This window comes from Theropithecus gelada, chromosome 6, assembly GCF_003255815.1.
Source record: "Theropithecus gelada isolate Dixy chromosome 6, Tgel_1.0, whole genome shotgun sequence".
In the NCBI taxonomy this organism is placed as follows: Eukaryota; Metazoa; Chordata; class Mammalia; order Primates; family Cercopithecidae; genus Theropithecus; species Theropithecus gelada.
In genome coordinates this window covers 153,446,729-153,518,817 of record NC_037673.1, presented here as the reverse complement: position 1 = coordinate 153,518,817, position 72,089 = coordinate 153,446,729, and the positions used below count along the sequence as shown (strand labels likewise).

Genomic DNA, 72,089 nt, shown 5'->3' with positions numbered 1-72,089 from the left:
CTCTGTCACCCAGGCTGGATAGCAGTGGTGCAATCATAGCTTGCTGCAGCCTCAACCTCCCAGACTCAAGCGATCCTCCCACCTTAGCCTCCATAAGTTGCTGAGATTATGGGCATAAGCCACCATGCACGGTCCACTTTCTATTTCTTAACAAAGATCTGACCTTCCCCAGAAATAAAAGTTGGATTTCCAAGATTTCAGTACTTTCTGTATTTCTTCAGATGGAAACTCTTTCCTCTTCCGAGAGCAAAACTAATGTAATAATGACTTTTTCACCCAACTGCAACAAGTATCCACCCAAGCTCCATTTCTCCTTTTCTATTTGTGGATCCTCCCTATGTCAGGTTGATTTATGAGGCCAATTGACTCATGCCAGCTTCTTCCTGTCTTTTTTCCTTTGCTTATAAATTGAAAACTTTTTCCTATGTCTTTATGACCTCAAAGAACTTGCCCATAAGTAATCTCGTTTAATTCTCAAATAGACTCTACACTGAAGGCATTATTCAATCCCTTTTTACAAATAAAGAAAATAGATTTCAGAGGTGAAACAGGGTCTCATAAACATTTCTGAAATATTTACCTCTTCTAACAGCTACCCTTACCTTCTTTCCATTTTGTATTATTTTCTCCTTTTAATGAGTCAAAATGTTCACTCATTCATTCACTCATCAGGTTTCCATTATCTATTAGAACCCTGGCATTGAATCAGCCACAGGTTTGTATGTACTTGGTCTCTGTGCTCTGCCGTCCATTGCTCAGGCAATAGACTTTTCTTCTTCTAATAGAACTCTAATTTTCTTCAGGGAACCAGCATGTTTCGTCTCCTGATCTGAAGATTGCTGCCCCAGGCTGAAGGCATAGGCCTGATTGGTCTAAATCAGTCATACCAAGAACCCAAAAGCAAATGCAATAAAAACAAAGATAAATAGCTGGGACTTAATTAAACTAAAGAGCTTTTGCATGGCAAAAAGAACAGTCAGCAGCATAAACAGACAACCCACAGAGCGTGAGAAAATCTTCACAATCTATACATCTGACAAAGGACTAGATCCAAAAGGTACAATGAACTCAAACAAATCAGTAAGAAAAAAACAATCCCATCAAAAAAAGTGGGCTAAGGACATAAATAGACAATTCTCAAAAGAAGATACACAAATAAATGGCCAATAATCATATAAAAGATGCTCAGTGTCACTAATGATCAGGGAAATGCAAATCAAAACCGCAATGTGATACCACCTTACTGCTGTGAGAATGGCCATAATCAAAAAATCAAAAAACAGTAGATGTTGACATGGATGTGGTCAACAGGGAACACTTCTACACTGCTGGTGGGAATGTAAACTACTACAGTCAGTATGGAAAATAGTGTGGAGATTCCTTAAAGAACTAAGAGTAGATCTACCATTTGATCCAGCAATCTTACTACTGGGTAGAATTTTACCCAGAGAAAAAGAAGTCTTTACTTGAAAAGTACACTTGCACACGCATGTTTATAGCAACACAATTCACAATTGCAAAATTGTGGAACCACCCCAAATGCCCATCAATCAATGAGTGGATTAAAAAACTGTGGGTGTGTGTGTGTGTGTGCGTGTGTATATATATATGTGTGTGTGTGTATATATATATATACACACACACACCTCTCATCCAGTGACCTCTCATCCATGTCACTGAAAATGCTGTTAATTCATTCCTTTTTATGGCTGCATAGTATTCCATATATATATATACACACACACACACACACACACACATATACACACACACACTCTCACACATATATATGGTATGGTATATACACATACATGGTGTGTATATATAGATATATATCTATATATGTGTGTGTGTATATATGGTGTATATATATGGTATATGTGTGTGTATATATATATAAAACTGCAAATGCTGTTAATTCATTCCTTTTTATGGCTGAATACAATAGATTTGAGGGTAAGCTGGTGGCTTAGTTCTGGGTAAGTCAAGTCTGCTGAGAAGGGCTTCTCTTCCCAAATAAAAAGTCAAAGACTAACATTGTGAAAGCCTTTCTGTGTCCCCTTTGCCCTTCCCAAACACAAACTTGATGTCCAGAAGTACCTCAGCCCTCCTGTGACCAGAGTGTGACAAAGCAGCATGGAGGAACAGAAAGAGAAGAGTCTGGGTGCTTGATGATATTTTTGATTCCCTGGGCTGTCTACATCCAGGCTTCTTTTTATGAGAGAAAAAACAAACCCCGTATATGTTTAGGCTTCTGTGAATTGGACTTTCTGTTCCTTCCAGCTGACTGGATTCCTAAGTGACTTAAATGATTGTTTTGGCGACAGACTCATAAAAAATGTCTATCTGTATTAGATTCGTTAGTCATTGCCTACCAAAGCCAGTCACTTCTGAGCAACCATACTCCATCCACAGCCCAATTGCTGAAACTGCAAATGGAATGGTGGCATTCTGCACGGTGGGCTCTTTCTTCTCCAGGGGAAGGCTGATCTCAGGGTAGCCAGTCGCCGAGAGCAGCCAGTGGAAAACAATCTGAGGCCTACCTTGGAAAATGTGAACCAGAGTGGCTCAAGTTCTCCCTCAGGAATCTGACATTTAGAATTGAAAGAAAGAGTGAGTGAGCTCAGAGAGCTGGGTTGAGGGTTACTTAGAGGATTTGGGGCTAGGGTGTATCATAAGGACCATGAGAAAGCTGACCTCATGAGAAAGCTAGTCAGGGGAGAGGTTCGGAGAGGGACAGAAAGAGACACCCCAGAAAAGAGCAGAGGAAGTAACACCTTGATGTTTCCTAATGAGGCGCTGATTCCAGACTGCATGTGCCCTTATCATGAGTAACCTCCTCCTTGGGGCAATTTGCGTGAACCTCTATTCTTGTCCCGAAATCAGCTCAAATATAGGCAATAACAGCTGTATTTTGAGTTAAGTTTTCAATGATTTCCAGCCCCTCTTTCAGTGTACATATAGTGACAAATATAATACCTCCTTTGTGGGTTTGTTGCTGGGATTACCTGTGAATAAGACCTAGCACAGTGCTTAGCACATAGCCACAGCTTAGTGAATGTTCATTCCTCTTCTATTTCCCTAGCGCCTAGGTTGTGAGCTTATTGAAGGCATGAATGGCTCATCTGATACGACAGTCTCAGGCGTTAGCACAGTGCCTGCACATAGCATGAACTCAATGGGTTGGCAAATGTTTTCTGTTAGGACTAGATAGCAAATATTGTTGGATTTGTGGACCATATGGTATCTGTTGCAGTCGTTCAACTCTATTATTGTAGCGTGAAAGAAGCCATATGCTAAAAAATGGACGTGACCATGTTGCAATAAGTTTCTTAACAAAAATGGGTGTTGGGCTGTATATTTGGTCCATGGGCCATAGTTTGCTGACCCTTGCTACAGATGATGAACAAATGAATGAATAAAAATGAATGAATGGGATTTTATTTAATAATGCCATTCACCAGAAGCAACGTATTGGTACTATAAAGGACTCTTTATCCAGAAAACCTGGATTCTATTTTCAGCCTATTACATAATAGTCTTTTATCTTCTCCGGCGTCTTGTCTTTATTTGTAATGGGGCCTGATAATCCCTTCTTTGTTTAAAGATTTGGAACTGTCAGGTCTGTAAAGGTAAAATCTATGCTTATTTGTCTTTATTCTCAGGGCCTAACAGAATTCTCACAACTAAGCATAATAGGTTGACAAGCACTTGCTGAATGATTAAAAGGTTGAGGTGAGTCAGGTGTTGGTGAAGCACGTAGCTGGACCAGATAATAGTATAAACTCTTTTATTACTTATTCATTTATTTATTTTTTGAGACAGGGTCTTGCTCTGTTGCCTAGGCTGGAGTGCAGTGGCATTATGTCACCTCACTGCAACCTTTGCCTCCCGGGTTCAAGTGATTCTCATGCCTCAGCCTCCCAAGTAGCTTGGACTACAGGCACATGCCACTGCGCCTGGCTAATTGTTGTATTTTTTGTGGAAAGGAGGTTTCGCCATTTTCCCAGGCTTGCCTGAAGCTCATGAGCTCAAGCAATTCTCCTACCTTGGCCTCTCTAAGTGCTGGCATTACAGGTGAGAGCCATGGTACCCAGTCCTAAACTCTTAAAATAGGAAAAACTTTAAAATCATCCAGCCAAATTCTCACTTTGCAGAGGGTTGGTTTTTTTTTGTTTTTGTTTTTTTCCAGATTTAAGATTCCAAATGACTGCAAACCCAATGCAAATTGACTTAAACCCGAAAGGAAATGTATTGCCTCATTTAAGTGCCTTGTTTCAGGGATTCCACTCATGTCATAGACCTAGACTTGCTTTATTTCCCCGCTTGCCTTCTGCTTGATTGATTCTTTTATGAGGTAGGCTTTCCTCGTTGGTGGCAAGACCGTTGCCATTAGCCTCCAGCTCAGTTCCTCACAGCTCAGACCAGAGGAAAATAGAGAGGGTCCTTATCTCTTAAAAGTCACAATAAACATCTCAAGATTGTGTATCCTTGACTTCATTTGAGTCAATTGCCTGTCCTTGGCCAATTTCACCCAAGAATGAAATCCACGCCACCTGAACCGCGTTGACTGAGAATGAGGGAAGTCTGGTTCTCCAGAGGCAAATCTCCAAATGCAGAGAATGAAGGTGGCAAAGACATGAAATACCCAGCACTGCTTTGGACTCTCTCAATAATATGCTTTAATAAAAACTGAGCGTCAAATATTAGGATGTTTGTGAATATTCTGAAGCTTGATCTTGGACTCTAACTTAGGAATAGACAACCACATTCAGTCTCTTTTTCCAGTGTTTGACTCCTCCAGATACTAGATTACTTTTAACATTTACATTCCTAAAACAAAGGAATATGTGCATTTTTAAAAATGAATTTTATTTTAAAGTAGTTTTGGATTTACAGAAAAATCAAAGATAATACAACAGAGTTCTCATGTACCATACACCTGTTTCCCCTATTATTAACATCTTATATTAGTGTGATATATTTATTAAAATTAATGAACTGGCCCAGCGAGGTGGCTCATGCCTGTAATTCTAGCACTTTGAGAGGCCAAGATGGGTGGATCGCTTGAGGTCAGGAGTTCGAGACCAGCCTGGCCAATGTGGTGAAACCCCGTCTCTACTAAAAATACAATTAGCTGGGCGTGGTGGTAGGTGCCTGTAATCCTAGCTACTCAGGAGGCTGAGGCAGAAGAATTGCTTAAACCCAGGAGGCAGAGGTTGCAGTGAGCCGAGATCATGTCACTGCACTCCAGCCTGGGCAACAGAGTGAGACTCTGTCTCAAAAAATAATGATAATGATCAAATCAAATCAAATAAATGAATCAAGATTGGTACACTGTTATTAACTAAAATCAATACTTTATTTATATTTTATTGCTTCTTAGCTAATGGCCTTTATCTGTTCCAAGATCCCACCTGGGATACTACATTATGTTTATTATTTATTTATTTAATTTAACTTTTAAAAATAGAGACAGTGTCTCACTGTGTTGGCCAAGCTGGTCTTGAACTCCTGAGCTGAAGTGATCCTCCCACCTCAGCCTCCCAAAGTGCTGGGATTACAGGTGTGAGCCACCTCACTTTGCCTGTTTTCTTCATGATTCAATGTCATGGGTTTTGAGGAGGAAGTCCACAGAGGTAAAGTGACCCTTATATTACATCATGTCAAGGGTACATATTATCAACTCAACTTATCGTTGATGTTGACCTTGATCGCCTGCCTGAGGTAGTATTTGTCGGTTTTCTCTACTGTAAAGCTACTCCTGCCCCGCCATTCCCCACTGTATTTTTTTTGAAAGAAGTCACTAGGTCAAACCCACACTGAAAGAGTAGGGAGTTAGGCTTTACCTCCTTGAGTAGGGAGTATATACATAAATTATTTATAATGCTTCTGGGCAGAAGATTTGTCTATTCTCCCCTACTTATTTATGAATTCAATAATTTACTTCCATCAGTATGGACTCAGATACTTATATTATACTTTGGATTATAATCCAGTATTCTTTTATTTATTTTGTTGCTCAGTTTGTTCCAGCTTTGAGATGGAGCCAAAGCTTTTTGGAAACTCTTTTAATAATCTCCTTTGCCCTTTAAAATAATCCCATCAATGTGGGATTTTCTTTTATTTTTTAAAATTTTATTTATTTATTTATTATTATTTTTAGCACTTTCTTGTTTTTACTTACTGACATTGCAGGATGCTCCAGGCTCATTCTGTATGTTTTTTGCCTCAGTATTAGAATCAGCCATTTCTCCAAGATGCCCTGGTTCTTTTCATGGGAGGATGGAATTAGGAATTAAGATGTGGGTGCTGGGTATGCTCAGTATAACCATTTTATTTTATTTTATTATTTATTTATTTATTTAATTTTGAGATGGTCTCCCTCTGTTGCCCAGGCTGGAGTGCAGTGGTGTGATCTCAGCTCACTGCAACCTCTACCTCCCAGGTTCAAGAGGTCCTCCTGTCTCAGTTTCCCAAGTAGCTGGGACTACAGGCTTACACCACCACACCCAGCTAATTTTTGTATTTTTAATAGAGACAGGGTTTTGCCATGTTGGCCAGGCTGGTCTTGAACTCCTGGCCCCAAGTGATCTGCCCACCTCGGCCTCCCAAAGTACTGGGATTACAGGCATGAGCCACCACACCCAGCCTCAATATATGCGTTTTTAATAGTCAAGTTGTAAAAGGTTTATAACTAAAAAAATAGTGAATTTATTTCCCACTTCTTTGCATTAAACTCTTTTGAGGCCGGGCGCGGTGGCTCAAGCCTGTAATCCCAGCACTTTGGGAGGCCGAGACGGGCGGATCACAAGGTCAGGAGATCGAGACCAGCCTGGCTAATACGGTGAAACCCCGTCTCTACTAAAAAATACAAAAAACTAGCCGGGCTCGGTGGCGGGCGCCTGTAGTCCCAGCTACTCGGGAGGCTGAGGCAGGAGAATGGCGTGAACCCGGGAGGCGGAGCTTGCAGTGAGCTGAGATCCGGCCACTGCACTCCAGCCTGGGCGACAGAGCGACACTCCGTCTCAAAAAAAAAAAAAAAACTCTTTTGAGCTTGTTCTTCTGTTTTTTTTACCTTCATATGACTCATAGTGTGTTTATGCTGGTATTGTCTGACTGACCAATTTGAGACACTATTTGTTGACTCCCTGTCAAGATGAATAGACTTTAGCTTTCTTACACCCCAACCCCACTTCCTCTCTACTAATTTTTCCAATGTAGTCAAATCAAAATTATGTGTTAAGTCGGGGCACAGTGGCTCATGCCTGTAATCCCAGCACTTTGGGAGGCTGAGGCAGGCAGACCACTTGAGGCCAGGAATTCAAGACCTGCCTGGCCAACATGGCGAAATCTCATCTCTACTAAAAATACAAAAATTAGCCCGGTGTTGTGGTGCATGCCTGTAATTCCAGGTACTTGGGAGGCTGGGGCGTGAATCGCTTGCACCCTGGAGGCAGAGGTTCGTCCCAAGTATTCCATGAAGTGAGCCAAGATTGCACCGCTGCACTCCAGCCTGGGCGACAGAGCGAGACCCTGTGTCAAAAAAAAATAAATAAATAAAAATAAAAATTGTGTATTAAGCCGGTAGCCAGATTTTACATTATTATCAGTATGTAACTGTTAATATCGTTCGCACTTAGCAAGTGCACCATAATTACATTTCTTTTCTCGTACAAAATTTTATCTTTCCTGGTTGTAATAATTATCTCATTTTTTGTTTGTTTGTTTGTTATTTTGAGATGAAGTCTTGCTCTGTCGCCCAAGTTGGAGTGCAGTAGTGCGATCTTGGTTCACTGCAACCACCACCTTCCCCGTTCAAGGGATTCTCCCACCTCACCCTCCCGAATAGCTGGGATTACAGGGATGCGCCACTGCACTCAGCAACTTTTTGTAATTTTAGTGGAGATGGGGTTTCTCCATGTTGGCCAGGATGGTCTGGAACGCCTGACCTCAAGTGATCCATCTGCCTCGGCCTCCCAAAGTGCTGGGATTACAGGCATGAGCCACCACGTCTGGCCTTCATTGTCTTTTTTTCTTAATTTCCCAAGTATCCATCAAAAATTCATCCCACGGCTGTGAGCAGTGGCTCATGCCTGTAATCCCGGCACTTTGGGAGACTGAGATGGGAGGATCACTTGAGACCAGGAGTTTGAGACCAGTCTGGGCAACATGGCAAAACAAAAATTTAAACAAATTAGCCGGGTGTGGAGGCATACACCTGTGGTTCCAGCTACTTGGGAGGCTGGGGCAACAGGATTGCTTGAGCCCAGAGGTTGAGGCTTTTGCACTCCAGTCTGGGCAACAGAGCAAGACCCTGTCTAAAAAAAAAAAAAAAAAATCATCCCAAGTATTCCATCATATCTACCAAACACCTATCAAATTTATTTTCAAAATACCTAAGTACATGAGCTCATTCGTAACACTCACTACCACCACCCCAAGGCTTATTCCTCTGCTCTTCTGCCCCAGCCTGAGTTGGTTATTAAAGTAATTATTCTCCAAAGATGCTTCCCCTACCACCCCAATGAACCACACGTCCTCGTATTCACATCCTTGTATTGCTCCTTCCACTTGAATTCTCTGGGATGGCTTTATAATTTGCCTTTTGACCAATAGAATACTGTAAAAATGATACTGAATGTCACCTAAGGCTGGGTCTTGAGAACCTTTGTGGATTATTCCTGAGCACGTTGGAATGCTAATTTTTGAGAAAGCCAGATGCTATGTAAAACATCCAACTACTCTGAGACTGCCATACTATAAGGAAGCCCAAGTTCCCATGTAGAAAGGTCATGTGGAGAGAGAGAGTTGTCATTCCAGCCCCTACCTCTTCTAGCCATTCTATTAATTTGCTAGACATGTGAGTCTAGCTAAAAATGTCATTTTGGATGATCAGTCATGTGAGTGAGAAAGTTATCTTGGACAAATAGTCCAATCTAGTTTTGAGATAGCTGCAGCTCTAGCCACTGTCACCAAGTGAGAGCTACCCAGCTGAACACTGTCATCCCAGGGAATCATGAAAAGTATATTGTTCAGGCACTAGGTTTTGGGGTGGTTTGTGATGCAGTGAAACAGTTCCCCTCTAGGACTGTTCTGCAGTTTTCTTTGTGAAATTTTTCTTCCCTGGAGTTAGATGTGTTTTCTGGACCTCATTACTTTCTCTTTCCTGGTTATTTCTCCTGTTTTGCTACAGATTTCCCTTCCATAACTTCCTAGGAAAGGAAGTATGGTAAGTAAATTTTGAATCTGTGTCCAAAAAGGCCTTTATTATGCTCTTACATTTGAGAAATAGATTGTCTGGGGGTAGGATTCTAGGTTGAAAATAAATTTCTCCTCTGGATTTTCTTTTTTTTTTTTTTTTTCGGACACAGGGTCTCTGTCTGTTTCCCAGGCTGGAGTGCAGTGGCACAATCTCAGCTCACTATAACCTCCACCTCCCGGGCTCAGGAAATCCTCCCACCTCAGCCTCTGGAGTAGTTGGGACCACAGGTGCGCATTGCCACATCCGGCCAATTTTTTATATTTTTGGCAGATATTTTCTTTTCTTTTTCTTTTTCTTTCTTTTTTTTTTTTGGATGGAGTCTCATTCTGTCACCCAGGCTGGAGTGCAGTAGTGCGATCTCAGCTCACTGCAACGTCTGCCTCCTGGGTTCAAGTGATTCTCCTGCCTCAGCCTCCCAAGTAGCTAGGATTACAGGCGTGTACCACCATACCCAGCTAATTTTTGTATTTTTAGTAGAGACTGGGTTTTGCCATGTTGCCCGGGCTTGTCTTGAACTCCTGACCCAAATGATCTGCCCGTCTTGGTCTCCCAAAGTGCTGGGATTACAGGTGTGAGCCGCCGTGCCCAGCTGATACAGGTTTTTACCATGTTGTCCAGGCTAACCTGGAGCTCCTGGACTCAAGTGATCCACTTAACTTGGCCTCTCAAAGTGCTGAGATTACAGATGTGAGCCACCACACTTGGCCTCCCCTCTGAATTTTGAAGGCATTCATGCATTATTTTCTAGCTTTATTGTTTGGAACACCAATGCCATTCTAATTCCGAATCCATTCAGTGCAATGTGTTGTTCTTTATCTCTAGAGTCTTTTCATATCTTTTCTTTACGTCTGATGTTCTCATATTACATGATAATGTCTTGCTTTGTGGGGATATTTCTATTCATTGAGTTTAGCATTTGATTGACCCTCTCAACACTGAGAGTCATGTCCTTTAGTTGCGCGAGTCTTTCTTTTATTATTTCTTTAGAAATTTCCTCTCTTCTGTTTTCTTTTTTAATGTTCTGAAACAATCCTAGTCCTTTGACTTTGTAGATGATTATACTTTCTAACAAATTTTCTTAACTTTATTTTTCAAACCTTCCAAAAAATTCAGGGGTAGGTATAATATTTTTAATTTCTGAGAGTTCTTTTCTATTCTCTGATTTTTCATTTTTATAATGTCTGTGTTCTTTTTCATGAATGTAAAATCTTTCTGAGAAAATATTAGCTCTTTAAAATTTTTTTGAAGTTCTCTTTAGTGCTCCCTGCTATTTTTGTCTCTTTTTTATGTTAAATGCTTTCCTGAAATGTCTGATGATCCCTGGTTATCTGTTCATATCTGAAAGTGACACTAAAAACTAATTAAAAGTTCTGCATGCATGTCTGAGGCTTATGCACTGATGAACTTATTGAAGGAGGGTTGAGTGGTTTTGTTGGGGAACACTCAAAAATATAAATATCTGAAAATGTTTTATTGGGACCATTTAGTTTATCCAGAGATTAAATCCTCCAGTTTCCTGGGGATAGAATAGGGAAAGGATCCCTTGGTTCTGTGGGCATTCAGTGGGAAGATTCACTCTGAATCCCCCTTATTTTCATCCCTTCCCATGTTAGTCTGGCTTCTCTGGGTCTAGAACCTCACCTGATATTTAGATTTTTCAGTGATACCTTCAGTAGAAGCAATGTTGAATGTTTGAGGTTTGTTGGCTGGTTACAATCAATTGAGGATTTTAAAAAATCTAGAATATTTGTGCATTCTTATATTTTCTCTCTGGTACTAAGTAGGAGCTAGCCACAGGTAGGCTTGGTCATATGGACACAGTACCCAAAGGGTCACAGGTCGAAGGACAATGTAGTGATTAACCATAATCTTTGGAATCAGGAAGTTCTGGGCTTCAGTGTCTTCCTAAAACTTAAAAAAAAAATAAATTTTTTATTAAACATTTTTAAAAATAAAATATTAAGATGGGGTTTCGCTATGTTGATCAGGCTGGTCTCAAACTTCTGGCCTCAAGCAATCCTCCCATCATGGCCTCCCTAAGTGCTAGGATTACAGATGTGCACCACTGTGCCTGTCCTCAATTTTCTTTCTCCATTATTAGGACAAGGAGGCCAGGGGACAGGGTGAGGGAGAACCTAGAATGGGAATGGAGGTAACTTTCGGTCTAACTGTGCTTTGGCCCCATGAGGAATCTACATGTAACACTTGCCAGTGTGGAGAGTCAATTGCATTTTGTGACAGGCTGTACAGCAGTTGGGACATCTGTGGCACGTGCACAGGTTATACAGGCATATTTGCACCAGCACATGCACGGATGCTCGTGCACATATAGGAAATCCACTATACACATGGACAAAGAAGCACAAGTATGTCCACGCCATCCCTCCACACACACACTAGTCACCAGGAGAAAAGGGCTCAGCACATTTCATCATGCATCGCCAACTGAGGGAAGCCATGTAGGACAGGAGAAAGGGAAGATTATGAGGCAAAAAGAGAAATGAAACTAAAGAGTCCCACCCTGTCAGCATTAACTGGGATATAAGAGGTTGGGCTTTGGATAGATAGACAGACTCCTGGGTCCGGTCAACCATCAAAATGTCCAAAGAACCTCTCATTCTCTGGCTGGTGATGGAGTTTTGGTGGCTTTATCTGAGTAAGTGTTCTGAAACCTTCTATGTAGAAGTTATTGGAGGACTTGCTATTGTGTGATGGATTTCCATGCGCTGGTTTGGGCCTCAGTAAAGCGGAAGCTCACTTCATTTCTGCATCCCTCCCCTCTCCCTACCAGGCTTCCTTCTGTGGAGGGTCTCTGTCCTGCCTTGTTATGCAGAGGTTTATATCCAGAGACTGGTCTGGGGGTTTTAGGCTGGGGTAATTTGGGCTTGTATTAGAAATGGCAACTGAAGAAGAGACACTGAAATAAGTGGTTAGATAAATTGGGGAAAAGAGATTTCCTCTATGGGTGTTATTCATATAATCAATAAGCCAGGAGACTTTGTTCTGGTGAGAGCTGTGATAATTCTTACCATTCCCTCTGTTTTTAGAAGTGTTTGTTTGCTTTTCATTTTGTTTTGCTGGAGTGAGGCTTTATGGTAAGGTTTCTTTTCTGCATGTTGTTTTTGGGTTTTGGATGATACAAATGTACACACTCAGTTTTGGCCAGTGAAGTTCTTTGCATCCTGGTGGTGTAAGGCCACGTGTTCTGGCCTGCACTGCAGCTACGTCTTGGGCACTAACTGTTGACACTGGGAATACGTCTAAATTGCTCTGGCTCTCCCATATTTGAAATGAGAGACCTGGCTTTTTAAATGACCAGTTGTCACAATCTATGCTTCTAGGACAAGATAATATTGAACGGCCCTTGCAGTTTTACAAAAGTCCATGTTTTTCTTTTTTTAAATGGATACATAATAACTATACATGTTTATGGGCTACATGTGTGTTACTTTGATATATACATACAATGTACAATGATCAAATCAGGGTAATTGGGATATTCGTTTCTTGAAACACTTAAATTTCTTTGTGCTGAGAACATTTCAAATGTTCTCTTCCAGTTATTTTGAAATACACGAGAAATTATTAATAACGATAGGCACCCCACTATGCTATCAAACACTAGGACTTATTCCTTCTATTTAATTGTATTTTTTCCCTTTTTCCACATGTTCTAACTGTATTTTTGTACCCATTAACCTGCCTTTCTTCATACCCCTTCTCCCCTATCCTTTGTAGACTCCAGTGACTATCATTCTATTCTCCATTCCATGAGATCAACTTTTTTAGCTCTCATGTATGAGTGGGAACATGCAATATTTATCTTTCTGTGCCTAGCTTATTTCACTTAATATTAATAAACTCTGTTTCCATTCATGTTGTTGCAAAAGACAGAATTTCATTCCTTTTTTGTGGCTGAATATTCTACTGTGTTTATATACCACATTTTCTTTCTTTTTTTTTTTTTTCTTTCTTTTTTTGAGTCTGAGTCTTGCTCTGTTGCCAGGCTGGAGTGCAGTGGCGCGATCTCAGCTTTACGTCAACCTCCACCTCCCAGGTTCAAGCATCTCCTGCCTCAGCCTCCCAAGTAGCTGAGACTACAGACGCCAGCTACCATGGCTGGCTAATTTTTGTATTTTTAGTAAAGACGGGGTTTCAGCATATTGGTCAGGCTGGTCTTGAACTCCTGACCTCAGACGATCACCCGCCTCGGCCTCCCAAAGTGCTGGGATTACAGGCATGAGTAACTGCACCCAGTCATATACCACACTTTCTTTATCCACTGATGGACACTTAGGTCAATTCTTTATCTTGGCTATCATGAATAGTGCTATAATAGACATGGGAGTGCAAATATCTCTTTAATTGATTCCCTTTCTTTGGGATATATCCCCAGTAGTGGAATTGTTGGATCATATGGTAGTTCTATTTTTGGTTTTTTAAGGAATCACCATACTGTTTCCCATAATGGCTGTAGTAATTTACAGTCCCACCAACAGTGTACGACAGTTCCTCTTTCTTTGTGTCCTCACCAGCAATGGTTGCTTTTTGTCTTTTTGATAGTAGCCATTTTATCAGAAATGAAGTGATATCTCATTGTGGTTTGGATTTGCATTTCCCCAGTGATTAGCGATGTTAAACACTTTTTCTTCTACGTTTTGACTCTTTGTATGTGCAGAAACCTTTCCAACATGGTGCATGAGAAAACACCCACATTTTAGGGAAAACAAACGTATTTCCTCACCTCTCAAACTTGTATTATACTATTCTCTCTGCCTTTCTTTCCTCCATAGTGCCATGCATCCTCAGGTCCCTACTTAAGTCAGGCTTTTCCTGGTTACCCCATAGCTTCTGGACTAGTTTAGGTGTTTCTGCTATGAGTTCTCATCCTCCTTGGAGTTCCTGCATCTGCAAACTTGTCACTCTATAGCAAATGTTCACTCACTTGCCTCTCTTCCCAGGTACTCTGCAGGCCCCATGAGCGGAGGCCAGGTCTGCTTTGTGGCTTGTTATATTCCAGCACCTAGTTACACGCTTGATATATTATAGACACTGAAGAAGGAATCTACACGCCGGTTGTGGTGGCTCATGCCTATAATCCTGGCATTTTGGGAGGCCGAGGTGGGTGGATCACCTGAGGTCAGGAATTTGTGACTAGCCCGGCCAACATGGTGAAACCCTGTCTCTACTAAAAATACAAAAATTAACCGGGTGTGTTGACATGTGCCTGTAATCCCAGCTACTCGGGAGGCTGAGGCAGGCGAATCGCTTGAATTTGAGTGGCAGGGGTTGCAGTGAGCCGAGATTGCACCACTGCACTCCAGCCTGGGTGACAGAGTGAGACTCTATCTCAAAAAGAAAAAAAAAAAAAAAAAAAAAAGGAAGAAAAAACAATCTACAGAATGAAAGCAGTCCCTGTCACTTTCACACTTTTATTTTGGGTTTGGTATGGGTTTGTTTGGATGTAAGAAAACTACCATTTGCCTTTTCATCAATTTTTTTTTTTTTTTTTACTGTCTTTGTCTTATCCTGGAAACTTGAGGTTTGGAGGGTTTTGTTAGGTTGAAAGTTGCAAGGGTCTATGTCTACATGTCCTGCTACTGGCAGGACACTGGTTGAGGGAGATTTTCTAATCCTGCTTGAAGGAGGCAGCACCTGGTGAGCTGTTTTTTTTTTTTTTTAAATTTTGTTTTATCATATGTGCCTTTTATTTTTTCTTTTGTTTTTCAAAATTTATTTATTTATTTATTTATTTATTTTTTTGAGACAGAGTCTCACTCCAGTGCCCAAGTTGGAGTGCAGTGGTGCAATCTCGGCTCATGGCAACTTCTGCCTCCCAGGCTCAAGCAATTCTCCTGCCTCAGCCTCCTAAGTAGCTGGGATTACAGGCACCTGCCACCACACCCAGTTAATTTTTTGTATTTTTTTTAGTAGAGACAGGATTTCACCATATTTGGCCAGGCTGGTCTTGAACTCCTGAACTCAAGTGATCCAACTGTATCAGCCTCCCAAAGTGCTGGGATTTCAGGTGTGAGCTACCACACCGGGCCTATATGTGCCTTTTCTAAGATAACCAACTTAAAACAGAGTGACTGCTCAGAATCACCAAGGATCAGAGCTGGATGTACTCTTAAAAGATGCCCTTCACTCTGTAGATGGTGATTTTGAGACAGATTGGGGAAGGGCCAGCGTTGTTTAAGCTCACCAGCTAAGGAAGGAACCAAGCTGGCATAAAGACCTAACCACCATTCCAGGTAGCTCCACAGAAGTGAAACTGATTTGATATCAACAATTGCTTTACTCAGGGATAGTTTTATAACAGACAGGAACCATTTTTTTGTCTTATTTCTACATTCTAATGTCCTTGGTTACACACATTAATACTTTGTTAATTTCACGTGGCATTTGATACTCCTCTTCATGTGGACCTCAGAACCATTTCTGAGGTGAGTATTATCCCCTTTGCCTTGCGATAATAATGAGGTCAGGATTATCGTGGCTTTCCTCCAACAACACAAAAGCAGTAACTGGCAGAATGGGGTTTACAATGTGAGCTTAATGGTTGTTTTTCCTGCCATACTCAGTGTCTGCTTCCTTTTCTTATGTGAATTTTTAATAAGATGAGTAACACAGAAATACTCCTGGTGAAAAAATTAAAATGTTATAAAGCCGAATGCCCTTTGGACTGCTATCCCCAATTCCAATCCCTTTTCTCTGATCCTGGGGGTAACTGACACACTGAGTTTGGTGTCTATCCCACCAGACACTTTTCTGTGCATTTACTTTCAAATGTCTGAGTCCACAAAAACAAAGAAATTGGTTTATTTATTTATTTTATAAGAAGGGTTTTATATTTTATGTCTTGTTTTGAAATTTGCCCTCTTCATCATTAAATAGCTTGGAGTCTTCATGCCAATTCATGTAGGTCTATCTCTAATGCTATTAATCTACATAGAATTCCATGGAATAAATATGCCCCAGTTTAGCCATTCCCCATATATACATTGTCCATTTCATTCACATATACATGGAGGCTGCAATAAACATTTGCAAATAAGCATCTTTGTCAACATGTGTTTTTCTAGGGTAGATAACAAACATGAAATTGCTAAGGCATACTAGGACTTATGTATAGTGAATACTTAACAGAAACCATCAAATTTCCTCACAGTGTGGCTGTACCAATTTATACCCCCATTTCACTCTGGTTTGTCTCAGGAGGCTAAGTCCTTTCCTAACTCCCTTCCCACAAGTGTCTTGGAGCGCTGTTTACTCACACCTTGACCAATATTCAATATCATCAGTATTCTAAGTTTTTGCCAGTCTAATGGGCAAAATTTATTGGCTGCTCCTATTTCCTTATCTATGAATTGTCTATCATGTCCTCTGCTAGTTTCTCTATTGGATCTTTTCTTTTTTCTTTCTTTCTTTTTCTCTTTTTTTCTTTTTTCTTTTTTTTTTTTTTTTTTTTTTTTTTTTTTTTTTGAGATGGAGTCTTGCCCTGTTCCCCAGGCTGGAGTGAAATGGCGTGAACTCGGCTCACTGCAACCTCTGCCTCCTGGGTCCAAACGATTCTCCTGCCTCAGCCTCCTGAGTAACTGGGATTACAGGCGCCCACCACCACACCCAGCTAATTTTTGTATTTTTAGTAGAGACGGGGTTTCACTATGTTGGCTAGGTTGGTCTTGAACTCCTGACTTCATGATCTGCCCACCTCTGCCTCCCAAAGTGCTGGGATTATAGGTGTGAGCCACCGCGCCCAGCCACATCTTTTCTTATTATCAATTAGGATGCCTCCTTTTATACTAAGGTACTTGGGAAAATAAAATGTTGACTCTCCAGTGGAATACTTCTTATACATGTTTTATTAGTTTACCAAATATTTATAGGAACAAGATCATCTATTTTTTCTTTTTACTTTCTTGAATTTGAGGCAGTCTTGCTTTGTGGCCCAGGCTGGAGTCCAGTGATACGATCATAGCTCACTGCAGCCTCAAACTCGTGGGTTCAAGCCATCCTCCTGCCTCAGCCTCCTGAGTAGCTGGGACTGTAGGCATGTGTCACCACACTTGGCTAAGTTCATGTTTTAGTAGTTATTAATTTTAGGTGCATGTGTTCTATGTTGTTAACACAGCTAAGGGTGATGACAATGAACTTCTTATTTTTCTCCTGGATTCATGGGAGGCAAAACGGACTTCCCACTGCATTGACTTTTTTATTTTTATTTTTTCATTTTTTTTTTTAAGACAGAGTCTCGCTCTGTCACCTAGACTAGAGTGCAATGGTGCAATCTCACCTCACTGCAACCTCTGCCTCCTGAGTTCCAGCGATTCTCCTGCCTCAGCCTCCCGAGTAGCTGGGTTTACAGGCACCCACCATCATATCCAGCTAATTTTTATATTTTTGTAGATATGGGGTTTCACCATGTTGGCCAGGCCAGTCTTGAACTCCTGACCTCAGGTGATCTGCCAGACTCTGCCTCCTAAAGTGCTGGGATTACGGGCATGAGCCACTGTGCCCAGCCTCCCACTTCAGTTATAATCTGTGAAACATTTTCACTGTGCAAAGTGAAGAGACTAAATTCGGGGAAGGCTGCAGGCTGGTCTGAACTGGGAATGATCTTTTATCACAAGAAAAACCGGAGGTTGCAGAGAGCCGAGATTGCACCACTATGCTTCAGCCTAGGTGACAGAATGAGACTGTCTTAAAAAAAAAAAAAAAAAAAAAAGCCAGCTGTGAAACCCCCAGAAGCACATGGTCTTGCTTACCATATGGGTAACTCTTAGGGCTCAGGGCCACCTTCTCCTAGAGAGAGGAATCCCTGGATGTTACTGCCAGCAGAGTCAGGGAGGAGCACAGCACTGCTGGCCGGCCGTGCCTTCTGTAACTTAGCCAACTAAGTCAGCAAAGTTCGTGAATGGAGAATCTCACAGGAAGGTGCCTCAGAGAAAACAATGAGCAGGGACCCAGGTACCCAAGGGGCAGCAGGGTGTGGTCTCAACAATCTGAGATCTACAGGCTGCCTGGCTTTCACTTCAATAGCGTTTTAGGGGAAGGAAATGGTTTAGAATAATGTCTGATGCACAATTAAACCAACGGGCTTAACATTTTAACAGTGAAAATGTTTTGCAGATTATCAGAGGTGAAAGTAATCTTAGAGGAGCTTGTCTAGTGGTTCTCAAACACTGGATGAGTAGTCAACTACATCAGAATGGCCTGGAGAACTTGATTCAAGTACATATGCACCAGCCTTCGCCTCAGGGATTCAGGCTCAGGTTTGGGCAATAAACTATGTATTTTTAACAAGCTCCCTAGGTCATGCTAATGAGTAGCAGTGGTTAGGACACAATCATGCTTCATTTTAGAAAGGGAGAAACATTCCATCTCAAATAGCTGATGCAGTAAAACCCTCCAGATTTTTTTTTTTATGGCACAGCTGCCATTTTAGATAATTCCTGTGGTTCCTTCTAGCTCTAAAATTAACAAAAAAAATACATGATGCAAAGTGAAATAAGCAAGGCATAGAAAGACAAATGCAAGATCTCACTTATGTGCAGAATCTAAAAAAGTTAATCCCATAGACACAATAGAAAGGTGGTTACCAGAGGCTGGGGGGTGGGTGAGTGGGTGATAGGGAAAGGGAAGATGTTGATTAAAAGGTACACAGTTTCAGTTAGACTGAAGGACTAAGTTTTAGTGATCTATTGCACTGCATGGTGACCACAGTAATTAATGTGTTGTATATTAGATCTATTGCACTGCACGGTGACCACAGTAATTAATGTGTTGTATATTTCAAAACTGCTAATAGATTTTTAATGTTCTTGCCACAAAAATTTGTTAAGTTGGTAAGGCGATGGATATGTTAATTAGCTTGATTGAATCTTTCTACGATGTATATGTATATTAGAACATCACATTGTACCCTATAAATATACACAATTATTGGCTGGATGCTGTGGCTCACGCCTGTAATCCCAGCACTTTGGGAGGCCAAGGCGGGTGGATCACGAGGTCAGGAGATCGAGACCATCCTGACTAACACGGTGAAACCCCGTCTCTACTAAAAATCAAAAAATCAGCTGGGCGTGGTGGCGGGCACCTGTAGTCCCAGCTACTCAGGAGGCTGAGGCAGGAGAACAGTGTGAACCCGGGAGGCGGAGCTTGCAGTCAGCTGAGATTGTGCCACTGCACTCCAGCCTGGGTGACAGAGTGAGACTCTATCTCAAAAAAATATATATATATACACACACACACACACACACACAAGCACACACAATTATTATTTGTCCATTAAAAATAAATAAATAGTCCATGAACTCCACCTAACTTCATATTATCTAACAGCAAACAAATAGTCCAAAGCAAGTAATTTCCAATTATAGTTATTTCCACTGAAAGGAGAGAAGGAAATGGAATACAGTTTTACAGCCTATCTTTTTCTCATAGCACTCTCTGGATTAGGACACCCATTTGAAGCTTTTAAGTCTGATGTCCACAATATCTACTTGTGGAAAACAGCCCACCTGATTATATGAATAAGTGAAATTGAGTTACAAGGTCAGGATTTTTCATGTGAGAGTTTACTGGTTAGTGAATGGAACTCAAATTGGAGTATTTAAATTAGCAAAAAGGTCTTGCCATGGTTAGAGATTGAAGTGGTCACCTGGCACCACTTGGGGGATAGAATCATGTGGAGTTAGGAGCACAGGAGAACAGCAAGACACATCAAAACTTATGCTAAAGAACCACATAAGCTGGGCAACATGGGAAACCCTGCCTGTACAAAAAACACAAAAATTAGCCAGGAATGCTGCCATGCACCTGTGGTCCCAGCTACTCAGAAGGCTGAGGTGGGAGGATGGATTGAGCCTGGGAGGTCGAGGCTGTAGTAAGCCATGATTGCACCACTGCACTCCAGCCTGGGTGACGAAGCAAGACCCTGTATCACAAAAGAAAAAAAAAAAAGAAAGAAAGAAAAAGAAAAAAAGAAAAGAAAAGAAACATAGACTATAGGTCTCTTCATCTTCCCGGAAGCATCTATTAGCACAAAAACTGTGTAGTATATTTGAGAGATTTCAGTACTGCACCACCTAATTTTCACATGTTTCCTTTGCAGCACCAGTCACTTCAGAGACTGTTGTGACGGAGGTTTTGGGTCACCGGGTGACTTTGCCCTGTCTGTACTCATCCTGGTCTCCGAACAGCAACAGCATGTGCTGGGGGAAAGACAAGTGCCCCTACTCCGGTTGCAACGAGGCGCTCATCCGCACTGATGGAACGAGGGTGACCTCAAGAAAGTCAGCAAAATATAGACTTCCGGGGACTATCCAGAGAGGCAATGTCTCCTTGACCATCTTGAACCCCAGGGAAGGTGACAGCGGTGTGTACTGCTGCCGCATAGAGGTGCCTGGCTGGTTCAACGATGTAAAGATAAACGTGCGCCTGAATCTGCAGAGAGGTAAGCACATGAAGGGCCTCATGTCTGCGGAAGGAGAGATTCAGTGGTTAATGGATAATGGGATCAGTGGCTGGTGGTGAAGAGGCTGGAGTTGCTTTCACGGTGAGTGGGAAGACTGAATTTGAAATAAGGTGCCGTGGCATGAAGTAGGCAAGTAAACACAAAAGCAGTCACAGAAATGAGTGGAAGGTGGAAAGGGAACTAGTGAATTGCAGGGTCAATTTGAAGAGGCAGCTGCTACGTATCTAGGGGATTACCACCTTGCAGATATTTGGGTCCAGTATCTTCAGATCTATCAATTTTTATGTGAACTCTGTTGAATTTTGCATGTTGCCAGATTTTAAAATAATAAAAAAACTGCATGAACTAAGTAAAATGTATTCAGGGGTCATCTTCAAGCAGTAAACCAACAGCGTGCCACTTCTGGCTGGGGGGGAAAGGGCGTGAGATTTGGACACAGAGCAGTTTTCAGGAGCTCTTTCTTCTGTTACTATCAGTTGCTTTGGATGAAATTTGGAATATGGTGGGCCTTCAAAAATTTGAGCTGCATTGAGCCTATGGTTGAAAAATGCTAACAATAATTACCTTTAGTGCTTGCCCGGAATGGAGCTTCCCAAAGTGAGCTCTGTATTCCACCTGCGTCAGTGTCACCTGGAGGATCCTTGGGCTCTATTCCTAACTGGATGGGCACCTTGGAAGACAGGAGTCTAGACATCTATATTCTTTTTTTTTTTTTTGAGACAGAGTTTTGCTCTTGTCACCCAGGCTGGAGTGCAGTGGCACGATTTCAGCTCACTGCAAACTCTACTTCCTGGTTCAAGCGATTCTCCTGCCTCAGCCTCCTGAGTAGCTGGGATTACAGGCACCTGGCACCACACCCAGCTAATTTTGTATTTTTAGTAGAGATGAGGTTTCACCATGTTGGTCAGGCTGGTCTCGAACTCCTGACCTCAAGTGATCCACCTCCTCGGCCTCCCAAAGTGCTGGGATTACAAGCGTGAGCCACCATGCCCGGCCTATATTCTTAAGTTTTCAGGTGACTCTAACGCACTCTAAAATTTGAGACCAACTGATGTAGATGCTTCTAATTTAAGAACTTACATACATATTATTATGTCTTTCTCTTAAGGCAACATTGTGAGATAAAAGGTATTCCAATTTTGCAGAAGAGAGAAATGAGGTTTATTGAAGTTAGATGACTCCTACTCAAGTCTTCTCTTTTCAAGTTGGGTATAACCAGCTATTATTTTATAAAATACTTGACCTTAATATATTATGAGGTCATTTCCAAGTTCACTTGGAACAAATGGTGTCTTTCTGGTTCATTAGAGTCATGGAAATTTGGCATATTCTAGGGAGGATGAGATTTGTAGCATAAACGGTGGCTAATGAAGCTCAAATCAGATGTTTAGGGAGTAAGTGGTGTCAGTTTGAACGCATCTTTACTGCCTGAAAGAGACTACGTTCTCACTCTAGATTGCATACTTTGAGCTCACTTTTGATGAACTCATTTACACATTCATGCAATGTTTTTGGAGCACCTACTATATGCAAGACACTGTGATAGTTATTGGATTTGTAGCATAGAACAAAATAAATGTCAGATTTTCCCTCATGGTGCTTAAAGTTTAATGGGATAAATAGACTTTTTTTTTATTTTTATTTTTATTTTTATTTTTTATTTTTGAGACGGAGTCTTTGCTCTGTCACCCAGGCTGGGGTGCAGTGGCGCGAACTCGGCTCACTACAAGCTCCGCCTCCTGGGTTTACGCCATTCTCCAGCCTCAGCCTCCCGAGTAGCTGGGACTACAGGCGCCCGCCACCTCGCCCGGCTAGTTTTTTGTACTTTTAGTAGAGACGGGGTTTCACCATGTTAGCCAGGATGGTCTCGATCTCCTGACCTTGTGATCCGCCCGTCTCGGCCTCCCAAAGTGCTGGGATTACAGGCGTGAGCCACCGTGCCCGGCCCATAAATAGACTTTAAACAATAGCAATGAAATAAATGTGCAGTTATGAAATGCAGTAAAGGCTGTGGAGGTAAACTATGAGAGCATGTAATAAAAAAGCCTAATAATTATTGGAGAATCTACATGGCCTCCTTGCAGAAGTAACCTTTTAGCTGAGACATGAGAGTGAAGTAGGAGTCAGCCTCGTGAAGAATAAGAATAGGAAGCAGCAGGTACAAAGGTTCGTGTAGCGGGAAAGTTGCTGATGTATTCAAAGAGCTAAAGAAACACCAGTTGGGTGGGAAAAAGTGATAGCACGGGGTGGAGATATGAGATTGGAAAGAAAGGCAAGATGGGGTCAAATGGAGGCTTGCAGCTTGCAGGCCAAGGTGCAGGACTGGGTTCTTTACCTTAAGGGCAAGGAGGACCCAGTAAAAGATTTAGGCAGGGGATGGACATAATTACATTTGACTTTTTTTTTTTTTTTTTTTTTTTTGAGATGGATTGTTACTCTGTTGCCCAGGCTGGAGTGCAGCGGCACTATCTCGGCTCACTGCAACCTCTGCCTCCTGGGTTCAAGTGATTCTCCTGCCTCAGCCTCCTGAGTAGCTGGGATTACAGGTGCACGCCACCACGCCCAGCTAATTTTTGTATTTTCAGTAGAGACAGGATTTCACCATGTTGACTAGGCTGGTCTCAAACTCCTGACCTCAAGTGAGCTGCCTGCCTCGGACTCCCAAAGTGCTGGGATTACAGGTGTGAGCCACCACGCCTGGCCAACATTTTAAATGATTACTGTAGCCAATGTGTGAAGAACAGATTGGAAGGAACGGGTCAGGGTGGGGGCAGGAAACACAATTTTATTGGGGATTACAATGGTCCAGGCCAGTGGACCAGGTGAGGGCAACAGAAATGGATGGGTCCCAGATCTGCTTGCATTATATTCTTTTTCCTCCATCTCCGCTTGGTGCCAGACATGTCTGTTGTTGGTTACAGCCTCGACAACCACACGCAGAACAAGAACAACGAGCCCCCCCACCACCCCACACGTGACAACAACCATAGCTGCACTTCCAACAACAGTCGTGACCACACCAGATCTCACAACTGAAACACCACTTCAGATGACAACCACTGCCGTCTTCACAACAGCAAACACGTGCCCTTCACCAACCCCAAGCACCCTTCCAGAGGCAGCCACAGGTCTTCTGACTCCTGAGCCTTCTAAGGAAGGGCCCATCCTCACTGCAGGTACGCAGATGTATCTTGGGTTTCTTAGAACAGAGCTGTCTCACTGAATGAGGCAGCCCAGTGACTTGCTCTCTCTCGGTGTGTGTGAGTGTGTGCACATGCGTATATTAGTTTGCTAGGCCTGTCAAACAAACACCGCAGACTGGGTGGCTTAAACAACAGAAATTTATTTTCCCACTGCTCTGGGTTTTACAAGTCCAGGGTCAAGGTGTCAGCAGGGTTGGTTTCTTCTAAGTCCTCTCTCCTTGGCTTGCAGGTGGCTGTCTTCCTTCTGTCTGTCCTTCTGTGTCCTAATCTCTTGTAAGAATACCAGTCGTATTGGTTTAGGGTCCATTTTTATGACCTCATTTTACCTTAACTATCTCTTTGAAGGCGCTATCTCACTATACATTTGCATCCGAGGTACTGAGGGTTAGCACTTCAACATATGAATTTTGAGGGGACACAATTTACTCCTTAACAGTAGGCATGTGTGTGTGTGTGTGCGTGTGTGCGCGCATGTGTGTGTGTAAGGAGGTGTTTTCACCAAACTGTTCCTTTTCTTTTTTCATGGTTTCTCTTTTCTTCTGCCTTTTCCTTTGTGTTTTTGAAAAGTCAGCATTTTGGGTTCTCCAGTTGACCTCTAAGGAGTCTTGCAAGAGACGTTTATTGAAGAACCAGGAAAGGTCACTCCTGGTCAGACTCCAGTTCCATTTTTTCAGGGGTTAAGTCGCTGCCTGAACATTAGATATTGGTTGAGGAAAGACCTCCAGACGCTTTAAAATATCCCCTGATGGTGAGCTAGTTCTAGCCTTGTTTCTTTTTTTTTTCCCCTGGAATTCTTGACCCTGCAACTTGTACCTCTCACTGAGTGACTTGCTCCATTGCTCAGGGGGGCTTGTCAGGGCTGTCACTGTGTGTCAGACTCTGATTCTTCAGTAAGAATTAGGAAAGCAATCATGAGATAGCTTGAAGGCTTTCTTAGACATTTCAGCTGCCTCAAGAAGTCTTGGATAATTCAAATAGCTTTACAAAATTGAATTGGCTAATTCTATTATACTCTGAATAGTCACCTAAAATCCATGAACCCTGAGCCAATCAATTCTTGTATGTATTTTTTTATTCCTTTGGGCTTTAAAATAAATAACTACCGTAAAACACAACATTTATAGTTTCTAAAAATTACTTGATTGTAAAAATTACTTGCAATCCTTGAAGAAAACTTGAAATATATAAAGAAGCACCAAGACAGCCATAAAAATACCCTGGAACATGGTGATGCGAGCCTGTAATCCCAACTACTTGGGAGGTTGAGGCAGGAGGATCCCTTGAGCCCAAGAGGTCAATTCCAGCCCAGACAACATAGTGAGACTGTCTTTAAAAAATTAGATAAATTAGAAAAAAAAAGTGGCCGGATGCAGGGGCTCATGCCTGTAACCCCAGCACTTTGGAAGACCAAGGCAGGTGGATCACTTGAGGTCAGGGGCTCAAACCATCCCAGTCAACATGGTGAAACCCCATCCCTTACTAAAAATACAAAATTAGCCAGGCGTGGTGGCGGGTACCTGTAATCCCAGCTACTCGGGAGGCTGAAGCAGGAGAATCGCTTGAATCTCGGAGGTGGAGACTGCAGTGAGCCGAGATTATGCCACCGCACTCCAGCCTGGGTGACAGAGCAAGATTTTGTTTCAAAAAATTAATTAATTAATTAAAAAATTAAAAAAGATACTCTCAAATCCCGCCACCCACCACAAACACAGTAACACTGTTATTTTTTAGCTGCCTTTTATCCAACCTTTTTCTCTTCCAGAATCAGAACCTGTCCTCCCCAGTGACTCCTGGAGTACTGCCGAGTCTCCTGCAGACACTGTCCTGCTGACATCCAGAGGTGTGCAGACACTCACCCTCTCTGTCCTCCCTCACCCCTTGGACTGAGGAGTAGGAAATTACTAAAAGTCTTACTGAATCAGATGACTGACAACCTCTTTGGGTCTTTTGTGCCATAAAATCCCCCTGCGGCAAATTGGCCTCAGGGCAGCCTTTGTAGTTTGTTCCTTCTTGTGGCTAAGACAGACAGACAGAGAGAGGGAGAGAGAGAGAAGGAGGAGGAGGAGGAGGAAGAGGAGGAGGAGGAGGAAGAGGAGGAGGAGGAGGAAGAGGAGGAGGAGGAAGAGGAGGAGGAAGAAGAGGAGGAGGGAGGGAAAAGGAAGGCCCTTCTTGATTGGTGCAGTTCTCCGCAGTAGCTCATGGTACATCTCTAGGATGTTTGCTTTTAGACTCTAGGCTAAGTAGCACTTAGATGTCTCATTCTAATTTCCCACATCTCTAGGATGTTTGCTTTTCGACTCTAGGCTAAGTAGCACTTAGATGTCTCATTCTAATTTCATGCACACAAATCTTTGTTGAGACTGCTGAGGGGTTTACTCATTCAACGCATTGGCTTTTTAGAGTGGAGGGAGAATCAGTCACTCTTTCATTATTTATCTTGTCATCTACCCATCAGAACTTCTTTAGGTAGTTACTGGGGCCTGGGACGGGGTATACCCTGAAATAAGACACGATTGGCATCCTTGGGGTGCTAGAGAGGACCACTTGGGGTTGATTCCCCAGTTCTATTACTTTTTCGTGGGATCCCTGGCCTCAGTTTATTCCTAGGTTTGTTGTAGAGTTGTGTAACTTCATGCATGTAAGGACTTAGAAGAGTGCCTGGCACGTTTGTAAGCACTCACATGGGAGGTGTTACCGTAATGGAGCTAATATTCTAGCAAAGGAAACCACACATCTGTAAGGTAAGTAAATCAGTGTTTGTCATAGTACAACACAGGGAAATGATAGAGTGATTTATGTGGGCGCTCTTGCTTCACTCTGCCTAAGTACAAATCCTGCCTTTTCCCTGCTTGTGTGATTTTAGCTAATCTACCTAATCTCTCTGGGTCTTAGTTTCCTCATTGGTAGAATGGGAATAACACCTGTGGCTCTTTCCAAGGATTAAATGACAGAATCCATGTAGGTCACTTAGGACAGTGTCTAGCACATACTTTTTTTTTTTTTTTTTTTTTTTAATGACAGAAGTCAGTATAGGGACAGTTGAGTACCAAAAGCAGGAAGACAAGCATTTACCTAAGTCTGTTTTCTGTTTTCCTTTGTTTTTCCAAAGAGTCCAAAGTTTGGGATCTCCCACCAACATCCCACATGTCGATGTGGAAAACGAGCGATTCAGTGTCTTCTCCTCAGCCTGGAGGTAAGGGGGCTGTGATTTTTTATTTTATTTTATTTTACTTCGTTAATTTATCTTTCTTTCTTTGTTTCCTTTTTTTTTTTTTTTTGGTAGAGATGAGGTCTCACCATGTTGCCTAGGCTGGTCTCAAACCTCTTGGCCTCAAGTGATCCTCCTGCCTTGGCCTCCCAAAGTGCTAGAGCCACCTGCCTGGCCTGAGGCTATGTTCTTATGAGTGGCTTGTCTTTGGATGTGGAAACAATCTGTCATCTGTCTGGTTGTCTTGGGATTCAACTATTCTGGCTCCTTTGTGGCCACGTACCACATCCTCCTGCCACCTGGGGTGAAAGCAAAACATGCTGCAAGCATCATTTCTGGCCTCTCCTCTCCTCTGCTCATCTCCGAAGCCCCTCTGTTGAAATCTTCTTTCTTCCTTAGCAACTGCGGACCTGACGCCAGGAATGATAGTAGGAAAACCACCTATTCATTTTTCAAATTTTTATTTTAAATTACACAAATATCACACTAATGCATTTTTGTTAGGGGTGCATAAAAACAGATAGAAATAAAATTCTCTTTCACTCCTTGTCCTCAATCCCAGACGCCTGCCATGAGATAATAACTGTTATTAGTTGAAGATGACCATTCTAGGTCTTTTTTCCATTCCCTTATGTGTCTACATCTTAGATATAGAAATATATAGTTCAGTTTTGTGCATGTTTTTAAACAGTGTTATCACACTATATGCAGCATTCTGAATTTTGTTTTATTCACTTATTGTTATATATTGGTCCACTTTCTTCTTTAATCTATGTAGATATGTATCATTATGTCAAATTGCTGTGTGGTATTTCATATTATGAGTACTCACAGTATTTCTTGTCTATTGAGGGGCATTTAGGTTGTTTCAATGTTTCCTTTTTATAAACAGTGTGGCAGTGAACATCCTAGGACATGCGTGCCTCCCTAAACATTCATGCAAGTGTTTCTGTAGTTAGGATGGGGACCGAAAAGTAAAAATTACTGGTTAAAAGAAATGTGCACCTTTAAATTTAATAGCTTGTAGAAAAATGTTCTCAGAAAAGGCTGTGCCAATTTATTTTTCCACCCACAGAGTATCTGCTTTCCCATATCCTCCCTACACTTGATGTGACCATTTGTGTAACTTTTTCAATCTTATGAGAAGAAAATGTCATCTTGTTCTTTTTTTTTTTTTTTTTTTTGAGACAGAGCCTCACTCTGTAGCCCAAGTTAGAGTGCAGTGGTGCGATCTCCGCTCATTGCAACCTCCGCCTCCTGGGCTCAAGCGATTCTCGTGCCTCAGCCTCCCGAGTAGCTGGGACTACAGGTGCATGCCACCATGCCTGACTAATTTTTTGTATTTTAGTAGAGATGGGGTTTCACCACATTGCCCTGGGTGGTCTTGAACTTCTAAGCTCAGGCGATCCACCTGCCTCGGCCTCCCAAAGTGCTGGGGTTACAGGCATGAGCCACCTTGCCCGGCCCATCTTGTTCATTTCTTATCCTGATTAATGGAGAGTTTGACTTCCTTTCTATATTTCTATTACCCAGGAAACAGGCATCCTTTAATTCTGTGAAGGAAACAATGTAACATCACTCTCAAAAGTTCAGAAGAGTCCAGGCATGGTGATTCACGCCTGTAATCCCAGCTCTTTGGGAGGCCGAGGCAGGCGGATCATGAGGTCAGGAGATCTAGACCATCCTATCTAACAGGGTGAAACCCCATCTCCACTAAAAAAAAAAAAAAATTCAAAAAAATTAGCTGGACGTGATGGCAGGCACCTGTAGTCCCAGCTACTCTACTCGGGAGGCTGAGGCAGGAGAATAGCGTGAACCTGGGAGGCGGAGCTTGCAGTGAGCCAAGATAGCGCCACTACACACCAGCCTGGGTGACAGAGTGACACTCTGTCTAAAAAAAAAGAAAAAGCTCAGAAGACAGAATTGGAGGAAATAGACAAGAGTGAATGGAAGGGGACAGGTTTTGAAGTAAGACTGTAACTCAGGATGAAATGCCAGGGGGACCTGACATTAAGACGCTTTGGCCTGCACTAACTCATACAGTGGGAAAACAGAAAATCTGGACTCGGAGTTGATAATTTAGGGGAAATGGGGTGCCAAAGATCCAAACCCTCTTTGTTTATGGGATGGGGTAAGGGTAGGGGACTATTTTCTGACAAAGAAAGAGAAGGCAGTGACTAGAAAGGTGATGGAAAGTAGGGAGAGCATTCTAACACCATCATCCTTTATTCCATTTAAATCTTGAACTATTTTACATTGAATTACAAGGGAACAAGAGGTCATGTGATTTTTACCTTCCATAAGCTTCTTGATAGTTTTCATTTCTCTCCTCCTTGACCAAATGCCAGAAGAGAGAACCCTTGCTGCTGGCCTGAAGAGGAGGTTGGTGTAAGAAGGCCAGTCAGTCTCTATGGAACATGTAGTCATTAGGGATGAAAAGCAGGGTTTATTGAGCACGTATTATGTGCTAGGTCAGTGTCAAGTTGTCTTCCTGGGCCACTTCATTTAATCCCTCTTTAGCAAATGCTCATATTTTTGTTTTATCTAAATCTCCCAAGGCCACTCAGCTCTCAGGTGTCCGGTCCGGGATGTCTAGCTCTGATTCTACACTCTTTAGATATCATTTTATTTTATCTGGCTTTCTAATCTGAAATTAAAAGTCATATTCTTTTAACCACTATTCATTTATTTTAAATTACACAAATATTACACTCTTGCTTTTTTGTTAGGGATACATAAAAACAGATAGAAATAAAATTCTTTCACTCCTTACTTCCTCTCTTCCCACTGTTCTTTTGGTAATGAAACATTCATAGTGATAATTGTGGTTAACATCCCCTGAGGACTTATCTATGCATTAGGTACTATGATCAGCATTTTTGCATTAATTTTCTTATTTGAATCTCACAACAACCTCCTAGGCAACTATAGATATTATCCTCATTTTATAGGTAGAGAAATGGAGGGTCAGAGGCTTTATTAGGGAAGCTAACACCTACCGTTATAGGTCTGCCATTGTTTTAACACCATACATGTTACATGTATTATCTCTTTTGATTGTCCACAAATTCCTAAGAAATGGGTACCAGTATCACCTCCATTTTAGAGCCCTTGAAGATTAAAAACTTGCCCAGTAAATGGCCGACCTGGATCTAACCCATGTCTTTTCAACTCTAAATCACTCTAGCACCATGCTGCTCTGCTTCCTCCTGGTCTCCCCTCTGGTGCCTCTTACAGAATAAGACTACATCTTCATTCACATGAAAACCCTTTCAACCCACTTCAGAGGGCCTGCAGGCTTCTATGGGTTTTTCTTTCTCTGGCTAACAATCCTCAATTCCCTCTCCATTTTTTCATGTAATTTTCGGATGGCAAAACTTCCGTGGTTGCGGGCTGATTTAAATCCTTAAAGAGGGTCTTGTCAATCATTGTTCTCTAAAATTAGCATGACCCAGGGTAGCAATTTCTTGCCTCCACTTTAAGGCTGCCTAGAATGCAGCTCAGAGATGTAGAGTGACTTGTCTTAAGATCACACAGCTGAACAGCGGGAGAGCTGGGAGTCATACCCAGTTTTTAGAGATTTTAAACTATGCCTATGGATTCCTGGATGGGGGATATCTGTAGATGAGCTTCTTGCGGGAAGGGCATGACCCTCCTGAAATTATATGCATAATTATATGTATGTATGCACACATATTTTTCTGGGGCAAAGTCCAGGACTTTCATTCAATTCTCTAAATATTCTACAAAGCCCTAAATGGCTAGGAACTATAATTCAGTAAAAAATGCAAGCGCAAACAGACAAAACAACGGTAACAACTCACGTGAAAATATGACATAGGTCCCACTCCCCCCAAATCTGTTAGAGTAATACAAACTCACACCTCGATACATAGGAACTCTGATCATACCTTTTCGCTTATGGGATTAATTTTATTTCTTTTTTCTTTTCTTTCTTTCTTTCTTTCTTTTTTTTTTTTTTTTTTGAGGCAGAGTCTCACCTCTGTCATCCAGGCTGGAGTGCAGTGGCATAATCTTGGCTTACTGCAACCTCTGCCTCCTGGGTTTAAGTGATTCTCCTGTCTCAGCCTCCTAAGGAGCTGGGACTACAGGCATCCACCACCACCCCTGGCTAATTTTTGTGTGTGTGTATTTTTGGTAGAGATGGGGTTTCACCGTATTGACCAGACTATACATGAACTCCTGACCTTGTGATCCACCCACCTCGGCCTCCCAAAGTGCTGGGATTACAGGTGTGAGCCACCGCGCCCAGCCGGGATTCATTTTATTTTTTGTTTGGTAGCAGGAATGTGTGAAATGGCCCCCAGTTGCTCCCAAAAGGCCCCATCTCTACTGGGTAGGGACTCCGAAGCCAGGACATAAAAAGCCACATAACTATGCCATTTCCTAAATAAAATCAGGTGGCCTGGGATTAAGTTCCCTACTGATTGTATCTCCGGCTTATGTTCACTGCCTCTATAACATCTCAAATTCCTATCCTTTCTTTTTTGTACTTTGTTCTCGTAGCCTGTTGGGTAGCATTGGGTGGGAGTTGAAAGAGTTGAGTCAGGGAGCACAAAGGCTCCTGATTATATCCTACCTCTGCCATTTTGTGAGATTTTTGTTTTTCTTGTAGAATCTCAGGTGAGTTATTTCTTCTATCCTTTTCTGAATCTCAGTTTCCTCAACATGTAAAATGGGGATAACAGTAGTGCTTATTGTGTAGGGCTGTTAAGTGACAATATGCATGAGAAAAATGCCTAGTACATAATTATTGGCTTGTAAATAATAGTCATTAGGAGGGACTTCTATTTTTTTCTTTTCTTTACATCTCTGCTGCTATTCCAGATCACAAACCTTCATTTTCAGGCAGTCCAGCAGGGTAACAAGAGGCCACCTCTGCCAGCTCCCAATTGACTGGCTGTTCCTGATAAGTACATAGATACTTTTTGGTTTTACGATTTTTTTAACTACTAATCACACTAGGGAAACAGTTGAGGAGTGACAAAATCACAAACCCTGAGAAGTTACAAAAGCTTTTACAATCTCATAGTAGTAATTCTCAGTATTAGAATAAATCTGAGATTCTGAAAGCTTTTCACTGAGCTCTGTTTAGATGGTTCTGTAGAACTCTCAATTACTGGTTTTATTCCTGTGGGTGAACATCTTTAATTTTCAACTGCCTCTCAGTTGTTTTGTTCTCACATTGCTCAATCTATTGAGGCTCCAGTCTATAATTTAGGCTTGAGAATCAAGTTACAGCTGAAAAGGAGCTGTGGTCCAGTTTGCCATCCAAATGCTTCCAGGTTTGTGTTATTTATTTTACAAAGCAACTCCATGTACATGCCTTCTAGCTCAATGCTCTCCTCCAATTTTTAGGTGGCTGGTCTGCAGATATAAACCAAAGAAGACCTACTTAGTGTGGCAAATTCTAACGTCCACTCTCTGGATGCCAGATATAGGGCTCAGAGTTGTAGAATGATTTACCCAAGGTCACACAGCTAGACAGAGGGAGAACTGGGACTCACACTCACATTTCAGGGATTTTAAACTTGTGTCTACGAACTTCTGGGGGATGTGGGGGGCGGGGGGCGGGGCGGAAGTCTTGTCTGTGGAATACTAGGAAACTAAGAAGATGGGAAATTGAGACCTAGAGAAGGCCAAGGAATTGAGAGAAGCCTTGTAGTGAGTTAGGAAGAGAGCTAAGGCAAGAGGCCAGTGGTCCTGATCCCATGTAGAGGAGCTGGTCTTTGCTCCCAGACTGGCAGTTACTGTTTCTCAGCAGAGCTTTCTTGAAGGCAGGGTTCCTTACTTACTCCTAAAATATGAGGTTTCACTTTTTCTTGTGCCCCAAATGAATCATTATATCTATAATCAGCAGGAAGTCAAAACTGTAGGGCAAATTCAAATTGAAAGCACCAAAAAACACATGAGGACTTTGCTGTCAATATTCAAATTGGGAAAAATGAAGATTGCTCTGACAATAACAACATTTTTCTTTCCTTGTGATACTTAATGGTAGTTATTTCTTGGTCCCAGGGACAAGAATATGGGGGAGTGGGTTAGGGATGAGTTGAGAAACAGTTTTTTTCTATTACTATATATTTTTATTTTGCAAAGCCAGTCAAAGCTTCGAGGTCCAAAACAAGCTGGCCTTTCCATAGAAGCATGTTCAGAGGGAAATGTGGTTGGACATGGAATTTTAAATCTGTACCGTGTAACTCTGGCATTTGGTTTGGATATATGACAATAGGTAATATATTTGCCTGCTACTTTATGTGGCATAGGACATGTAAAAATGAGTAAGTCATGGCCTTCATCTTTAAAGTGATCACACTTCAGTGGGATGGACAGGCTTGTGCATAACAAACCATCCTTTAGTGAGCTCTGCTTTGAGATAGAGGTAAGAAAAGGTACACTGGGGCCCAAGATGGAAGAGGTGAAAATGAAAATGAGGGCCAGGGTCAGGGCTGATTTTACTCATTGACCTTTGAATTGGTTCTTCAAGGAGAAAATGCTATTAAGGAGGGAAGAGCCAACAGGATGGAAGAACAGCATGAGCAAAGACAGGCAAATGTAAAACAAGCATGATGTCTTTGGATGATTATTTAACAGTCTGGTTTAATCCAAAAATAGGGATAGGAAGCTGGTAATGGTCTAGGTTCTTGAGGGACTTGTATGATCGACTAAAGAATTTATCTTTTATTTCAGAGTCATGAGGAATCGTTCACGTTTTTTGAGTAGGGAGTGACATTTTCAGTTGTTTTAGGAAAAATTGCTCTGGCAAGGATATGGAAGATGGATTAGATGGGAGCAAGGCTGGAGGCTCCTGCAATACTTCAGGTGAAGCATGAGTGTCTAGATTAGAATGATAGCAGCAGTAACAATAGAGAGGGGACAGAGTAACAGCCATTTAGCAATTAGGAGTCAGAGGACTTGGTGGCCTAAGTGGAGAATGAAGGATGGCTAATTCTCTGCAGCTGGGAGAATGGGTCAATGTGTGGGTTAACTGGTAAAGGAGCTCCGTGAGGAAGAGTTAAGTTTGTGTGTGAGATCTTGAGTTTGAAATGCCTCTGAGAAGTGTCTAACAGGCAGTTGGAAGTGTGGGTCTGGGCTGACTCATGGATTCCTGGGTGGGTGTCTTTGCTAATTGGCACTTATATCTGATCAAAATAATTACTACAATGATTCACATTATAAGTGCTAAATAAAGACTTGCCAGTATACCAATACTTTCATGCATATTCTCTCAAAAGGAATAGTACAAGACTAAGGATATAATTTAGGAGGTCATTGCTCATAAATGGCACTTATTGAGTACTTATTATATGCCAAGGCTTGGCTCAATGTGTCCAGTGCATTGTCTCATTGTGAGCAATTGTCTAAATCTGCGAGGAAGATTCTATTATAAGGTCCATGATAAAGGAGAAAAACTAAGGTTTGAAGAGGTTAAAAAATTGGCCAGAATTTGAATCCCAGGTCTCTTTGGTGCTTGAACCTGAGCTCTTACACATTTTATTATCTTGCCTCATTAGCAGAGGAGGGATAATGGAACTTCCTGTATAATCACCTAAAGATATTGTGTGAGATGAAGAGAGAAATGAAGAGGTGCAAAGGAAGACTCTCTCCCCACAAAGAAGCAGTACGCTGGGGGAGCTTGTGGTGGAGGAAGGAAAGCCAGCTAAGGAGCTACTCCTAAGTCAGCTAAGGAGCTAGACAGGGAGATACCAAAAGTAGAATGGGATGCATAAGCGCACAAGGGCAGAGGAATCTGGGCTCTCAAAGCCTAGGGAGGGTGTAGTTAAAGATTAGGAAATTCTAGGAGGAGGCATTTAGAGAGGTGACTGTGTACTGCAGCAGGGTCACCACGAAGTGGACAGAGAGTATGAGCTCTGTGGGCGGACTTCATGAAATCCCGAAATGAGCAATTGCTAGAGGATGAATGTTTGATGTTCTTTCAAGAAATTTAGAGGGAAGGCAGGGTAGAGAAGGAAGGAGCCATTGAATGAGCAAGGTGTATTCTGGCATGGCATAGGAGGATGCAGTCAAATGTGGTAGAGGTAGGTTGATCTAGACCTGGAGATAAGAGAGAAGAGGGTGAGGAGAGAATAAATGAAGGTGTGAGAACAATCAGATCTCATGTTGACCTCAAGGAGGTAGGAGAAGACTGGGGAACCAGGACCTTGAACTTGGAGGTCATCTCATCCATGAATACCAGACCTGATCATGCGTTGGAATCACAGGGACCTCAGTAAAAATATAGGTCTCCTTAGTGTACCCAAGACTTGCAGATGAGAACCTCTGGCAGTGGGGTCAAGAAATTGTATGTTTAACAAACCTCAGATGAGTCTTTTGAGGCCACAGCCCTGGTCCCAAGAAGGCAGTTAGGAATTACTAGTATAGTACACTCTCCTTATTTTACAAATAAGAAAATTGAGGCACAGAGACATTTAAAAAGTTTAAAGAGGAGTGAGCACTCATCCTTAGGTAGGAGTCTCTTCTGGCTCCCAAATTAGAGCTCATTGCCCTACGTTGCACTATTTTAATAAAGTAAAGATAAAATTGAGCCCTGTCAGAACCTGACACTTTTCTGAGCCTTTCGCTGATCAAGGGCATGGAAAAGTTGTAGGAGGAATTGCCATTCTCAGTGCAAGTTCAGCAGAAGGAACAGAGAAAGGCAGAGGAATGAAGCAAACGACATTTGTACTCACCAATGCCATTGTTAGGAAGAAATAAATTGGATGCACTTGATTTCAAAGTCAACATCTTTCATGAGGTATTAACAGATTTGTTTTATCTCTCATGCCCAGTGCTGTTCACAGGCTTGAATCAGTTAGTAACCCGGCTGGGGGATACAGGAAAAGGACAAAAGTGGATTCTTATTATTTTTTCCCACAATAGCATTTTAGTCTACCAACTGTACAATTTTTTTATTAATAACACTGGAATTGAACCCATGTAATTCTAACATCTAACAGCTCACCTTCAGAAATGTCAACCAAATAAGATCAAATAAAATTGCCAAGTTTTAAAAGATGTATATCCATGTAAGAGAAACAAAGAGTGAAAAAGAAGTAAGGGGTGAGCTGTTGAAACACAACACAAAGCCAGCCCCAAGATAGGTCCCCATTGATGGCTAACAAACTGAGCTGGGTGGCCCCCCTCTGTAGTCAAAACATCTCTTGGACGCAGAGCCGGAGAGGGGTTTCTAGGCACTGGAGAGGTCTCTGATTTCACAGCGGATAGAATAAATGAGTAAACCTCAGTGAGTTCTGCAGTGTGGTCTCTCTGTTTTTTGCCCTGTAAACAAGTCAACAAATAAAGGTACAAATGCCCTTTGGCAAGATCTACCATCTGTAATTGGGGACTGTTGAACCCTGTGATACTCAACAGTACAATGGAGGGGAAAAGAAGTGGAACCTGAAATCAGATGTCATTGCACTACCATTCACTGGCTCTCATTATTACTAATGCAGCCTTGGGCAAGACATGGACCCCTCAGAGCTTTCATTCCTCCTCTTTCTTTCTTTCTTTTTTTTTTGGAGACAGAGTCTTGCTCTGTTGCCCAGGCTGGAGTGCAGTGGCATGATCTCGGCTCACTGCAAGCTCCGCCTCCTGGGTTCATGCCATTCTCCTGCCTCAGCCTCCTGAGTAGCTGGGACTACAGGCGCCCGCCACCACGCCCGGCTAGTTTTTTGTATTTTTGGTAGAGATGGAGTTTCACCGTGTTAGCCAGGATCTCCTGACCTCATGACCCGCCTCAGCCTCCCAAAGTGCTGGGATTACAGGCGTGAGCCACCGCGCCTGGCCTTTCCTCCTCTTTCAGTAAGTCTGCCCAAGTTTGCTTAGCTCATAGACTCATATTAAAGCTCCAATAAGATAATGTATGTGAAAGTGCTTTGTGCACTTTCAGATGCTTACGTTGTACTCGCAATAATAATCATTGATAATAATGATTATTATAATCTCTTTTCCAAAAACTGTACCCATCCAGGTGGTGGAGGACTGGGGTTTCATTTCTTTTCTTTCTTTCTTTTTTTTTTTTGAGATGGAGTCTCACTCTCTCACCCAGGCTGGAGGGCAATGGCGCCATCTCAGCTCACTGAAACCTCTGCCTCCTGTGTTCAAGTGATTCCCCTGCCTCAGCCTCCTGAGTAGCTGGGATTACAGGCACACACCATCATGCCTGGCTAATGTTTTTTTCTTTTTCTTTTTTTGTGTATTTGTAGAGACAGGGTTTCACCATGTGGCCAGGCTGGTTTTGAACTTTTGACCTCAGGTGATCTGCCCATCTCGGCCTCCCAAAGTGCTGGGATTATAGGCATGAACCACTGTTCCCATTGTATTCAGTCTCCAGCACTCATCTTGCCACGTTTTCCAAAGTCCATAGAGCCCAGAGGATAAGAGCTTGGGCTCCGAAGGTAGATGATCCTGGCTCCGAGATTTGCTCTGTCCCTTCCTACTATGCAACTTGAGCAAGTTGCTGGACTTCTCTAGGCCACAAGTTTCCCACTGTGAGATGAGGACAATAATGGTAACTACCGCCGAGCATCTTCTGAGAATCAACTAAGAACACGAGAAGTACTTCACATTGCACTTGGCATGCAGTAAGTGCTCAGTATATGGTAGCCATTTATTATTATTGTTGTTGTTATCAATAATTCTGAGGCTTTTAGGTCAAATGCAGATCTTCCTACCTCCCTCAATCAAGATTTATTTACTTTTGTTTTCGAGATAGGGTCTCGTTCTGCAGCTCAGGCTGGAGTGCAGTGGTGCGATCATGGCTCATTGCAGCCTTGATCTCTTGGGCTCAAGGGATCCTCCTGCCACAGCCTCCTGAGTAGCTGGAACTACAGGCATGTGCCACCACGCCCAGCTAATTTTTTTTATTTTGTAGAGATGGTGTCTCCCTATGTTGCCCAGGCTGGTCTTGAACTCCTGCGTTCAAGCGATCTGGCCACCTAGGCCTCCCAAAGCACTGGATTACAAGCATGAGCTACTGCGCTTGGCCTCGGTGAAGATTTATTGATCAGCTAGTGTGGGCAAAGCACAGTGCTAGACATTGCCCTCCAGAGGAGAGTCCAGTGATGAACGATTAGGAATGAGGTCTTATCTGTGCTCTACTGAGACCCTTGGCTATTGTCACACGAGAACAGAAGCCTAAGGAGGTGACTCTAGGCTCTCACAGGGTTGACAAGATTTTGTTGCTAGGGTGTCTCAAGAGCAGTGGAAGGTTGAGGCCAAGGTTCAGAACCAAGGTGCCTCTTGAACAATGGTGTTCTAGAATCTCTGGTTTTCTTCTATCTACCTAATCTGCGTGAAATGTGACAGTATCTCACCATTTCTTCCTCTTTCTGAAACACACTGGGTGCGAACACAACTTGCTCTCTGTTCTCTTTCATAATTACCAACATGGACCCCACCCAATTCTTCCCTTTGACCTAAGGAACGCCTGGATGTATGTAATGCTCTGTTGATTTATTCATTTAAGTGTATATATTCATTTAAGTGTATAAAAACATGTAGAGGCCTTCAGAATTTAAAGCAAGTATGCGAATTCAATAAATGTGTGCTTCCACTTTCAACAGGGGTTTTGAAATTCTAGATCTGTATTAGTGCTGCTGAGAAAGGTCAGAAAATATGAATTCTGAGTAGAGGTCAGCAAAATAGGTAGTCCCTTCCTTTGTTATTTATGTAAAATCTTGTGCAAATGAACATTTCTCTCTAGATTTCAGCTTCCCTCTTGACAAATTAAAAAAAAAAAGAAATTGGAAGAGACAATTTCAAATCCTTCCCAACTCTTAAACATTCAGATTGTGATTTTTGGATTCTTTTGCTGTCTTTTGGATATATTAAGACCATATCGCCCATGATCCACAGGGGGCAGCGTAAGCCCGAGGCTACCCATGAAAGAAAAGAAACTGTTCTCTGAAGGCTTGCACTTGTCACTTCTAAAATTCCAGGATTGCGTTAAAATTGTATCTTTGAGTTGACTTATTTCAGAACTAATTTTGTTTTAAACATAGGACAGATGAGTCCCAGCATCTATGAATTCAATGATGAGTCAACATATGTGATATCTGTTTTAAAATGCACCCACTGAGAAGACAGAGTGCTCTTCTTTTCAGTTGATTTCTGGCTTGAAGCTCACTCATTAGAGAATTTGTGTTTTCAAGTAGGATTATAATCTGCTTTTTTTCTTTTCTGTCAGACTCGTTAAAAACATTTTTTTTTTTTGAGTCATTCAGAGTTGGTTTCAAATATCCTTTAATTGTTTGTGTCACCTTGGGCAATCAATGTAACTTCTTTTAGCCTCAGTTTACCATCTGTAAAATGGGTTTATGAGCATTAAATGTGATAATTTGGCCGGGAGTGGTAGCTCATGCTTGTAATCTCAGCACTTTGGGAAAATGAGGTGGGAGGATCACTTGAGTCCAGGAGTTTGAGACCAGCCTGGATAACATAGCAAAACTCCATCTCTACCAAAAAAACCAAAACCAAAACCAAAAACAACAACAACAAAAAAACCACTAGCTAGGTGTGGTGGCATACACCTGTAGTCCCAGCTATTTGGGAAGCAGAGGTGAGGTGGGAGCATACCCTGAGCCTGGGAGGTTGAGGCTGCAGTGAGCCCTGATTGAACACTACACTCAAGCCTAGGCAACAGAGCAAGACCCTGTCTCAAGTTTTTTAAAAAACGATGATTTATATGAAGTGCTTATAACTGTACATGACACATAGTAAGCACTCAATAAATGTATTCAAAGAGAAAGTCTCTGCTAATTTTAAAGCAAGTTTCTATGAATAGGATGGGAATGGGGATATTAAAAGTGGATTCTTAAAATATCTTCTTGTCTAAAAGTGTAATGCCACTTCAGAACTGCACATAGCACAGTTCTAATTGAGTGACAGAGCAGGTTCTGGTGTACCACGGTAAGCACAGCCATGTTGAAAAGGAAGTCTATCATCACCCTAAGTTCTGAAGGCTCTTACAATTAAATTTAATTCCTTGAAACCATGGGGGTTGTTTTTGCACCAGTAGACCAGTAGGGATCTGCAAACATTTTCTGTAAAGGGCCAGAAAGGGCCGGGCGCGGTGGCTTACACCTGTAATCCCAGCACTTTGGGAGGCCAAGGTGGGCGGATCACAGCTCCTCAAGGTCAGGAGTTCAAGACTAGCCTGGCCAACATGATGAAATCCTATCTCTACTAAAAATACAAAAATTAGCCAGGCCTGTAATCCCAGCTACTCAGGAGACTGAGGCAGGATAATCGCTTGAACCTGGAGTGCCACTGTAGTGCCAACAGATAAAGAGATTACCACTGTTACAGGTTGGACTATATCCTTTTACTTTTCAGATTTTTTTTTGGAGGGGGGAGGGGACAAGATCTCGCTCTGTTGCCCAAGCCGTAGTACAGTGGCCTGATCATAGCTCACTGCAGCCTAGAATGCCTGGCTAATCTGTTAAAAAATTTTTTTGTAGAAAGAGCATCTTGCTATGTTTCCCAGGCTCTCCTCAAAGTTGTGGCCTCAAATGATCCTTCTACCTTGGCCTCCCAAAGTGCTAGAATTACAGGCGTGATCCTTGCCCAGTCTTTTTAATTTTCCTCATAACAATAGATTATTGTTTTTCATAAAAACTTTCAATTTTTTCTTTTCAAAATCATTCTATGTTCTTTTAAACTCACTTTAAATTTCATTAAACAGTTTCATTCAAGAAATCTTTCCCACAAAGCTGCTATATACCATTCATATATTCGATAGAATACTGTGAAATGGCTGATATTTAAACCATTTTCTTTTCTTTCTTTCTTTTTTTTTTTTTTTTTTGAGACAGAGTCTCACTCAGTTGCCCAGGCTGGAGTGCAGTGGCACGATATTGGCTCACTGCAACCTTTGCCTCTCAGGCTCAAGCCATTCTCCTGCCTCAACCTCCGGAGTAGCTGGGATTACAGGCACCCGCCACCACACCCAACTAATTTTTGCATTTTTAGTAGAGACAGGGTTTCACCATGTTGGCCAGGCGGGTGGTGAACTGACCTCAGGTGATCCATCTTCCTCGGCCTCCCAAAGTGCTGGGATTACAGGTTTGAGCCACTGCACCTGGCCCTTAAACCATTTTCTTTAAAGCTTGTTTTCAAATAATTTTAGGCTCATGAGAACTTGCAAAAATAGTACAGTGAGGTTCTCCTATATTCCTCCAGTGTCCCAAATGATCACATCTTACATAATGATAGCACATTGTCCAAACCAGGAAACTGACGCTGGCACAATACAATTAACTAGTGTATTAATCCTAGCAGGCCTTTGTTGGGTTTTATATGTACTTACTGTTAAAAATTCTTTGGACATAAAAAAACAAGCAGTATATATCTATTGGGCCGTTTGCTTTCCATGTCAGTACTTTCAGATCTGGAGGGTGTCCCTTTTTAAGAGCATCATTCTAACCGTTTTTTGGCTGTGGGTTACTGGGTTTCTAACACCTGTCTTCAAGGTTTCACATAGAAGGTCGCTTTGATGCTGCTTCGGGGAAATGACACACACCCCAAGAATTTGCTCTTGCCTCAAGCATCGTGGAGTTTCCAGTGATTAACACATGATACAAAGAAAATTTACCATTAAAAAATCACATTTGATAAAATTTAGAAATTAGACAAAATTAAAATGGTACTGGGAAGAATAATTATAATTCTCTTGGTATTTCTACTTGAAAGCAGATGTATTCAGTCTCTATGTTTCTTTTTAGTTTTCTTTGGGGAATGAGTATACAAATATTTAAAAATACACAATTGAATTTCTGTATGTATTTTAAGTATTTGCATACTCATTTCCTATACTAAGTGTAGTTTTATATCCTTTTAAAAGAGTATTGTGTAATGATAATTTTTCTCAGTAAAATTCTTTGTAAAAAGATATCTAGAATTAGAAAGGTTAAAAAGGACATAGGAGATCAGTTGGTGAAATATTAATATTTTCAGATGAATAAACTATGGCTCAGAGAAGGAAAGTATCTTAGCCAAGGTCACACAGCCAGAAAAGTTGAGATAAATACTTAGTGATGGCAGAGTCCCAGGATGCCACAGTGAAGACGGTTGAGGTGCAAGCACTTGGCAATACTCCAAGATCTAAAGTTAAATGTTACAGGAATTTCATTTTACCAAAGTGCCCATGCCTACCAAGAACTCAAGAGACCAAAATACAAGCTAGAAAGCCAATATACTAACAGAATTCTAGCTGTCAAGAGACCTAACCTGTAATCCTCCTGAAAACACATACTCATCCTGTAGAAAAATCTAATATTAACCAGAAGGTTTGGTGAATCCATGTACCTAGGAAAAGTGGAGTTAATGTTAAGATTGTTTTGTTATTGCTTAAATTTTAATTAATTTAAGATACATCATACACACACATGGAAAAAGTACAAAGCATACAAAAAATGTTAACGTGAAAAGTCAATCTTCCTTTCATCTCTTGTGCCTGTCCCAGAGCCACTGTTCTTTTGGAAGGTCTTAGGGACCACTGTCTCTGTGTTAGTTTCTTGTTGCTGCTGTAACAAATGACCTCACAGTTACTGGCTTAACGCACAAATTTATTATCTCACAGTTGTGAGGGTAGAAGCTCTAAAATCAAGGTGTTGGCAGGGCTATATTCATACTGGATTTGTTAGGGGATCATTTGTTTCTTTGCTTTTTCTAGCTCCTAGAGGCATTCCTTGGCTTGTGACCCCTTCCTTCATCTTGAAAGTCAGCAGCATAGCATCTTCAAATATCTCTGTGAGCTCTTCTTCCTTTATCACACATCCTCTGACTTCTCTAATGTTCTTGCCGCCTCCTCATAAGGACCCTTGTAATTACATTAGACCCACCAGATAATCCAGGATAATCTTCTCATTGCAAGATCCTTAACTTAATGACATTGCAAAATCTCTTTTGCCATGTAAGAGAACATATTCACAGTTTCTGAAGATTAGGATATGGACATATTTGGGTGTCATTATTTTGCTGACCACAGTCTCCAAACTACATTTGAGAGATGAATGACTCCTTCTTCTCTAGACCAGACTAATAATGTGTTCTGATGAAAAATAATGTATTCTTATTATTAAGATGCTTATTTATATTTGTTTACCAATTTGTTCTGTACACTATGAAATATATCCTTCTGGAAAATGTTTAAAAGAGAAAGTACACATAAATGTAAATAGAAGATGTCATTTTCCCCACAGCCAGTGGATTGCCTACTACACTCATGGTAAGTACAAAGCCCTCTTTAGAGAATACTGTCCTAAACTATCCTTTTGCTACATTCAGTGCAAATCACTGTCCTGAACATTCCTTTCTTCTGTCAGTAGGACATGCTATTTACATGGTACAAGGCACTTGAGCTCCAGTGTAATGAGGTTGTTAACAGTATAGGTATTTATGTCAGTCAGACAGTTCAAATACCAGCTGCACAGCTACCACCTGTCCAACCTCCATCACATTGCTCAACCCCATGGGCCTCAGTTTATTCACTGGCAATATGGCATAATGTCTGCCTCATAGGGTTGCTTATGAGGATTAAATATTCAGTGTGAGGCCGGGTGCAGTGGTTCACGCCTGTTATCCCAGCACTTTGGAGGCCGAGACGTGCGGATCATTTGAGGCCAAGAGTTTGAGACTGGTCTGGCCAACATAGCAAGACCCCATCTCTACTAAAAATACAAGAAATTGGCGGTGCACACTTGTAATCCCAGCTACTTGGGAGGCTGAGCATGAGAATCGCTTGAACCTGGGAGGCGGAGGTTGCAGCGAGCCAAGATCGCGCCATTGCACTCCAGCCTGGCGACTGAGCGAGACTCTGTCTCCACAATAAATAAATAAATAAATAAAGTTCAACGGAATTTTAATAATAATAATATGACATTGGAGTTATACTCTTTGTAGTTTAATACTAGGATCTTTCATTGGATTTAGTCTTCTTACCTGTGCTCAGCACCCACTTCCTGACTTTTTTTTAGGTTGGTTACCCCCGTTTAAGGTTGCTTTCGATCTTTGTGTGTTGATTCCTTTGAATTTATTTCCTGGGGCTGCTGTAACACAAAGTACCAGAAACTTAAAACAACAGAACTTTTTATTCTCTCTCGGTTCTGGAGGGCAGAAGTCTGAAATCAAGAGGTTGGCACAGCCATGCTCTCCTTGGAGGCTCTAAAGGAGAACACTTCCTTGCCTCTTCCTAGCTTCTGGTACTCTGGGGATTCCCTGGCTTATGACAGCATCACTCCAATCTCTCCTGTCTTCACATGACCTTCTCTGTGTGTGTCTCTCTGTGACCCCTTCTCTTGAGGACAGCAATCATTGGATTTAGGGCCTACCCTAAATGTAGAATGATTTCCTCTCAAGAGCTTAACTAATTACATCTGCAAAGACACTATTTCTAAACAATGTCACAGTCTGAGTTTCTGGGTGGATGTGATTTGGTGGGGAGAGGGGGTAGTCATACTATGCTACTCATTATACTTCCGTCTTGCAGAATTGCTTTACTACCAAGTTCTGGGAGGCTCCTGCCTTTGTCTCAGTACACATGTGTCAGAGTTCAAGGACTTGAGAATCTAAGGGCTGGGGGAACACAGACTACCTGGAAATCAGTAGTTTTGCCGTTTCTAACCCCCATCCCCTCGCCACTGGCATGGCTACTTTTCACAAGGAAGAAAAAGCACCATCAACTTGTCCTCAGTGTTACCATTCGGTGTATGACACTGTAGCCCTTGGAGTGCTTCCCATTTGGGCTTTTAGCATCTTCAGAAGAAGAAGAAGAAGGAAAAAAGTGCTGTTTGGTATCATGCAGCAGCATTTGTGTTTGCAAAATGTCTCTCCCATTGGACGATTCCAATTTAAAATACAGATTAGCTCTGATAAAACTGACCCAGGCTGGCTTTTCCCTTTGATGGTTTCAATTTCAGGCTTATTCATCACAAATGATTGTAATACAACAGGATTCTGACAGAACAAGGGTAGGAGTTTTGAATTCTTACCTGCAATTTTCAACTGTAGGGGATAATTGTAGAGAGAAAAACAACAACAATAACTTAGTTCTAGGATATGAAAACGTGCTGAATTTCTCCTTTGTTCCTAGGCATTTAACAAGTCACTTTCCTGATGAACAGATCAGCTCTCTGATACCAAATTCTGAGCCTTACAAAATCTCCCACATTTATCCTTTTGCCTTAAGTACAAAGGAAGCTCTGGGGAAACAATGATCAATTTCATTAATTATTAGCTTAGGTATTTATTATATCCAGGACCTCTCCCTGTGTGTTTTATTGAAGTTCTGTTTCTATTTTAAGATTTTATTGTACATATGACTTTACATCCCTCCTGGATGTTTTCCTCCTGGCCCCGGCTTCTGATACTGCTCTTACTTTCTGATCTCTCTGACCATTTCTTCTCTTTTTTTTTCTCCTCCACCTCCTCTGCCTACTTTTTAATGCTGATGTTTTCCAGGATCCTGCTCTTCTGTTTGAACATGCAGCCCATGGATTTCTTTCTTTCTTTTTTCTTTTTCTTTTTTTTTTTTTTTAAGATGGAGTCTCTCTCTGTTGCCAGGCTGGAGTGCAGTGGGGCAGTCTCGGCTCACTGCAATCTCCCCCTCCTGGGTTCAGGTGATTCTCCTGCTTCAGCCTCCCGATTATCTGGGACTACAGGCATACGCCATCACACCCAGCTACTTTTTGTATTTTTAGTAGAGACGGGGTTTCACCATATTGGCCAGGGTGATCTCGATCTCTTGACTTCTTGATCCCCTCACCTCAGCCTCCCAAAGTGCTGGGATTACAGGCGTGAGCCACTGTGCCCAGGCCGGATTTCTTATATACTCTGAGGAGGTCAACTGCTCCCTGGATATTGATGACTCCCAAATCAGTATTTCCAGCTGCACCCTTTTCCTGAGTTTGATTTAGATTCAAATGCATCAGAGGCTTGTTAGGCGACTTCTGCTTGCATGTGCCCCACAGTCACTCAGTGTCTGTAAATGTGAACTCATCACCTTTCTCCCCTAGACTTACCCTTCTCCACTCCTGCCCCTGTTCTCAGTCTTAGTGGACAGCTCAGGCCATGGTCAGCTGTCTCAAGTAGGAACTGGTGAGGTAACAAAGACTTTTCTGTCTTTCTCACTCCCACATTCAACATCCATATCCTGTTGTTCTCCCCTCTAAGCATTTCTGAAATCTCTCTCTCTCTTCAGTTTTACTAGCTCAGAATTTCAGACCTGGAATTAGATGATAACTGTCATCTTGGCTGTTCCCTTTTCCTCCTAACTGGACCATATCATGCTTAAACATTTCTGTGGTTTTCCATTGCCTACAGAATCCAATGGAGACTCACCATCAGGAAACAAAGGCCCTCCCTGATTGGCTGTTGCTCACCTGTCTCATGTCCTGCAGCTACCACCCCTCATTTCACCTCTTCATGGCCGCTTGCCGTCTGACGTGGGCGCCACGCTCTTTCTTGTTTCCACAGCTTTGCTGATGCTGTTCTGTCCACCTGAAACACCGTTGCCACCATTCTTTGCCTGGCTAATTCTTATACGACCTTAACTCAGAAGTGTTATTCAACAAACATTTATTGAGCACCAAGTATATGCCAGGTGGTATCAGAGTCCCATTGGTGAACAAGCAGACAGGGACTCTGTCCTCATGAACCTTTATTCTGATAAAACTTTCAATGAACTACAATGTTGAGCTGAATGCCTCTCCCTCTACCTGCCCTTCCAGCAGCCTGTGTGTGCTCCATCACTACCTTTGGCCTGTTAGGCTGAAATCATCTTTCGGTCTCTCTTCTCTAATGGACTGTAAATTTCTTGAGGGTAGGGGCCTTGCCGCAGTCTCACAGTATTCTTAGTGCCTGGAACAGTGCTTAGCATTTGGTAGATTCTCAGTATGGTTCCCTTGTAACTCAACTATAGATTATGAATACATGACTCCACCTCTCAGCATAAACTCCCATTCTCAAGGAAGTTTTCCTTGACCCTCCAGAACAAGTCTGGCAACCTCATGATATGTCCCTATAACAACTCATACTGGTTTTTTTTTCCCCAGAATTTTGCACTTGTAACTAATTATGTTTTCAACTATTTACATTACATTTTTACATTTGGTTTTCTGCACTAAGTTGTAAATTCTGTGAGGTCCAAGGTATAGCTATCACACTGCATGGCCTATAGTAGGTGCTCAGTAAATATTTGTTATAGAAAACTGACACATTTTCTTGCTGGATAAAAATCCTGAATGAATTGCTGAGGCCTACAGAAAAATTAGAGCCAATCGCCTGCTGGCCCAATGCCTGACTCTACCCATCTGTAAAATGGAGATGTTCCTGGGGGATAATGTTGTATAGCAGATAAACTTTACATTAAAACCATATCAAAACAAATATGCGTAAATAGATTATACAAAAAACACGGGATTAAATAATTAAATACAGCAGCTGCAGTTCCAGATGGGCTCTTAATTACCTATTTCAGGATGTGATATTTTATTCCCCCACCAGACATATAACCATTTTATTCTCTTTTCCTTCCCAGCATCCGACACTGCAGTTCCTGAGCAAAACAAAACAACAAAAACAGGACAGGTAAACAATCTGTGAAGTATTTGAAGTATATCACTTAAATCGTAAAAATCCACAGCAGTGGCCAGGCACAGTGGCTCATGCCTATAATCCCAGCACTTTGGGAGGCCAAGGTGGGCGGATCACTCTCTGCCAGAAATTCGAGCTCACCCTGGACGGCATGGCAAAACCCCATCTCTATCAAAAATGCAAAAATTAGCCGGGCTTGGTGGCACATGCCTGTAGTCCCAGCTACCCAGAAGGCTGAGGCATGAGAATTGCTTGAACCCAGGAGGCAGAGGTTGCAGTGAGCCGAGATTGTGACATTGCACTCCAGCCTGGTGACAGAGGGAGACTCTGTCTCTTAAAACAAAACAAAAAACAAACAAACAAACAAACAAACAAAAAATCCACAGAGTTTTGCAGAGGTGAACTAGGAAAAGCAGGATATTGATAACTAGAAAAATTCATTGCAATGTTTATGAAACAGCCCAAGAATTTATAGACTTGTACTCTTGGCAGAAATAACCTTGATTGTTACTTCTATATGTGCCAATGCTTTGAAAAGCAAAAACAAAAACCAAAAAACATGCAAGATCATTGTGTGTTCCTTCTGTGTGACCCAGAATTCATGACATACTGCAGAATCAACACCTGCCATCAATATTTCTCTTATTTTCTGAGGGTACTATTTTTATTATTACAAAAGTGATTCAAGCCATTTTAAGTGAAAGCTTTCAGGCAGTACAGAAGTCTGTAAAGGATAAATAAAGTTTCCCCATCCCCTCTTTCTTCTTCCCCATCTCTCTGTCAGACACTGTCTGTTGTCCTGTCCTGGTTGCTGTGCCCACTGTCTCTGGGATTCTGTGTGTTAGAGAATGTAACAGGAAGGGAGGGAGAGAGCATAGCTTGGTCAATGGAGATGGCATAGCCCCAGCAAGATGCCTCAGTGCCTGCCTACAGAGCAGCACCTCTCAATTTTTTTGATATCAGGGTCCCTTTATGCTCCTTTTTTTTTTTTTTTTTTTTTTGAGACAAAGTCTCAGTCTTTTGCCCAAGCTAGAGTGCAGTGGTGCCATCTTGACTCAGTGCACCCTCTGCCTCCTGGGTTCAAGTGACTGTCCTGCCTCAGCCTCCTGAGTAGCTGGGATTACAGGCACATGCCACCATGCCCAGTTAATTTTTTGTATTTTTAATAGAGATGGGGTTTCAACACGTTGGCTGGTCTTGAGTTCCTAGCCTCAAGTGATCCACCCGCCTTGGCCTCCCAAAGTCCAGGATTACAGGCGTGAGGCAACATGCCTGGACTATACTCTTTTTTTTTTTAACTTGGATTTTAATCATGTATGTGAATAGCAACATGAGCACAGGGAGTTCCAAGGCTTATGCCTTATCTCTAAGTGAAAGGATTTCAGATTCATTTGCTTGTAGGATGGCATCACCCAAGATAACAGAGGCCTAGTATAGTTTTTCCTGAAGAAGAACGCCGGTTTAATATATTTGATACTGACTTTTCTGCCATTTTTCTGTAAAAATACTGATTGACCATATGAAGTTTCTGTTGCTTACCTATAACTGATTAAAATGTGTAGAGCATGGAATTTTCTACTTATTTTCGGATGAATTCCTCACATTTCCTGGCTTTAGAAAGTTCTCCTTCCAAAAATCTTCCCCAGCTATGTATCCTTGTAAACCCCGTTGATATAATCTCTCCTTTCTGACTTGTACAAACTCGATGGCTTGTTGTGGATAATGGATAGAGGCTGCTAATCCCATGAAACCAGATAGAAATGCCTGCTTCTTTATTTTTGAACCTCTAGCCAAAAGAAGTCCAACAAGGCCAGCAAAACCAATCACACCTAGTCATGGAAAAAATCCAGCAGGTGCATTTTAGAGATATTCATAGCTGTCTCACTCCCATTGAACCAAACTCTACATCTTGGGCTTCGTTTAGGAGTACCTTTCCTGACACCAACTTGCATATAGCTCATGATGATGTCAAAGCTGAGAGATGCTTTCCTAAGCTGGGTCCTTGACTCCTCTGCATGTTTAGGTTGGCCCTCGAGAATTTAGTAGAGTAAAAGCTCATAAACCTTCATGGGATTTTGGGGAGGGGAGTCCTTTCTTGGTGCCACATAGACTTTGAAGGTGAGTAGGCTCAGGCTGGCCAGCCCCATGGACCTCTAAATCACCTTGAACATGTTACTGGCAGTGAGGACTCTCACAGGGTCTTTTTATACTCTTGAAACTCAGTCTCTAGCCTGGGCAACATTAAAAAAAAAAAAAAATAGCCGGGTAAGGTATCATGTACTTGTAATCCCAGCTACTTTGGGAGGCTGGGGTGGGAGGATCACTTGAGTCCAGGAGGTTGAGGCTACAGTGAGTCTTGTTTGTGCCACTGCACTGCAGCCTAGGCAACAGAGAGAGGCCCTGTCTCAAAAAATAAAAAAATAAAAAAATAACAGCCTGGGTCTTGCGACACACTCCTGTAATCCCACATTGGGAAGCCGAGGCAGGAGGATTGCTTGAGCCCAGGAGTTCAAGACCAGCCTGGGCAAAATAGTGAGACTCTGTCTCTACAAAATATTTAAAAAATAAAAATAAATGCCAGGCATTGTGATGCATGCCTATAGTCCCAGCTACTCAGGAGGCTGAGGTGGGAGGATTGCTTGAACCCAGGAATTCAAGGTTGCAGTGAGCTGTAATCATTGCCACTGCACTCTAGCCTGGGCAAGAGCGAGACTTTGTCTCTACAAAAGAAAAAAAATCAGTTTCTTAAAACTGAGACTTTGTTTTGTTTTTTATTCTCTAGACTGCTCAGCAGAAAAAACGGAGACATTTCTACAATTAAAAAAAATGTTTTAGGCCAGGTGCAGTGGCTCACGCCTGTAATTCCAGCACTTTGGGAGGCTGAGTAGGCAGATTACTTGAGGTCAGGAGTTCGAGACCAGCCTAGCCAACATGGTGGAAACCCATCTCTACTAAAAACACAAAAATTATCCGGGCTTGGATGTGTGTGCCTGTAACCCCAGCTACGTGGGAGGTTGAGGCAGGAGAATTGCTTGAACTCGGGAGGCAGAGGTTGCAGTGAGCTGAGATCGCACCACTGCACTCCAGCCTGGCTAACAGACTGAGATTCTGTCTCAAAAAAAAAAAAAAAAGAAAAAGAAAAAAAAAATTTAATCCCAGCACTTTGGAAGGCCATGGTAGGAGCTTGAGCCCAGCCTGGGCAACATAGTGAGATATCATCTCATTTTTAAAATTAAAAAAAAAAAGTTTAAACTTTTCCTTTAGATTCAGTGGTACATGTGCAAGTTTGTCATACAGGTGTCTGTATTTTAAACATTTTTAAAAATCAATTTATTTAAAAATAACAAACCCGCTTTGTGCTAACATAGTATGTTTTATGGCAACTAACTCTATTTTGAAAAAACATGAGTGAGAAAAACGAATGAGAAAATTAGTGAGAAAAATGGCATTGTTTTACGTTTTTTGCAAGTCTCATTAATATCTGGCTTAATAGGAGACAGAGGGATTCTCATATCTGTTTCCACATTCTGTATAAGTGAGAGCAATGACGCCACACATCACATAGCCTCTGGGAAAGTATACTGTACATCTCATGACAGAATGATAGTGAAAATGGCAAAAAATGTCCCATGGAAATCATTTTGATCTCATGGGCTTCCCATCTAGACTTTGAGAACCACTGCTGTAGAAAATGTGAAATTAAGTTTCATTTTCTCTTTAATCCTGTTTTCTCTAGTAGCCTAAGTCAGCCATGAAAAGAGTGGCGCAGGGCTAGGGAGAGCTCAAAGGATTTGAGCAGTGGCCAGGAAAGAGATTTGACTGTGGAAAACATAGCTCACAACAGTTATTTTTTATCCTCAGACCCCTAAGCCCCACAGTTCCTTATGTCTGATGTCTAACACTTTGGAAAATTTTGGGATATGGATCACGTGTTTTAGGTTTTCAGAGATTTTTGGCAAAAGGTGGTGAAATGTAGTGAAAATGTAGTGAAACTGCTGGTGGTTATAAGGTACTATTAGGCCAGGATGTCATCCTGTGAGAGTGATGTCTAGCAGTGACTGGGCCCATCTCCTTGCTTGTGACCCATCAGATGGATGGAATGCCCGTGCCCATGAAGAATGAAATGCCCATCTCCCAACTACTGATGATCCTCGCCCCCTCCTTGGGATTTGTGCTCTTGGCATTGCTCATGGCGTTTCTCCTGAGAGGTAAGGAGGGAGGGCCAGGTGATGGAGCACTTCAGAACCCTGGCGACTGCAGGAGGATCTGGAGTTGTCTCCACTTCCTTCCCCTTTATCCCTCCCCAAAGAGACTCAGTTCTGTCATTGTTCCCATCCCGGTCAGGGATGTAACAGGTAAGCTCATTCTCCACAAGTTGCTAATGGCTCTGTGTATTAACCTCCTGGTAGAGTTCACATTTTGGAAAAGGGAAAAAAGCGGAAGAAAAGCACCTTCATTTATTGGACATTTTTGTGCCAGTCCTGATGGTATACTCTTGACGTGCCTAATTCATTTTCTCCCTATTACTGCCTTAAGAGGAAAGTACTATTCTTTGTTCACTTTCTTCACTTCCTTTGTTCTTTGATTGAGAAAACCCTAGCTTGTCGCTTCTTTTGGCTAGGATTGTTGCAGGACAAAGACCATGAACAGTCCTCTTCTCCTTCTCCTTCTCCTTCTTCTTTTTTTTTTTTTTTTTTTTTTTTTTGAGACGGAGAGTCACTCTGTTGCCCAGGCTGGAGTGCAGTGGTGCAATCTCAGCTCACTGCAATCTCCGCCTCCTGGGTTCAAGTAATTCTCCTGCCTCAGCCTCCCGAGTAGCTGAGACTACAGGTTCGTGCCATCACGTGGGGCTAATTTTAGTATTTTTAGTAGAGAGGGGGTTTCGCCATGTGGGCTAGGCTGGTCTCAAACTCCTGACCTCAGGTGATCCACCCACTTTGGCCTGCCAAAGCTCTGGGATTACAGGCATGAGCCACCACTCCTGGCCTGATTCTGATTTTCTTACGTGTTCCCTAAAAGCAAGCTTTCTTAACCTAGAGGCCACAGATGGACTTCAAGGGTAATGTGAATCCTTTGAAATCTGTGCAAAAGTGTTTATGTGTTCATGCCTGCATTTTTCAGGGGACAAGGTCTATAGTTTTCATGAAATTCGCAAGCTGCTCCATGACCTTTCACCTCCATCCCACCCCCACCCCACCCCCAGAAGTTTTAAAACACGACAAAAACGAGCCATGAAACAGAGCCTATGGTTTTCATACAAATTATAGGCACATGGCACCTGGTACCGTTGTAAAATGCGGATAAATTGTTCTGTACTCATTAACAAAAGCTGTGTCAGGGCAGTATGGCAGGAGATGAGACTAGTAACCATCTCAGCTGATTTGAATAATAGTGAAACTTGTATAGTTCAACACCTGCCCCAGGTGCAAAAAGAAATTTAAAATTTACTGGAATCCTGCTGTTAGTCTTCCTACAAAGGCATGGTTACAGTTTCGGAAAATTCTGAGTATGTCTCATAAAGAAGTGTTTTAAAACCCAAGTGAGTACTTGAATTCTGGATAGACAGATGACTCAAAATGAAATAGCTTAACACCATTGCCCAGAATGTTGGAACAACTGTGTAATTGATGAGCACTGACTGTGGTCTAAAATAGCAAGTGTTTGACCTGGGAAGGGGAATGGCTTCTTCTGCCACAGCCAGCCACTGGTTCTCACCTTTGGCCTATGTCTGCTCTTTGGGAAGCAGTACTGGAATTCCCCCAGCATTTTGCATGTTCTATGCACCGCAGCCCCTAGGCTCACACTGTGGACTTGTCTTTTCAGGGAAACTCATGGAAACCAATTGTTTGCAGAAACACACAAGGTAATTGATCTTGCATGAATGGGTGTTGTAATGATTGTACAAGCTGTTACAAATGATTAGCTACTACTCAGTGGTTTAATGACTTGAGCTTGTGTTCCGATTATAGAGTTGGAAAAATGTGACATTAGAAGTGAAAAAGTTGTGCAGATTTAGCTCACATTAACCTGTGTCTTGGTTAACACTGTGTCTGAACAAAATGCCAGTACCAAGGCAGGTAGGATTAATAGAAGTATAGCATGCAAAAGAAAGAAGGTGATATGGCCCTCTACTCTGTTTGAAATTTTTTGTTCACCTATGGGTAGATTAGTTTAAGAGGCCATTGTTAAACTGGAGTTTATTGAGGAGAGTTGGCAATATGGAAAGTGAAAAAAGCATGTAGAATATTATTCTTGGGAGTTGGTTCCTCTGCCCCATTAGACCATGGGAGTAGCTTGTTTTGGGGCCTTTTTAAAAATGGTATTTGAAGATTCTCTAGTAAGGGATTTTAGCTATCTGCCCTATTCCTTGGCTTTTGGAAAAGAAATGTAAAAACTTCATGTAAATTATTATTATTATTATTATTATTATTTTTTTTGAGACGGAGTCTCGCTCTGCCGCCCAGGCTGGAGTACAGTGGCCGGATCTCAGCTCACTGCAGGCTCCACTTCCCGGGTTCACGCCATTCTCCTGCCTCAGCCTCCCGAGTAGCTGGGATTACAGGCGCCCACCACCTTGCCCGGCTAGTTTTTTGTATTTTTTAGTAGAGACAGGGTTTCACCGTGTCAGCCAGGATGGTCTCGATCTCCTGACCTCGTGATCCGCCCGTCTCGGCCTCCCAAAGTGCTGGAACTTGATGTAAATTATTAATGAAGGCCTTGCCTTCACTAATTAATTGCATTAATACCACAATATGTATTAACAAGAAGGAAAATTGATGCCCAGCAAGGTGACCTTTCAAGGTCATACTTAGAGACCTTTTGGTAAATAAATGTATTGAAATCATGATTTCATATTTTGCTAAGAATTTTTTTTATCTCCTCATTATAATGGATTGGCAGAAACTCTTTTTCCCCTGCAGCCTCAGTTTTCCCATCTATAAAATGTGGAGCTTAGACTGAATGAACTGTGAGCCCTTTGAACTTTAAGGGTAGTTGCATTGTAACCTAGCAGCATCTGTCTTTTGTTTTGTTTTCCAGTCTTGTGTTTCCCATTATCAGCCCCTCTTTTCTGTTTACAGGCTAGACTGCATTGGAGATAGTAAAAATGTCCTCAATGACATGCGGCATGGAAGGGAAGATGAAGATGGACTTTTTACCCTCTAACAATGCAGGAGCATGTTAGACTGAGGATGGCGGCATGACAATCAAGTGTCAAAATAAGTCTTAGGAGGTTTCTTTGTTTCATAAAAAGGATTCACTTATTCCACGTCTTGCTTTCGTTTCATGAATGAAAGGTACTTTAGAGACCACACCTTCTCTGTCCGTGCTCTAATCATCTCTGTGGAATCACTGCTAAGTGATCTTGCACACTACACTTGAACACTTTCAGTGAGGGTGAACTCCTTACCACACCCAAGGGAGTCCATTCAATCTCAGAGCACTTCTGAGATTAAGAAATACTTAAAGCAAAATCTGTCTCCGGATGACATTAGCCTATAGGTCCTAGTTGAGCTCCTCGTGCCTATACGGAACATCTCTTCTTTATTAACTGCTGGATCAGTGTTGTGTGAACTAACAGGACAAAAAAATCTATAGGCTCCATCAGTCAATAAGACTGACTTTTTTTTTTTTTCTCTCTCTTAAAGGTAATGTCAAGAGAGTAGAAATCCAAAAGATGGTTACCTTTGGAGAAACATGTGCTTATTCCATTAATGTTACTATTGCTCTAAGTATGCTGGGAAGTACTGGAGAGCTGTTAACTCTTCAGCTGTTGGAAGGAAAATCTCATGTTTCTCCAAATTTCCTTGCTTCCGGGATACAATTTCTGGCTCTTTTGTTACCCTAATTGCCTTCATCTCGTATGTATTTGTATCTCTCCTTTTATGCCTAGCTTTAAGAGTTCATTGTCTCGCTGCAGGTATGATATGAGCAGCACAGAGCCTATGGTTCATTAACATTGCAGGAAATGACACGGAATCACACCATAGCTGTGACTCACTTCTTTATTTTTTTTTTTCTTGAGACGGAGTCTCGCTCTATTGCCTAGGCTGGAGTGCAATGGACAATCTCGGCTCACTGAAACCTCCGCCTCCCGCGTTCAAGCGATTCTCCTGCCTCAGCCTCCTGAGTAGTTGGGCCTACAGGTGCGTGCCACCATGCCCAGCTAATTTTTGTATTTTTAGTAGAGATGGAGTTTCACTGTATTGGTCAGGTGGGTCTCCAGCTCCTGACCTCAGGTAACCTGACTGCCTTGGCCTCCCAAATTGCTGGGATTACAGGCTTGAGCCACTGCACTTGGCCAACATTGACTCACTTGTAAAACTCCTAAATTTTCTATAATTTTATTTTCACATTTGAGTGTCTTTAAAGATGACCATAGTGTCACATGCTAATTCTTGCCTGGGGAATTTAATTTTGGAAACAGGAAGGAGTCCGTGGGAGTAAAATGGGGTGAATGACAGGGATATTCACCCAGGGGCAGTGCTTGGATGCGAAAGCAAGGCAATCTAAATAAGTTTCTCTAAATATACTTCATGGAAATATGCTCCTCAGTAACAACAGGTTTATTTTAAAACTTTAATAACTACTAACATGAGGAGCCCTGGGAGAGAGATTAAAGCAAACAGTTGTTGAATGAATGAATAAAAAACATGTGTGCCTCAGTGAGAGGGGCTTCTGGCTGGGTAGAAGTGTGGAAAGTAAACCAGATCTGAAAGACATTTCTGTGAAGGACTTCCCAGCATGTTTAGAGCAATAGCAACATTAATGGAATAAGTACGTGGTTCTCTGAAGGTAGCCATCTTTTGGATTTCAACTCTCTTGACATTACATTTTTTTTTTTTTTTTTTTTTGAGATGGAGTCTCGCTCTGTCGCCCAGGCTGGAGTGCAGTGGCCGGATCTCAGCTCACTGCAAGCTCCGCCTCCCGGGTTCACGCCATTCTCCTGCCTCAGCCTCCCGAGTAGCTGGGACTACAGGCGCCCGCCACCATGCCCGGCTAATTTTTTGTATTTTTTTAGTAGAGACGGGGTTTCACCGGGTTAGCCAGGATGGTCTCGATCTTCTGACCTCGTGATCCGCCCGTCTCGGCCTCCCAAAGTGCTGGGATTACAGGCTTGAGCCACCGCGCGCGGCTGACATTACATTTAAGAGAGGAAAAAAGTCAGTCTTTTTACTTGACTGGTGAAGCCTATAGATGTTTTTGTCCTATTAGTTCACACAACACTGATCCAGCAGTTAGTAAAAATCCCCCTCACCTGGGCACTTGGAAAAACTGGCCCAGGGCAGCCTGACTTCTGACTTGTTCAGTTGCAGTTGGGCAGAATGATTGGCCCCAATGATGAAAACAATGAGCAACAGATTGACAGCTGTTTCTTTTCTTTTTTTTTTTTTTGAGATGGAGTTTTGCTCTTCTTGCCCAGGCTAGAGTGCAATGGCACGATCTTGGCTCACTGCAACCTCTGCCTGGTGGGTTCAAACGATGCTCCTGCCTCAACCTCCCAAGCAGCTGGGATTACAGGTGCCCACCACCACACCTGGCTGATTTTTTGTATTTTTAGTAGAGATGGGGTTTCGCCATGTTGGCCAGGCTGGTCTCAAACTCCTGACCTTAGGTGATCTGCCTGCCTCGGCCTCCCAAAGTGCTGGGATTACAGGTATGAACCTCCATGGCTGGCCTTTTTTTTGTTTTTGTTTAGGTCAACGTGGCTTTGATGTTAGCTTAAGGTACTTGAAATGACTTTGTCTAGTGTGCTAAACTCAAACATTTATTTAAAAATGTGGGGGAAGTGGGTCTAGAGTCAGTTTCAGGGCCTGAATTTCCCCATCTGGAAAATAGAGTGGGTCTAGATGGCTTTGTGTATATAGTCAGGTTATAATATTTTGTGAGTTAATGATACACCCAACCCTAACTTAGCTCATGGTCCCTATCCACCTTCCAAAACCACCACCATTATCAATGTCACTACCAACTTGGGTCTAACTAGAAAAAGAAGACAGCAGATACTTCCTCAACACAACATTTAAACTCAATGAATATTATTTTTCTGTTTTGCAAAGGGCTATTTTCAATCGATTCCCAAATATAATTCTGAAACTCCTTGTAAGGACTAAGAAACATTGACATGAACAAATCATAGTATTTTAGAGCTGGTAATGGCCTCTAGGAGCCTCTGTCCTAGTAGTTCTCGATGTTAGCTGAACAATCAACTGGGGAGATTTTTCAGTGCCAATTCCTGAGTCCTACCCTTTAAGAGATTCTTTTTGTAATTGGTCCAGAGTATGACTTGGGCATCTGAATTTTTGAAAAATGTCCCAAAGTGGTTCTAATGTGGAACCAAGGTCTAAAAACGCTGGTCTAGCCTGGTGGCTCTCAAACTATGCACTTCAGACCAGCAGCCTCAGCATCACTGGTACTTGATAGAAACGCAAATTTATGTCCTTCACCCCATACCTCCAGAATCAGAAACGGGGGGTAGAGCTCAGCAAACTGTGTTTTCACAAACCATCCAGATGATTCTGATGTGCATTAGAGTTTGAGAGGTGTTGCACTGTAGTAATTTCCAACAGATGGATTGAGAGTTCAAGAAAAGAATCTCTCTTTACCAGGGCTGTGTGGTGGTGGGCTTGGCCAGACAGAGGGTCAGGAGCTTCCAGCACTGGGGGCAAAGGTCCTGCTGCTTCACCTCCTTTAAGCTGACATCACTTTCTGCCTGCATTCCTGCAGTATCTTCCTAATTATAATCTCCGACTTTACTCATTTTCCTCTCTGTTCTCCATGCTTTGGCAGAGATACCCTCTTTCAATACAGGTATGGGATTCCTGTCTCCTGACTTCTAGCCCTTTTCATCCTTGGCCTCTAGACCTACGTAGAAGCAGTACACTTAGCTCTGCCTGGGGCAGGGGTGGCAAACTCTGATGACTTCAGAAGCCAGGCAGCTGATACAGTTGAGGGAGTCAATGGGAGATGACGTGGCCCATGATAAATTGGAGTGTGTGTATGTCTACTTAAGGGCATTAACATTTAAAATTAGTTAAAGTAATTTCCTGGGCAAGCGAAGCATGGCTGTGGGCTAAAACAAGGTAGCTAGTTTGAGATTGGGGGTAAGGGGTGGATTTTAGTAAAACATGAATTAAAATAAATATGTAATTCTTATACTGAGACTCCTCGATCAGAGAAGGCTGTGGACATAGTTGTTCCTCTCATGCCCTCTGTGTGTAATCAGGGTGAATTGTTAGCATCTATAAATAACTTTTTGGTATCTATTGTATGTGGGGCCCAGGAGAGAGAACTGCTTCTTTTAAGGAGCTTCACATCTGAAGGAGACAAAACACACATGGGAATTGCAATAGAATAGGCCGGGTGCGGTGGCTCACACCTGTAATCCCAGCACTTTGGGAGGCCGAGGTGGCACATCACTTGAGGCCAGGAGTTTGAGACCAGCCTGGCCAACATGGTGAAACCCTGTCTCTACCCAAAATACAAAAATTAGCTAACCCTGGTGGCGGGTGCCTGTAATTCGAGCTACTCGGGAGGCTGAGGCTGGAGAATCGGTTGAACCTGGGAGGAGGAGGTTGCAGGGAGCCGAGATCGCGCCATTGCACTCCAGCCTGAGAAATGGATTAAGACTCTGTCTGTCTCAGAAACAAACAACAACAAACAAAGGTAATGCAATAGAATGGCATCAATGTTGTTTTTCCATTTCCATGAGGAAGGAATTTGATGCAGTGTGTGGTTCTTACAGCTAATGATTATATGGTGGATCCACGATCAAACCTCACAATTTAAAGTGGGGGTTTCCAATCTGTTGGCTTCCCTGGGTCACACTGGAAGAAAAAGATTTATCTTGGGCCACACATAAAATACACTAACACTAATTATAACTAATGAGCTAAAAAAATCGCAAAAAAGTCTCATAATGTTTAAGAAAGTTTACCAATTTGTGTCGGGCCGCATTCAAAGCCATCCTGGGCTGCATGCAAGCTCAATTTAAAGCAACGGAATTCCTTACCATGGCCTTTCTAGGCTAAATAAAAGAGACACTATCAATTTGTAATGAGCACCTACTAGATTCTAACTCTGTTAACTGTTTCAACGCAATTATCTCATTGACTCCTGACAGCAGCTCAACAAAGCAAGTATATTATTTTGGCTTTGGAGCTAAGAAAACAGAATCAGACGCAGCTGAAGGAACTTGCTCAAGGTCACGTCGTCCAATCTCCTGTAGCAGAGCCGGGTTTTGAACCAGGCTTGAAGGACTCCACGCTCTAACCACTACCCTGTACTTCACGGTGAGGGCTCCAATTCCAGACTTCATGCATATGGCTCTGTAACACTGACCTGCATTGGACTCAAATGGATTTCAGTGTCCTCAGATCCACAGCAACCTGAGTATATCAATGGCTTTCCAATTCCAACCCCATTATAGCTCAATCTTCCCTTCTCAGCATATTATTTACTCAGAATCTGATTTGCATTTGCAGAGGAAGCTATAAAGGGAGAACCTGGGAGGAACCTTAATGAAGCCAGGTGGGACACATTTAAATGGGAATGTGTTGAACTAACTCATGAAGAGCCGAAGCCAGCTGTCAGCAGGCTTAATGAAAGGTTAACAGGAATTCAGCAATGGGTGGCTGGGGAGACTCTTTGTCTCTCTAAAGAAAACACGAAGTTGAGAAGTGGGCTGCCTGAGTGGAGGTGAGAGCAGAAGGAGGAAGCCACTCAAAACCAAAAGACTGGGTCTGGAAATAGAGCTTCATTTAGATTTGTAAATATGTTACAGCCTTAAAAAAAAAAAAGCACTGCGAGTTCTCAGCTCTGTGAGCATCAAAGAACAGTGAAGGGAAGTGTTCTCGAACAAGATGAATGCTAATGCTATCCAGAGGGAGTTTGGGGAGCACTGGAAATGGCAGCTCACAAAACAGAAGGTGGATTTGCTGCTTGTGCTGAGAAGGTGCTGTTGTGCAGTTATATGCATTATCCGTATTGTATGTGAAATAATGGGGTGGGAGCACAGGAAAGACCTGCACACATCTGTCAGTTTCACTCCCATTTTCAGCCAAGGAAACTGAGGCTCAGAAAGGGGGCATGAGTTGCCCAGTCCCCACAATAAACCAGTGCTAGAGCAAAGCACTAACTTGTGTTTTCTAGACTTGTCTCTGTGGCTAAGATTCTGGGGTTTTCACAGAATCTGCCCTGTTATTGCCCGTCTGGAGTCATGTAATTAAGTTCTTGTTGGTATGGCCATGCAATTCAGCGTTTCTTTTCCGTGAGCCATCTCTTTTAGTACACCCCTGGCTTTATAGTGGGCTGCTGCCCCCAGGAAGAGGAATCCGAATGTAAAAAGCACACAGCTTGGCTGCTCTGTTGCTATCCTAGCAGCACCATAACTATGGTGACCAACTTGTCTCAGTTTGCTCTGGGCTTTTCTGGTTTTAAAACTCAAAGTCTCACATGCCAGGAACCCTCAGTCCTGGGCAAACTAGTGTAATCACCCAATAGGTTCCTCCTGTGCCCTTTGCACAGACAAAACCAGTTCACTGAGACCACGGCATTGCAGTAGAGAAAGAGTTTAATGGACATGACGCCAGCCACATGGAAAATAGAGTTATTATTCAAATCAATCTCCCCAAAGACTTGAAGGTTAGGGTTTTTTATGGACAGCTTGCAGAGCAGGAGGCTAGGGAAAGGGTGCTGCTGATGAGCTGGGGATGAAATCATAGGGGTGTGGGAAAATTTCTTTGTGTGCTGAGTCCACCTCTGGGTGGGGCCACAGGACCAGGTGAATCATGAGTCACAAGTCTGGGTGGGATCAGTCTGAAAAAATATTTCAAAAATCCAATCTTAGGTTCTACAATAGTGATATTACCTATATGAGCAACTGAGGAAGTCACAAATCTTGTGATCTCTGGCCATGTAACTCCTGAGCAGTAAGGGACTATAGAAACTATGGGGTCAAAATATGTCAACTATACAAAATGGGGTCAACTGTGTCAGATTGCTCTCGCCGTTAGAATTTTGCAAAGATGGCATCATTGGGATGGTTGGTCAACCTAAGTCCATAAACTAGAGATCAAAAACAACCATCCTCTCGGTTCCCTCACAGCCCCTGCTCTTGACTTTATTGCAGTGATCACTTTTCCTGTGACTTCGCAGTTGGACCCAAATGGAATTTAGTTTGTTCAGATCCGTTGTTAGAGTAGACTACTACTAGATCTACATTATATATCTGGACCCTTGCTATTCAAAGTGTGGGATTCAGACCAGCAGTTCTGTCATCACTTGGGAACATGTTAGAAATGCAGAATCTCAGGCCCCACCCTAGAACCTCCGAATCAAAATTCACCTTGTAAAATCTAGGATCTCTAGGTCACTCATGTGCACATTAAAGTTTGAGAAGTCCTGGTCTAAAGCATTGATTTTCAAACTCAGCTGTACAGTGGAATCGCATGGGGAAACTTAAAAAAAAACTTATGCCTGATCCATAGATCAAAACATCACCTTGTACCCCATAAATACACACAATTATTGTCAACTAAAAATACATTTAGGCCAAGTGCGATGGCCCACGCCTGTAATCCCAGCACTTTGGGAGGCTGAGGCAGGCAGATCACCTGAGGTCAGGAGTTTGAGACCAGCCTGGCCAACATGGTGAAACCTGTCTCTACTAAACATACAAAGATTAGCTGCGCATGGTGGTAGGCATCTGGAATCCCAGGTACTTGGGAGGATGTGGAGGTTGCAGTGAGCCGGGATCACGCCATTGCACTGCAGCCTAGGTGACAAGAGCGAAACTCCATCTCAAAAAATAAAATAATAAAATAAATAAATATTTTTTAAAAAATACTGATGCCTGGCTTCCATCTGAGGTCCTGATTTGATTCACAATGAGGAAACATGGGTATCAGTTTTTAAAGCACTTCAGGTGATTTGAATATACAGCAATGTTTGCAAACTTCAGCCCTAAAGAGGAGGTAGATTTGCACCAGAAAGTAATGTTTCTAATTAATCAGAACAAAGCTTGGCCTAAGTTTATGTGGTTCTACTACCCCCACGTGATTTTGCATACAGAAATCATCAATATTGCTCAAGAAGATCTGAGGCATAAAGATAATGACCAGTTACTATGGAAGAGGCCCATTAAAGTAATTACAAACCAAGATATAATATTTAGTCTATGGAAAGTGATAATAAGAAAAGACAAAAGATAATCAGAGAAGGAATGTCCTAGGGTCAGGGTGGCACTATGAATCTCTTCAGAAGACATTGGAAAGATGGCTTGACACCAAGATTGTAAGAGAAATGTGGGAGATTGGTTAAGTGGTAATCTTTGTTGCAGAATAAGGAACTTGGTAAAAAGGCAACTACGTTTTCTTTTGTACATAGATATAGTGGGAGATCTTCTGTAGGGAACAAGCAGTCATTCATTGTCTCAGTAAGACTGTATTCTTTTACAAGTAAGAGAATACAAAAAATAATGATTTAATTACCGAAGACTTTGAATCATCTCTCGTAACTGGAGTTGGGACTTAGGACTGTTGTAGGGTTGGTTCAGCAGCTTCATGAAAATGAGGTATTAGTCAGGTCTCTGTGTCTTCATTGGCGCTTCCCTCATGGTTGCAGGATGGCTGCCACAGCTCTGATATGCCCTCCCACAAAAGCATCCCAAGTAGAAAGAAAGAGCCCTGGTAACATAGCAAGATCCCATCTCTACAAAAAAATTAAAAAATATAATTAGCTTTGGGTGGTGGCATGTATCTGCTCACTTAGCTACTCAGGAGGCTAAGGCAGAAGGATTCCTTGAGCCCAGGATTTCAAGGCTGCATTGAGCTGATTGCACCACTGCACTCCAGCCTGGGAAACAGAGCAAGATCCTGTCAAGAAGAAAAAAAATAAGCCAAGTAGGAAGAAAGGAAGTAGGTGAAGTAGGTGGCAAATGGGACTTTTCCTCTAATATGATGCTTTATCAAAAAGGGACATCTTTCACAGACATTACTAGAAGACTTTCCTATGTTTGATTGTCCAAACTGGGTCACATACCCAGACTTTGGCAAAGGGGAATGCAATTGCTAAGATGATTTATACTAATCAATCATTATTCATTCTCTAGGCTATGCATATTGACTAGCATCTGTTAGCATGGGTGAAACTGGAAATGGCTGTGGGGTGGATAGTCTTGATTTCTGCTGTAGTTACTCATCCACCAGAAGGTTACTGGTTGTCTCCTATGTGCCAAAAGGCCCAGTGGGGAGCTGGGGCATTGTGAGGGACAAGAGGATCCCAGTCCCTGATCCTAGGCAGCTTACAGTCTACAAAGCCATTTCTATCTTTATTGTCTATTTCATGATTCCAAATATTTGGATCATATCTTATGTGTCTGAGAAACAAAAAGAGTGAAGGGATAATATGCTTAGAAATTCTGTGTATATATAGATATGTTCTTGAACTTGTGGACCTGTACCTTTGCTGTAAGGGTCACCAGTCAATGGAGGAAGGGGCTGAAACATTGAGACCTAGGTAGTGAAGGCAAATTAGAGCGAGAATTCTTAGCTATGGCAGAACTTTCTTAGCTTGGCAGAAGATAGCTGGCTTTATCACAGATGTGAGAGTAATAGAAATAAATCTCACCTTATATTTCTATGCTGCTTCATAGTTTTCTAGGCATTTTCAAACATTGGTGCTCTGTGTCATAGGGACAGTGTATCCCCATTTCATAGAGGAGCAAAATGGAGGCACAGAGAAGCAAAGTGACTGTGTTCCCACCGTGGTTAGTGAGACAGGATTAGAGTCAAGTGTCCTGATTCCTCCTCAAATCAACGAATCCATGCCATCTTCATGGGATGCTCACCATGTGCCCCTGGCTTCGTGCTTGGAATTCGTAACAGGGCCAATCATCATCACTAATATTATTTGAGCACGTGCAGTAAGCCAGACACTGCCCTAAGCACTTTAAATACGCTTTTAAATTTAATCATAACAATCACCCTTTGAGGTAGTTGTCAGTTTTATCTGTTTGAGAGATGAGAAACGGAAGCTCAGTCAGATAAAGAGGTTAGTCGGCTGGGATTCTAACTAAGAAGAACCTCCACGGTCCAGGGCCTTAACCCATGCGCCCTGGCCCTTCCAGGTATATAAAAGCACTTTTTTGATCTCTTAATGATTACATACATGTGGAAGGTGTAAAGAACTATTCAGCTGTGACTTTTAGGTTGTCCCCATTTTCCCTCTAATCACCGTAGTAAGATGATGCTGGAGCGGCTACGTTGCCTGGGGTATATACCCTGGGGTTCCTTGCAGCGCACCAGGAAAATTTACAACACAGAGACACACTGGGAGTTTAGGAGCAGAGGTTTAATAGGTAGAGGAGAAGAGAAAGAGAAACAGCTTCCTCTATAGAGGAAGGGGTCTCCCAGTGGAAAAGACTCGCTGGTGGTGAATGTGCGGAAGTTTATAGTCCGGTTTGAGGAGGCGGTGTCTGATTTACATAGGGCTCATAGATTGGTTTGATGAGGTATGACGTTTACATGGCGCACGAGGAAGGCTGGTCGCCCCACCCTAATCTTCTTATGCAAATGCACTTTCCATTTGATTGTGACCATCTTGTCTGCTTCTTACTGTACATGTGGCTGGCAGAGAAGGGACGATGGAGCCGCCATCTTGAACATGTCTAGTCCCTGGTTCTGCCGGCATTCACCCGTGCAAGCTCCCAGCTTGCAGGCTGCTCTTTGGTAGAAAATGATTTGGGACTGCTCTTCATTAAAAAGAAAAGCCTCACTGAGGAGTTCCATACCCTTGCTATCTGCCTGAGTGATTTCTTCTTAACACCTGTATCAACGTGTTCTCCATCCCTAGCCTCTCTTAATACCACCAATATGGAGATGGGTGGGGAGTGAAAAGCATGGAGCTAGAAAGTTCTTTGGGTCTGGGTCTTACATTGTTTGTTTGAGACAGGGTCTCACTCTGTCACCCAGGCTGGAGTGCAGTGGCGTGATCCTCCCGGGCTCAAGTGATCCTCCCACCTCAGCCTCCTGAGTAGCTGGGACTACAGGCACAAGCCACCATGCCTGGCTAATTTTTGTGTTTCTTTTTTTTTTCTTTGGTAAAGATAGAGTTTTGCCATGTTGCCCAGGCTGGTCTCGAACTTCTGGCCTCAAGTGATTCTCTGGCCTCAGCCTCCCAAAGAGCTGGGATTACAGGCATGAGCCAACCACATCTGGCTGGGTCTCACCTTTTTGAAGAGACTCAAATTTAGACCCAGATCTCCGAATGAGGTCATATATTAAAGCACAGAGATTAAATGATCAGGTTCAAACATAATTATACTAGAAATTTTGCCACCTCTCATTTTTTAAAGAATACACGAAAAGACTTAAAAAAGAGAGAGAAAGAAAGAAAAAAGGAAGTGGCCTGGGTTCCACTCTCCTTTAGAGAAGCCTGGTCTCACCATCCTCCTCCCTTGCCTTGCCCTTGTTCCACCTCTTATATCCATTCTCCACCCTGTTTATCCTGTTCCCTCTGTTCTAGTTCTTTCTTTCCCCTTCTCTCCTCCCTCTGAGATGAGGTTGGTGTCTTATCTCCCTTCAGCAGCTCCACCAACACAGTGCTGTCATTTTTTCCCTCCAGATTCAGAACGTCTCTGCATCATTTTAATCTGTTCCTATGAGCTTTGATTTTCAATCTCCCAAACTGAATCTCAGACCCTTCTTCCCTGAGATGAAAAAAAGGCCTGAACGACATTACAAATGCTGACAATACCTTTTGCTCAGGGATCAAGATGATTAGAAAAGACGGCCGGGCGCGGTGGCTCACGCCTGTAATCCCTGCACTTTGGGAGGCCGAGGCGGGCGGATCACGAGGTCAGGAGATCGAGACCATCCTGGCTAACACGGTGAAACCCCGTCTCTACTAAAACACAAAAAATTAGCCGGGCGCGGTGGCGGGCGCCTGTAGTCCCAGCTACTTGGGAGGCTGAGGCAGGAGAATGGCGCGGACCCGGGAGGCGGAGCTTGCAGTGAGCCGAGATCGCGCCACTGCACTCCAGCCTGGGCGACAGAGTGAAGACTCCGCCTCAAAAAAAAAAAAAAAAAAAAAAAGAAAAGACAGCACAGGCTTGCTTCACCATAATGCCCTGGGTATCCCGGGGTAAATAAAGTTTCTTAATTAGCCAAGGCCTTATCATAGCTGATGATGCTGTGCCCTCCACCACCCTTTGTTACCTATTGTTGAAAAACGTTGCCACCTGTCGGCAAATGGCAAGGGCACAGGTCTGGGAGTCACATTGGCCTAGAACATGAAGCTGCTATAGCCCAGCTGGGTGGCCCAGGACAAGTTGCTCAGTTTCTCTCAGTCTCAGTTTTGTAATCTATAAATTGAGAAAACTAATGGTAGCCTCCTCATAAGTAAGCATTAAATGTGTTAATGTCAGTAAAACAGTCAGCACAGTACTTGGCACAGACAGGTGCCCCATGATTAGCAGGTGCTGCTGCTGCTGCTCTTCACTCTCTGGGCCCAGCAAGTTTAGAGTTATAAGTGTGTGTTTATGGATATTTGCTGGCAGGACCGGCACAGTTTCCCAGTGAGGATGCATTTGGTATACTTGCAAAACCAGAATATCAAACCTGGGGGTTCCTGCTCTGTTTCAAAAGCTGAGTATGTGTCTCCTGGCCTGCAGTTCTCATCCTTTAAAGAGCATAAGAATGATCCAGGGACATGCTAAAATGCACATATCTGGGCCCGACCCTCAGAGATGCTGATTCTGCGATGCTGGACGGGGCCCTGTAATTCCACCTCGCGCACTGGGATTCTGAAGCAGGTGGACAAAGGATCATGCTCTGAGAGTGTGGTTCAGAGGCTCACATTCAAACAGGGCTGATATCAGCCATCTCAATTCCTAGCCACTCTGGTCTTGCCATGCTTTTCTGAACTCTCACTCAGCTTTATTTATCTTTGTCTTTCGACCCTGTGGATAGGTCTTATTTTATTCTCTTTCTCAGTCCACTGCAGTTAACCCCAGGACAGTGCCCATTTTTTCTCTAGTTCTAGGACCCTCAGCCATTGCTCCTGTTTCACAGCTGAGTTTCTTGAACACTCCTACCTGACTGAGGCTGTCATGGCCCTCTGTTTCCATTGCTTGGCAGTATTTGGCCAGCACTCTTTTTCTTTTTTCTTTTTCTTTTACTTGTGTGTGTGTGTGTGTGTGTGTGTGTGTGTGTGTGTGTGATGGAGTCTCACTGTGTCATCCAGGCTGGATTGCAGTGGTGCAATTTTGGCTCACTGCAGCCAGCCTCTGCCTCCTGGGTTCAGGTGATTCTCCTGCCTCAGCCTCCTGAGTAGCTGGGATTACAGGCACCCTCCACCACACCTGGTTAATTTTTGTATTTTTAGTAGAGACAGGAGTTTCACCATGTTGGCCAGTCAGGTCTTGAACTCCTCGCCTCATGCAATCCACCTGCCTCGGCCTCCCAGAGTGCTGGGATTACAGGCATGAGCCACTGCACCTGGCCTCACTGTGTTTTCAAATATTCTTGAATGAAGGTAGATCTATTTCTCTTCCCATGTGTTGGTCTGTTTTACAACACCTCTGACAAATAGGTAGCCAGATTTTCTTGAATCCTTCCAGGGACTAGAAACTCACTATCTCCTGTTTAATTTTTATGTGGCTCTAACTGGTAAAAAACATATTTTCGTAAGTAAAGAAAAATATGCCTCTCTGTGGCTTCTGCCTCATGATCCCTCTTCCCATCTGGAATAAAATAGAAGGCTTTTGTTCTCTCTTTCACATGACAGCCCTTCAGACCCTTGAAGACAATGGTCATGTTTCTCTCTGCCCCCACGTATTCTTTCTTCTGGCTCCTAACAACACTTTTACTTTCGTCTTAGTCTTTGTCTGAATGTGCTCTGCTTTATCACTGTTCCCTCTTAAGATGGGGTTACTCATAAGAAAATGAATAAACCAATTTCAAAAGGGGCCTACAATTTGAATAGAAATTTCTCTGGCCAGATAATATGAATGGCTGTTAAGGACATGAGATGCTCAACATCAATAGTCACTTGGGAAAATACAAATCAAAACCACAATGAGATACCACTTCACACCCATTAGGATGGCTGTAATAATTTAAAAAAAGACAATAACAAGTGCTAAGAAGGATGTGGAGAAATTGGAACCTTCATGCGTTGTTGGTGAGAATGTAAAATGGTGCTGCCGCTTTGGATAATAGTTGGCAGTTTCACAAAATGTTAGACATAGTTACTATATGATACAGCAAAGACTTGGAGATAAATGCTCATAGTAGTATTACTTATAATAGCCAAAAGTAGAAACAACCCAAATACTTATAAACTGATAAACACAATGTGGAACGTACAATGGAATTCTATTTGGCAATGAAAATATACGGGCCAGGTGCGGTGGCTGACACCTGTAATCCCCGCACTTTGGGAGGCCGAGGTGGATAGATGACCTGAGGTCAGGAGTTCGACACCAGCCTGACCAACATGGTGAAACCCCCGTCTCTACTAAAAATACAAAAATTAGCTGGGCGTGGTGGCGGGTGCCTGTAATCCCAGCTACTCGGGAGGCTGAGGCAGGAGAATCGCTTGAACCCAGGCAGCAGAGGTTGCAGTGAGCCAAGATTGCACCACTGCACTACAGCCTGGGTGACCGAGTGAGACTCTGTCTCAAAAAAAGAAAAAAAAAAAAAAAAAAACCAGAAGTACTGATTCATGTAACATGGATAAACCTCAAAAACATTATGATAAAGAAGCCAGATACAAAAGACTACATATTGTATGATTTCACTTACGTAAAATTTCTAGAATAGGTGAATCTGTAGAGACGTAGAGATTAGTGCTTATGGCCAGGCAAGATGACTCACTCCTGTAATCCCAGTAGTTAGGGAGGCTGAGGGAAGAGGATCATTTGAGCCCAAGAGATCAAGGCTGCAGTGAGCTATGATCATGCCCACTGCACTCCGTCCTGGGTGACAGAGTGAAACCCTATCTCAAAAAAAAAAAAAAAAAAGAAAAAGAAAAAATGTTCGGTTACGTGCGGCTGAGGATGCAAAAATGAGGAGTGACCCTAATGGGTGCTAGATTTCTTTTAGGGGCGATGAAAATCTTCTAAAATTAAATTATAGCTAGAGTAACTACCTCTGTAAATATGTTAAAAACCATTGAATCGTACACTTAAGATAGGTGAATTTATGGTATGTAATTTATATTTTAATAAGGCTCTTAAAAGTGATGTTGCTTGTTTTAATTTTTTTTTTTTTTCAATTGAGATGGGGCATTGCTATGTTGCCCAGGTTGGTCTCAAACTCCTGGACTCAAGTGATTCCCCCTACCTTGGTATCCCACAGTGCTGGGATTATAGGCATGAATCATCAAGCTGGCCAAGTGTTGCTTGAAATGAATGCAGGGGCCTGGCCACCATAGAAGAGAATAAAGCCATCACATTATTCTACAATGCAACCTAAGACCACATCATTTTTAAAACATCAGTATCTCACCTAGTTATTTCATACTGAATTTGTGGTGACTAAAGTTTCCCTGGCAGCTGGGCATGGTGGTTCACACCTGTAATCTCAGCACTTTAGGAGGCCAAGGCAGGAGAATAGCTTGAGCCCCAGGGTTTAAGACCAACTTGGGCAACTTAGCGAGACCTCGTCTCTACTGAAGGAAAAAAAAAATTAGCAGGCACGATGGTGAACATTGGTAGTCTCAGCTGTTTGGGAAGCTAAGGTGGGAGGGTCACTTGAGCCCAGGAAGCAGAGGTTGCAGTGAGCCAAGATCATGCCACTGCACTCCAGACCTTGTCTCAAAAAGAAAAAGAAAAAGAAAGTTTCTCTGGCCTATGTTGTTATAAGTATGAACACTACCTAAGTGTTCAGGGTGATTCTCCTGCCTCAGCCTCCCGAGTAGCTGGGATTCTGGCATGGTCTGGAGGAAGAAGACTTTTGTGGATGATGTGTATGAGAGAGAGAGAGAGAGAGAGAGAGAGACATAGTGTGTGTGATAGGCAGAAAGGGAAAATGAAAAGGCAAAGGTGATGCTCCAGCCAAATAGGAGACACCTTTATTTATTATTATTATTTTTTGAGACAGAGTCTTGCTTTGTTGCCCAGGCTGGAGTGCAGTGGTGTGAGCTCAGCAGCCTCCACCTTCTGGTTTCAAGCGATTCTCCTGCCTCAGCCTCCTGAATACTTGGGACTACAGGTATGCACCACCACATCTGGCTAATTTTTCTTTTGTATTTTTAGTAGAGACAGGGTTTCGCCATGTTGGCCAGGCTGGTCTCGAACTCCTGACCTCAACTGATCTGCCTGCCTCGGCCTCCCAAAGTGCTGGGATTATAGGCCTGAGCCACTGTGCCTGGCCAGGAGACAGCTTTCAACTGCAAAACTCCTTACTGTGACAAAAGAAAATTTTTAAATCATTTTTGTATTAGTTATTTTATTATATAAAAGTTTTACACACAATTTAAATATTTTATCTCTTTCCCTTCCTCCTGCCATCCACAGTCTCCTTCTCTGGGGAAACCACCATTGCCTGTTTTGGGCATGTGTTTGTGTGTTCTTCCTAAATGCTTTATTCATGAACAAGCAAAATATATATATTAATATATTCTATTATACAGAAAGGATTATACCCTACAGATTGCTTGACATCTTATTCTTTTCTACTTTGTAATAGAGCTTGGATATCGTTTTCTATCAGCACATAAAAATATACTTCATTCTTTTTTTACTGTTGAAGAATGTGCCATTGTATAGATTATTACGATGTAACTAGGTTCCTGTTGGTAAATAGTTACAAGAAGACCAGTCCTCTGCTGTTATAGACTACACTGCGATAACAGTCTCACATGTTCATCTTTGTGCAATAAGAGCAAAATTGGATGGTAAATTGAAATAAGTGCAATTGCTGGCTCGAACGGTACTTTAAAGTCTTGGTGGTTCGTTCATTGAAAATATCTTCGAAGCTTCCAAAGTACTATCCCTATTTATACTTCCATTAATTTTATTATGAAATGCCTGTTTTCCTCATAAACAATACACAATTAGATGTGCTTCTCAGTTTGACAATCTTTACCTTTTAATGGAACAATTTATTTATATTTAAGTGAATTACTGATAAAATTTAGGTTTAAATCTACGATGTTATTTTGTGTTATTTGTGCTGCTTTGGATTGATATTTTAAAAATTTCCCATTATTTTTCTCCATTAGGTTGAAAATTATACACTGTATTTCTATTTTTTAGTGTTTGCTCTACAACTGATAACATACATCTTTATCTTATCAAAATCTAATGTCAAT

The 72,089-nt window shown here is 42.3% G+C and overlaps 1 protein-coding gene and 1 pseudogene across 1 annotated transcript; one reads left to right on the top strand and one right to left on the bottom strand.

Annotated features, from left to right (window-relative positions):
* The first annotated feature begins 11,841 nt into the window (after positions 1-11,841).
* On the top strand, positions 11,842-55,039 carry TIMD4 (T cell immunoglobulin and mucin domain containing 4). Its single transcript, XM_025389426.1, has 9 exons — positions 11,842-11,921; positions 20,385-20,726; positions 23,600-23,923; positions 25,713-25,790; positions 27,060-27,143; positions 47,719-47,768; positions 51,865-51,982; positions 53,598-53,637; positions 54,854-55,039. The coding sequence occupies exons 1-9, from the start codon at positions 11,864-11,866 to the stop codon at positions 54,936-54,938; spliced, it is 1,179 nt and encodes a 392-aa protein (XP_025245211.1). The 5' UTR covers positions 11,842-11,863; the 3' UTR covers positions 54,939-55,039.
* On the bottom strand, positions 49,350-49,945 carry LOC112626526 (annotated as a pseudogene).
* Positions 55,040-72,089: the final 17,050 nt, after the last annotated feature.

Coding starts and splice junctions, on each gene's coding strand:
- TIMD4 (XM_025389426.1), top strand. CDS start 11,864: ATGTCCAAAGAACCTCTCATTCTCTGGCTGGTGATGGAGTTTTGGTGG. Junction 23,924..25,712: donor AGGGCCCATCCTCACTGCAG/GTACGCAGATGT, acceptor TTTCTCTTCCAG/AATCAGAACCTGTCCTCCCC. Junction 53,638..54,853: donor TGTTTGCAGAAACACACAAG/GTAATTGATCTT, acceptor TTCTGTTTACAG/GCTAGACTGCATTGGAGATA.